This window comes from Primulina tabacum, chromosome 4 (genome assembly GCF_025594145.1).
Source record: "Primulina tabacum isolate GXHZ01 chromosome 4, ASM2559414v2, whole genome shotgun sequence".
Classification (NCBI taxonomy): Eukaryota; Viridiplantae; Streptophyta; class Magnoliopsida; order Lamiales; family Gesneriaceae; genus Primulina; species Primulina tabacum.
In genome coordinates, this window is record NC_134553.1 from 9,079,867 (window position 1) to 9,151,955 (window position 72,089).

The window sequence follows — 72,089 nt, forward strand, 5'->3', positions numbered from 1 at the left end:
TGACGATGCAACACTCATGTTTACTTTGTTTATTTTGTCTGTGTGCGAACTGAGAAGATAGGGGACTCAGATAATTGTTTGCATATCATCAAAGGTTGCGTGCCTATTATGAACGACGAGCGAACCAAGTTATGTGTATCATCATAGTCCCTTGAGGATTCTTGATCATGAAGAACAAAAACCCAGATGAAAATTGTGCTCAAACTCAAAAAAAAGGGAAAAAAGAAAAAAAAAAAACAGTCCAAGAAAATTGATTAATACAATACTCGTGATACTTTCGACTACGTGGTATCCATTTCATTTGCTTGTCTGTCTGTTAACTAAGATAGGGGACTCAGATGTTTTCATATCATCAAAGGCTGCTTGCCATTATGCACGACGAGCGAACCAAGTTAGGTGTATCATCATAGTCCCTTGAGAATTGTTAATCATGAAGAACAAAAACCCAGATGAAAGTTGTGCCCAAACTCGAAAAACGAAAAAAAGAAAAGAAAAGATGGAAAAAACAATCGAAGAAATTTATTAATGTATGCAAAAACATTCAAAGAATAACAGACAGAGAAGCATACGTTGTCTTTCTTAATTGATTATTTATAGATAGAGCTGCTGCCATTCTAAATGTTGGTGAGTCCGTATTTAAAATTTTAAAAAATATTCCACCCGTGCTCATCACGGCTTTGAATATGGACCAAAGGATTGAACGAGTGGTCCTACCTCCATATTTTAATACCCTGATTTAAGCACATTATTTCAATAGTTAAGATACAAAGAAGAAAAAATATATAGTCAAGTTTTGTATAGTACAGAATTACATAATATCTGTTTAGTAGATAAATATATTATTTTATTTACTAAATATAGATGAAATTCACAAATTAAAGAAAATACAACAATGCAGCTTTTATTCGTCAAAATGTCAAGCCTACGTAGAAAAATGCTAATAAAAGATTAGATTACTGACAATTCTAATACTCTGTTCAAGAGAGCCATTTTTCTTAAAAGAAAATTGTCATCATTTGACAACATTACAAAAGAAATACAAAAAATTAAAGGGTATTAATAAACATTCTTTATGTTATAAAGAAAATGATCTTCCAATAATTATCGGTAGTAAACCACAAAAGTAGAAAATGAAGATCTTTAGATCTCATCCTTATGCTAGAATTTGGAAAAGTTGAAGAAACTAGAACAATGTGATCTAGACAGAAAACAAGATCTTATAAATTTGGAAGAAAAATAAAAAGTAAACATTCATAAGAGCTTACACTAGAGCTAATGAAGTTTTGAAGATTGTAATTGCTTGACATATGGAGCAAGAGATCATATTTCAACCAACTATCCAGAAAATGATAAGAGAGAGAATAGGCGATTCAAATCAACCGTGGATATCGAAGAAACTATTTATTATCAAGATTTAATTCAAGTATACCAGTTTGAGGATATTCTCTTGGGAAAAATTTTATATGAATAAAAAAAATTCTTGAGTCAAGAAGATTCGGATGGAGAAAAAAATAAAAATTTGGGTGAAGATGAAGTGTATTGACACGAACACGTGAGTATTTGTCTTATTTTTTTACCTAGACAACTTTATCTCATCATGATCTAAAAGATCATGAGAAAAAACCATATCCTACAAAGTTATCAATGATTCTATGCTGAACATGTAGGGAATTTATTAGAAAAATATTGACCTAAGAAACAGAAATCAACATTTAATCTATAACGTTTCCATACGAAAAATGAAAATACAATGGAATTTACGAAAAACTTGATAGAGATGCAATTAATTCTTTTTGAAGAAATAAAATAAGAATTACAAAAACTCAAGTCAGAAATTGCACGAACCATGTTCTGGATTCACATTGGAGCAATCCAGGTCATGATAATTTTTTTTTACAAAATAAATAGTTCACACATTGATATTGCTATATGCGAGAAAAAAATGATTAATCTTCAAGATTCTATACCGTGAATTATCTCGAGAGATCTCTGTGCAGGAAAAATTATATGAGTAATTTATCCAAGAATTACATACAACCTGTCAGATCGATATTTCAATCAAGACTTGACATTGCATCAAAACTTCAAGGAAAAAAGACTGATGAAAGAAAGTTAATCATATTTTATGTCCTATCATGTTTCATATATTTTTACTAATACACATCATTTAGAGTTTTTTTAGTAGAAATGAGTTTGTTGAAATACCAAAAATATTTTCGCAGAAAACATTCGCCCAAGAAACCCGATCAGCACCATAAAAAAATTTCAACAATAAGAAAAACTTAGATGTTTTGAAGGATGGAAAGAAGTTGAAATATGGTTTAAAAGACAAAAATTCAATTCCCGTGTAATACTATATACTATTTGGATTAACTCATGATAGGAATCTACAAAGGAATGATAAACATAGGAGATTCGGAGGTTCAAACAAAAAAAATTTCAGGAAAAGAAATCGATTAATTGGTTCTTGGATTAAAGTTTTTCAAGGAATAAAAACCTTGGAAACGAATTGAGAACGAAATGGAATTCATGACAAAATATCAGATGTGGAAAATCCAATAACCACGAGTTCATTTTCAATATACATCCCAATAGGGATGTTATACGAAAAATATAAAGCATAGTACGTTGTTGCTTATAATTATTTAGAAGCTGAAATTTGTACGGCGGAATGAGGAATCTTAACCAAAGAATTAGTAGAAGAATTACCTTAAATAGCTGAAAAAGATTTTCCAAATCTATTTTAATTTTATACAAAAGGATTAAGAAAACAGAAATCCTAATTGGTTGCGCATGATAAACACTGATATGAAGTGAAAACATCACAAATTTACTTTCATGACACGGGAGCAAACATCTTGTTGGGGAACAATTTTCTACAAATGTTTAAATCTTATACAAAAGAAAATAAGCTGTAAGATTAATGTTCAGAACACCATGTAATGATAATGTCATGGTTCAAAGATTAAGAGAGACATTTTACAAAAAGAAATTCAATCTCGTTTTGCAACAAGCATGATGATGAAGAAAAATTCTACACCAAAAAATAAAAGATTCTAGAAAGTTTAGAGAAATGATGCTTCAAATAAGAATAGATTATAACCTCCAACCAACGAAAATTATTCATCAAAATAGCTTTACATCAGAAAAATGTAGAGCTTTTACCAAAAGTATTCTTAGAAGATGTCAAGAGAATGATCAAAGAAAAGTACAATGAAGATCCATTGACATGGTGAAAAATGAACCAACTCCAAACTAGACTTAAAATTACGGAAGACAAGGATTATGAGTTCGTCAGATGCTAACATATCCCAACGAACATAGTTGATAAAAGGGATATGTAGATATTATCAAGGAACATTTGAACCCTGGTTTAATCAAATAAAAAAATATCATCACACAGTAGCCCAGATTTCACGGTAAGAAATTATGGTAAAATCAAAATAAACAAATCCATATTATTAACTAATTATCTAAAAATTAATAAAATCATGGAATTTGATTGGTATTTTATATCTAGTATAGATCATTTAATTAGTTGTATAAGTTTCGCTAAAATGTTCTCTAAATTTTATTGTAATTTTGTATTATATCATATTCGGATGACAGAAGAAAGTAAGAATTCAAAGCTTCTCCACATCACAAAGTCATCATATTTGGGACCAATATGATGACTATTGCACCACAGATATTTTAAAGAAAAATGATAGTCAATTTCAATGTTATTTCTATTTTATACTTGTCTATATTTATAATATTATAATTGCATAAAAAAATATGGATAAACATATTAAACATTTATAGATTTTTTTAAAAGTTTGTAAACGAAGGACTTGTATTATCTGAAAAGAAGCTAGTTATAGCTATAAGGAAAATTGAATTCCTTGGAGTAGAAATAAATAAATCGTGAATAATTCTTCAAAAACGCATTGTGCAAAAGTACAAAATTTTCCAATAAGACTCAAAACAAGAAAAAACTCCAAAAATTTCTTTGGATTTTTTAAATTTATTACAATGTTCATCAAGAATCTAGCAAAACAAAGAAAAATGTTTAGTCTATTACTGAAGAAAGATGCAAGATTCGTATGGACAGAAGAACATACTAAGGGACTTAGCCAACTAAAAGAGATTGTCAAAAATCTTCCGAAAATGGCTATTCATCATGATGGAGATAATATGGTATTATACACATATGATAGTGGTCATTGGTGGGTTGCACTTCTTACGAAGCTCACACTAGAAGGTAAACAACCATGCAGATACTATAGTGGACTATTCGCGGATGCAGAAGGCATACGATCACATATCAACGAAAATGAATTTTATGCAGTACAAAAGACTTTTGAAAAATGACTATTATTTTTACTTACTAATAAATTTATCATGAAAGTTGATAATACACATGTTAAAACATCGTCGAAAAATAAAATTGAACCTAAACTTAAGAAAACTAGATAATTAAGATGACAAGTTTAAGTCAAAATTATATATTTGATATTGTTATGATTAAATCTCAGAAAATATTCTTGCAGATTTTCTAATAAGAGGTAAACAACACTAATGTTGATTTCACCATGAAAATGTATAGGCATTTGAGGGAACACCTTGAGATGCTTCAAAACGAGTTCAACAAGCTTGTCTTAAATGTAGAAGTTGCGGGTAGACTACAACATGTTGATAAAAGTATTGTCTCTAATCGAATTACATGTTGTTTGCAGGCTTACACTCAATTGTGGTTTGTATTGCAAAAGTATATCCTTCGAGCTATTGAGAAACCATTGGTTTCTCAAAAAAAGAGTTTAGAGTACATGACTCTATATTTGGAGTAGGGGATTCAGGTACTTATAGCACAATTGTTAAGTCAGATCATTTTTAGATTATTCGGTCCAAGCAGAAGTTAAGGCTCCATATCCTTATCGTGAATCATCAAGTTAACCTTTCACCTTGGCGTCTGAAGAGGGAGATATCAACCTTAGACATCAAACTAATAAGGGTAGATCTAAAGTTGAAACTAATGAGTTTACAATTTCTCCAAATCAGATATATCAAAAAAATTGGGGAAAAATTAAAAACCAGAGTAAGAATTAATCCGGCTACTGGACATGTGGATGTATCAAGAAAATATCCAAGAAATTTGGATGAAACCTAATTCTCATCCCAAAGACGTCAATATATGGTATGCCTTTGGAGTTTTTCTTCGATCTATACCACATCATCAAGTTTTCCAGAAAGATCTTAACTACCAAGATGGACTCAGGAAGTTGTACATGAAACAAGGGCGGATAACAACTATTTGTCAGGAGGAGATATTTTGGAGCTATACTTCTTTATTATAACACCAAAACCGCTGGGAAATACTCACACGAGGCTTTCTATTTCATCAAGCTCAAGAAGCCAGATATGAATGTAAATTAATCATGATCCTCCAGTAAATGAAACATCTTTTTTTGCTTCACTTACTGAAGATGACATCTCTACCAAAAAAACATGAGGATTATGTGTTTGTCTCAGAGAGATGGACAAAGTCACGTTTCCATTTAAATTTTATCAAAATTAGTTAATTGATATTTCATGTTAAATAAATGACATAAAAAACTACATGATTTGCAGAAGATATATTTGAAAAGAAAAGAAATTTTCGGTGGAATAACAAGTGGTCGGGAGCAAAGAGACTCGTCGAAAATTTTGTAATATGGCTCACATTGAAAGATGTTCAGATAAGAATTTCCCAGAATGCTCAAACCAGAAATTACCAGAACTCAAGAAAGATTTTAGACCAATATCTGACCAAAAAGTTTCTTACGGAGATAAGTCCAAGTGAGGTACCACACAAAAAGCATTTTCCTCAGAGATCTCAAAAACGAAAGATTAATGTGATAAGTAACCGAACCACCACAAAAATACATGATCATTAACCAATGAAAGAAAAAACCACCCACTACAAGATGTCGGCAACAATTGGAAAGCAATAATGAAATAAATTATAAGTTCGAATTTCAAATACAAAAGAGGCTTTTATAAGTACCAAGACGTAAGAAAGTTGGGAGTATCGGTCATTTCTTCAATTTTTTTTCAAATAAATATTGTAATATTTTATTTCAATTTATGTGTACCGTATTTTCAGCTACAATTAATAGCTAAACAGGTTATTTTGTCCTCTACAAGAGGTTGTTAATATAATAATATTTAGTATGTCTAAATAAAATCAACATACTTTAGTCCTTATCATGTTATGCTTATGTCAAATAAAATATATTACTTTACGTCTTGAGGTTGAATACGAAATAAAGTTATGCTAGTTATTGTTGAAGGAATCTGTGACAGAAACTATCGGTTGACGCCGAGTGGCTAGACTGTAAGGAGAAGTCTGTAAAATTCGACTGACACGACCGAGCGACTCTCGTTCGTAGTAATCAATTGCCAAGATTATTTATTTCATTATATCAAGCCATCTCCAGTCGGACTCTATTTTTCACCTTACCGGGCGTTGCACTGTTACGGTGTTTTTGTAAATAAGTTTATATGTTAAAGACATATATGGTAAAACATCATCGTTACTTTAAATGGAATTATAGTTTTTCACTTGTTGCTCATATCAAACCGGTTTATATAATGAACAATGATGATTAAAAAATTTAATAATTATCAACTTACCATCATTCCAGTAACCAGAGTGTACACATACTTATATTGCATCCTTTTAATTCCAGGAAGAACGTGCAAGAAACGAAACCTTCGGGCTAAGATTACTCGAACATAGAACGATTTCCTAAAATTTGTCTATAACTGTTGGTGGGTGTCAAATGGAATCTCTACAGAAATTGATTTATAGAGAATGTTCCTCAGAAATTTCAGGAGATTGTCCAGTCTCACTGTCAATAAGACATGCGAGGATTTTGTGCAAGCAGATAGAACCAAGTAAGGTTATCCCTGCATTTTCATCCTTGTTTGACTTAAATCGATTTTAGTCTCCGAAGCCCATCTGCAGGAATGGATCCAGCAGGGGCATCTCCAAGACCAACAAAAATTATCTTTTATGGCATTTTTCTAGTACCTAAAATTTGCCGCTCCAAAAAATTTTTTGACTTGTTCCTTCATCTCAATGTTTTGGCTCTGCCACTGTCCATCTTGATGGGGTTCCTGTTAGAATTTTGGCAATGGATAGTCGCAGCCTTTCAGAGATGGTGTGGTACCCATATCTGATTGTGGCTTCGATAATGGGGCAATTTCTAGGTGGAAACATCAACTTGTGGAATGTTTAATCCCTATGCCCTGAACTGGCATGAGTGGAAGGAGAGTTAAAAGTGAATTTCTAATGCATTTGGATAGTTCAACCTCCTCAGAGTCGCAAAGAAACAGAACCATATACAATTTTTCATTAAAAAAACACGACTACATGAAAGCTTAATAATGCCTAATTTCAAGATCGTGAGAAACAGCAGCAGGATCAACAGAATATAATTGAAGACCGAGTCCATTCGGATCATGTTTGGTATCCAATGGTGTTCATAGTTCAAAAGGTGGCATGTCACCATTACTACCCGGGTTTTTCTCCAGCACCAATTTTAGATTCTTTGAATGAGGCAGTTTTTTCCTTGGTTCTGATGCCCGCTTGATAATTTCCTACAACATCGATATGGTTTTTTAACATCAGCATATTTGCATTCTAGCTATATCAAGAAAATTCATAATTATACCTTCAGCAGGTGATGTCTTCATGAAAAATAATTTTCAGAAAGTAGTGAAAACAGGTTGACTGATGTTACGTTCAAAAGAAATGGAGTACCATTTAATTTCTTCAATTAAATACATGCGAACATATATCATAGTGCAAGAAGGTAAACAAAAGGGATAAACATTGGTTCATTACCAGAGCTAAAACCATGGTAGACATCCTCTTTGTCAGATGATCTCCCTTGCAACTCCCTCAGTATAGAAATTGCCACATCGTTCTCATTAACACAAGGCATTTGGTTTTCTCCAGTGGAGGGTCTGACTGCCAAATTAGAAGTATATGCTGTAGACCAAGATCCTCCATTTGATCCAGCCAAAGTCATTATAACATCTGCCTGATGTATACCACAGAGAATGCGACGGATTTTCAGAGATAATGTCCGGTTATTATATATGATATCAAACAATAATTTGTTAGTGTTGCCTATTATTGTACATAACCTTTCATGAGCTTGAGTTTTAGAAAAAATGATTTCTGACACGATATCAGAATGAAAAAGTAGCAAGTTCAAAACTTTTGACAAGCAACCCTTGTATATATTTCTTTGGATTGACCATCTATGATTATTTTTTGACATGCATTGTATAAGACCTATCCGTCTGGATATTGATTTCAAATCTATGTTCCTCAATCTATACCTTACATTTCGCTAGTGTCAAATATAAAACAATAGTTAAGATCCTCTCCCATAAGCTCGAGCTTCTAAGAAAAGCGGTTTCAAAAAAAATTCTGATGATATAGCACTAAAAGAGCTCAATGTTTACAAGCTATTGAGGAATGTGTATACTCCTATTTCAAGGAGGAGGAGAGAGAACTTATAATTGCTTCAGATAAAATCACATTGATTAGAGGTGTCAGTTGTCAAGTGTATCCAAGTAAATATTAGCACTAACCAGTCTAATTTTCCATCAAAGAGCACTAGAATTATAGACAATATTCGTAATAACTTCTAAAAGATGTAGAAAAAACCTTATTTGGATGAATATTGTCAAAAACGTGCGCTTGACCACCATAAAATATAGTCATCTGACGACCAGCAGACTCGGTTGCGCGTTGGCTGCCATAAAGTAATAGAGATTGAACAATCAAAATTCATTTAGACTCAGAGTTGATACTCAAGAATGCTATCAAATACAACACACGTCACCCAAATCAACCTGGGAGAAATAGAAGACTCTGGTTCAGATACACAAATCCCAGACTTTTGTTCACCCCTACGTACGAGCACACCCGAAGGCTGTCTCCCTGAGATACCTCCGATTGTATTAGTTGAGCTCAAAATTCCTGAACCTTTTATTCCAGTTCTAGATCCTTCATCGGCAGCTGTCTGCGATACAACAGAAGTACCCACATTTGTGTCTCTAATCTTACTAGAGAGTGTCTGGTATCCAAATGGTGCAACCTGACCAGAACGTGGAGGATATTGCAACCCCGATCCAAGATTCCCCGGTATAGCTCTATCCCACTTGGGATTGTTAGCATCAGTTCTCCCACCATGGGATGACTGCGATATAAATGAGGATGGAATGGGCCTCAATTGATGTGTGCCAAAGGTATCCTCATCGTGTGGTTGCCTAGGCTGTTCTCCCCCCGAATATCGCATGATCTGAGCTTGAAAAGAAATTCGATGTGAGATTAGTAGATTACGTTGTGCTAAAGTAATTCAGCCAGCAAAAGGCATCAGAATCTTAAGCACTATTTTTCAGGGGTCGATAAGAGCTAATCTTCAAGAGAGACAATTGAAACTATAAAGGGAATAAATAAGAAAGAGCACACCTTTGTCAAAACAGGATTATCTTGTGAATCTGGTTGTCCTTGTGGCAATTTATCTCTTGACGACACCATAAAGGAGTCAGAGTTACTTCGCTTGTTTCCACTGAATCTGTAGCTAGTTTCAGGCCCCATAAGTTCGCCTCTTGATCCATAGAAAGGTATACCCTCCAAATGACTATTTACATGTCTCTCTGTCATGATTGGTGTAAAAAACTTTGAAACCATTAATTTCTCAAGGATCCATCAAGTCATCACAATAATCTCGAAATCATAACAATACTAATTGCCAACAATACATAGTAAGCTGCCTACTTAAATTATCTTCAACAAATGTCAACTGCTATCGTGCGATAAACTTTTGCTCAAAAAATATAATATAATGTACACATGTTTCACTTTAGCAGTCTTCTCTGAAACTGTAGAAATAAATCAATAACCTTTTCACGAAACTCTACTATGCCTAGCAGCTTCATTTCGAATTTTTTATATGTACACAAGATAACAGTATCAAGAGAACTAATCCATCAATGACCTCACACACAGAGCTACTCCGTTGCCAAAAGTACCAACCTTCCAATCCACCGAAATAGCTTTGTGTGAGTAAAGAACTCGAGAATCAACTTTTATGCAAATTCAAACTTATAGGGCTAAATATGCAGAATAAATTAAAATCCTTAGTTGCCAAATCCCTGAAGATTCGAGGTCACTCCATCATTTGAAAATAAAAATCTAGAGCACTCACTCTCACACAGTTAAAATTATATCAATTGAACTACTCAAATACTAAATGTCCAGAAATAAAAGGAATCAAAGACAAGCCCGCTACTCAACAAACACAACAGTTACAAGATACTACAATAAATAAAACAAAGTAAAAATAGGTATTTAATGGTTTCTTCCTACCAGAGGCCTGCTCGGAAGTAGCCGACACCGAGAAATCCGGAGGCGGCCGGGTTCCCACACCGGTCGTAGACACTTGATGTTTGCCCTTGTTACCAAGAAAGTCATGAAAAGTGGCGGATTTCACTTCAGTATCACCGCCAGCACTAATATTACCATTTGCTTCCGTGTTCTTACTATTGCTCGGAGCATGAGCCATAAAACACAAACAACAACAATAAATAGAAAAAAGATCACATAAACAGCAAAAAATGAGAAAATTATACGACTCCAAAATCACCCCTTTTGAATCACAAACCAATTTTCCATCCCCCAACAAAAAAAAAATTGTTTGTGGCCGTTGGCTTAAGGGGTTTCAAGAAGGTAAAGTTAGAATCTTTAGTATGAAACGCAGAAAATAAACACTCAAGTGGGAGCACGATTATCAGAAAAAGACAACTGTGAATCACAATTGTCTTTTGCTAGTGGGAAGAAAGGAAAAAGCCTTGTCTTTTATGAGGCATTTACAGATAACAAACGTGCTTTCTTGTCAATATTATTGATATATAAAACTAATATTGTTATTTCCAGAGTTACCTTAAAGATTTATCATTGTGTATTAATAAAAATACAAATATGATTGATTCGTCGTTATCACGGATAAAAATCTGTAAGATCGTTTCACAAAAAACATATTGATCATGAATATAGAATTTCGCGTGCTTGTTGGGTCAATTTTGTTTTCGCATAAAAAATATTATGATCGTTAATACATGAGAAACATAGTGATGAAAAGATATCATGACATGAATATAAAACAGTGACTACGTCCCTGGCGTTGCCACACTACGACCCCTTTTTCCATATGATGTGATCTGGTAATTTGTTTACATTATCAACAAAATAGTGCTTTTGTAGAAGAGATAAAAGATTAGTACTTTAGGCAAGAAGTTTTTTAATACACACTCGGGAGTACAGTTCCATCAATATGGTGTACAAATTACGTGTGTTGAACTTCTCGTTATTGAAGGTAGTTTAAAGATCTCTCAAATGCACAACTTATCGATTCATCAAGTTACATCAGACTCTCTTCTAGCAGTGTAAACAGTCACAAGGTCAGAAGAGAATCTCAGTTATGTTAGGTTCATAGCTACAGATATAAAAATTTTATTGGACTCTCAAAGTAACATTACTTTTAGTCATATTAGATAATCGGCAAATGCCATTGCCCATTCAATTGATGCTTTTACTATTTCATCCTCGTCTCACTTCGTGTGGGAGATTGAGGATTTTCCTCTTTGGTTAATTCATCTTGTAACAAAAAACATCTTAATTTTTCAATAAATTACAAGATTTGACCGTCAAAAAAATATGGTGTACAAATTTAATATAATGAGCATATTTCAAAAAAAAGATTTACTATGCAAAATATATATATTTTTTACAAAAATTGTTATTAAAGCAAGGGGATGCACATAACACAAACATGCATACTTGCAATGTTTTTGAAATCACGAACCGGCCATTGGTCCAATCTATACTCATTCGATTAACCATTTTAACGGTTAAACCAGTCAGAATCAGTCAAAATTGTCAAGAACCGGTGAAAAATCGGTATGACCGGTGAAAAACTTTTTAATTTTTTTAAAATTTATTTATTTTCTTATATATTTTTTTAAAATTTTATTTTTAGATATATATATAATAATTTAGCTTTTGAACTTTGCTAAAAGTGTTATTTTAGTATTATTAAGCTTACTTTGATTTATTTTTTTGCATGAAAGTATAGATATTAATATATTTGATTATATGTACGATTGTTTTCATTTTGAACTCTCATAAATATATATATTTATTATTTATATACATATTTAATATTTTAAAATTTAAAACATATTTTTATTATATTATATTATTATTTTATATAATATTATAATTTTCCGATCTAATCGTCTTACTAAACGATCCAATAAGTTGAACCGCTTCTATAAAATAAACCAGTTTAGTTACTCTTGAACATTGCATACTTGTACTCCGCCGATAAGTAAACATCGTATTTATTAACATGTAGACTACCGCATCCACAATTTACTGATAATTGTACGGACCACAATGACCCCAATCCCTTTTTTATTAATACAATTTGCTTCCTCACATTGAACGTTGGAAAATATCAATTTTCATAATTAATATTTTTTAAAAATAAATTTTTTCTCCCAATATTCTGAAATTATTTGGGTGTTGCATTTTGCATTTAAATTTTTGGATATGTGGAAAGTAATAGGCATCACACACTGAAAATATGTTCGTAAATTAAATTCCAGGTCACGTCCCTAACAGACTAGAGAGTAGGACATCGTATAATATATATTATTATATAATCAAACAATGCAATTTTTTCTCATGTCATTTTCCATTTTTCAGATGTCAAACTTAACGTGCGTGGTCTTAGTCTTCGACTTCAATGGCATTAATGTTCCGCACAATCTCCAACAAGAGTAGATGTGTTGTACGACCACCAATAGATTCAATGTTTGTGTACTGTTTTCTCGCATCTAAGACGCAGTGAAAGTTTTAAATTTTTAATTTCGACACGTTCGAAACTTTCTTTGGGTGTCATATGTTATTTAAACATCCATAGGGTGTTTAGATTGTATACACGTGCGTTCTAAACGATGGAATTCAAATCAATCTGGGATTAGTGGAGATTATCCTTCTTGTATCTCATTTCGAACGAATATCTGCTTTTTTATCGTCAAATTAGGTCCATGATCAGATATTTTGTTTCTTATTTGGATTATACTAATAATCACAAACAATTTTGCGTTGAAACTGGAACGTCCGAATTTTCAAAATCCGGAGTCCGTGCAGTGTCGGAGAGACGCGGCGGTGAGAGAAAGTGTTGGCCGAAATTTTTCTCAAAAATTCCTTGAGGTGGCCGAAACTTTGCTTGGAAGGGGGAAGATTTTGGTGAAATTTTGTGCTTGTTATTGTGTGCGAAAACTTTTATTTCATATGACCCTCAATGAAATATTTATAAAGATTGATTTCTAGTTACATTAGGAATCTTGGAGTCCTTCTTCCATCAGGATTTCTAATCCTCGTCTTACCAAGACTCTTAATTTTCATTAAATAAATTATCATATTATTAATATATCGTATATTTATCAACTCTGGTAATGCATGATATATTAATAATATATATACACATTTTTATATCTCCATATAAAATGTATATATAAACATCAATATATTTACACATGCAATTTTAATATACGCATAAATATATTAATTAAATTACATAACAATTATTCAATTTATCAAATTAAATTAGCAGTTAATAAATTCTGGACCCCTCCAGAATATTTTATGATAATTTGTATATATTAGTAGTCATTACTACTAGTACTATCATTAAATCAGTAGATTCTAAATTCACTAATTAAATGATTTTGAACTTATCATAATCACGATCAACGATCCAACAGCGCCGATGTGTAAAGATACAAATCTTGTTCATATAATGAAAATATAAAATTTTGAATATCAAAATTTTCACTTACCATATTGAGTAGCTGCTAGTTTAGTGAACTCATTCACCAAAACAGACAGTTTCATTCTCTTTCATCATAGCTAACTTCCATTTTTTTCATATTATGGCAACTTATAAACTTCTTTATAATCATCATGTTCGATCTCCATCAAACTATAGTCGTCAAATTCAACTCCTTGAACTTCGAATTTCTCAACGGGAACACAGAGTCTGATATGTTTGTGACCCTCAATGGTTCAGTGATACAGCTAGTTGTGGGTTTATATCTTCTTATGATTTAGAATAACATTTATTCTTATTCAGATTTATCCTAATTAGCCTCATTCTTTTCATCAATTCCTTGATCAAGAATGTCAGAGCTCATTTCTGATTGTACCCATCGGATCATGGTAAGAACGTCTAGTAGCATCACCTCATGATCCCCTAGGTAACGCTGATAGTGCTTGCAAAAACCTTAAATCATGGTTAGCGTACAGTACGATCCCTTCAACTCATATATCCCGATCGAATCTACAACAATTGGTATATCTAGAGTAGCATATGAATTCGATAACGATGTGGTTTATCTTTGAGTAGTAATAGTGACATGGTATATGCAACTGAGGAAACACATTCCAAAATGCACATGTCTTACTCTGGTCAGAGATTCTTCGTTCTATTAACTCATCAGATAACATATCAAAGTGTATGCTAGTACGCGTAGTCCTTACATTATCTCGGGTCAAGGGACTAATAGTGTACAACCATAATCACGGATCATTCCACTTTATAAGTGAGAATCATTTGGACATTCCGATGGAGATTTGTTCAGTGCATCATCATATAATCACTCATCTGTATGAATGGATATCTCCATGTCCTTACTAATGAAACATGGTGTTTACATCACAGATGTTAGTATCGTGCTCAAGCGATCTTGATCCTTATTTTAGGTGACTGATTCGATTAAGAACCTGTTTAGAATATACAATACACTTCCCAATGAATTTCATTATATTACGTTACGAAGAAGACCGGAGACAATAGTGTCTCCATTCATTCGACAAAAGGTGACGATTAACAATATGGGGTCAACAATAATTCGATATACACTGCCAAAATGCTGACGAATCAAGCCACAAAATAAGATGAAACACAATACTCATATAAACCATGGCTTGAACGGGTAGAATTTTCCACTCGAGTCGCAGTAGCATTGAGTCAGAATTGCTCCAGGGTCGTCCATCGAGCAAATAGTCTCCAGCGAGCGGGTCGAACACCGCCCACAAATATGCCAGCAAATGACATCCAGACTAGCATAGCGGGCAATTTTATGTTGGGTTCGAATCATTTTCAATCCATCATCACTTGATACAAATAAGTTAACCAGAATCCTTCAACCCCGAGTTCTGTAATATTGTGGGTATCTTCAGGCGTCTTTGATCCCCCGTAGCACTTTGTTAACCTACTAGACATTTAGTTACAAGAACTAAACTTCTGTCAAGTTATCTTTCCCTTCAACCTCATCCATCGACCGTCATGAATCGATTGTCAGAGATGAAAAAGAGAATTTGAGGTGAGAGACGGTCTAATGCATTTTGGTTGAAGAAACTTATTTTAAAAAAATGAACCAAAATTTCAAAAAAATTATAGATGAAACGCAACAATCTCCCCCTCATTTGACCTTATGTTGCTGTTGGATTTGAAGAAGCAATTGGACCACGTGTTGGGAAGAATTTGAAATCCACGAAAATGATCTAAAAAATAACTAATTTGAATTTGAAATTCATTGTTAAGTGAATTTACCTAAACAAACTAATGGATTTGTTATTATAAATTTGAAATCTCTGTCTTCAAATTCATCCATCCAAATGCAACCTAAAGTTCCATCCACATTGATGATGGCATTGTCAACGCTTTCCAAGCTGTCTAGGATCTTTGCTTGTCTTCAGGACTCCAGCCATTGCCTTGGCCTTCTGTAATATACATGTTCTTCTTTCACGAGAAGAAACCCTTTGTCTAGCACGTGTATCAGGTAACTTTGTCGAGTGAGGTATTGATGAAATCAGATCATGGAGTTTCTGTGCCTTATCAGGCATTCCCCGTTTCGTTAGTTCATTGCTCATTCTTTGATATGTGAGACACTGAGAATGATGCCTCGCGAATCATGTCCTCAAACTCGGCAACAGCATCATCAAAACGACGAAATTTGCACAGCAAGTGGATCAGCATGGTGCTAGCAGACAAGTCCAAGTCACAACCCTTTGATCTCATACCTGTAATAATCTGTATAATGATTCACAAAAATGAGAGAAAACAGACTTTTTGAATGTAAATCAATTGTTTTGGCAACGGAAAGCATTAATAATCATGCTGCACAAAGATGTACCAAAACTTTGGCACAAAGTTTCAGCTGATGCGTGTGCGGATTCACCTGAAAGTAAATTAATATGACTTCAGCATCTAAATTTAATTATAACAGCATAACAAAAAGAAAACTGATTAGTTTATCACCAACTCTACAGACTATTTATTACAACATTATCGTGATTGATAAATGACACTTAGGCATCACTAATTTCCAATATCAAATCAGCCTGAGAACTCTTTATTTTAAACCATAATATGACTGGAAAAGAAAGTAACAGTATACATCAGATAATTTCACACAACAGCATTCAACAAAATGACAAACTTATTTCAAAAAAATGAAGCATATTTCAAAAATTTTATAGATGAAACGTAACAATCTCCCCCTCATTTGACCTTATGTAGCGGTTGGATTTGAAGAAGTATTTGGGCCACGTGTTGGGAAGAATTTGAAATCCACAAAATTGATCCAAAAAATAACTAATTTGAATTTGAAATTCAATGTTAAGTAAATTTACCTAAACAAACTAATGGATTTGATATTATGGATTTGAAATCCCTATCTTCGAATTCATCCATCCAAATGCAACCTAAAGTTCTATGCACATTGATGACGGCATTGTCAGTGCTTTCCATGCTTTCTACGATCTTTGCTCGTCTTCAGGATCCCAGCCATTGCCTCGGCCTTCTGCAATATACATGTTCTTCTTTCACGAGAAGAAACCCTTTGTCTAGTACGTGTATCAGGTAACTTTGTCGAGTGAGGTACTGATGACATCAGGTCATGGAGTTTCTGTGCCTTATCAGGCATTCCCCGTCTCTTTAGTTCATTGCTCATTCTTTGATATGTGAGATACTGAGGAATGATGCCTCGGCGAATCATGTCCTCAAACTCGGCAATAGCATCATCAAAACAACGCAATTTGCACAGCAAGTGGATCAGCATAGTACTAGCAGACAAGTCCAAATCACAACCCTTTGATCTCATATCTGTAATAATCTGCATTGCTAGGTCCAGTTCCTGCTCCTTACACAGCATTTTCACCAGTAGGTGATACGTGAGGCGATCTGGCTCGTATCCAAGTCCAATCATTTTGGTATAAAGAGTTAAACCGTCTTTTAGTTTCCTGCATTTCGAGAAGTACCTAAAAAAATAGTTATAAGACGTCAAAGTCGGCACACATTTCTTATTTAACATCGTTTGAAGTATCCTGCATGCGGCTACCAGATCCCCAGCCTTACAGAAACCCTTCACTAGCGAATTATAGGTTGAAATTGTGGGACCTGATTCCAAAATTGAAAACCTTTCTAGCATACTCAGTGCCTCTTCAAACCTGCCTTCTTCTCCTAAGGCATCAATTATCGGATTATATACAATCGCATTTGGTTCAACACCTTCCATTTTCATTTCATCAATTAAATTCATTGCCATGTCAGGTCGGCGCATTCTGCATAATCCTTCAATCAAGGTCCCATAGCTTACTACAGTTGGTTTGATATTCTCTTTTTTCATATGCTCCCACAGCCGCTCAGCATGTTTAAGCTTTCGTAATCGAAACCACCCATTTAATAACATATTATATATTCTAATAGATGGTGACCAGCTTGGATTTTCCACCTTGTACTTATCAATATACTCTGAGGCCACTCTAACTTGTCCCTCTTTGCACAAAGAATCTAGTAGAATCTCCAACAAATTCTTTTCAGAGTTCAACTGACAGGAGATACCCAAAGTTGATGCGTATTTAAAAGCTCGAATTGCACCAAAAGGATTACCTGTATACCCATCAGATATTAATAAAGGATTCATAGTTCCATACAGACCAAACGACATACCTAATTTACAAGAAAAATTAGAATATTTCTTTGCAGATTCTCAGTATTTTACGGATGCGAAAACTGACACATTTTTGTGAAATCAATTTAACAAGTAGCCAGCTTTCTAATGCAAACTCCATGTCGTGATGATATTCAATAAACAAGAATTATCCTACATTAAAACGTTCACAACAGACCCAATTAAAACATAATACAACACACATCTTTAGCACAACAATCCGATACTCTTAAGGTTGTGTTTGGACTGATCGATTTGATTTTATAAATAATTTGAAATGTAGATCTCAAATGACACCAACACTAGAAATTCTTAAATTGATATATACAGCGAGTTTAATCCATCCAAATCAAGGGACTTGAAATCATATATCTGAAATAATCATGTGAAATTTATCCAAATGCACCATAAGTGATAAATTCAAGTAAAATCAACTTTTCGTGTAGCCAATTAATCCTACGCAAAAGACATATAAAAATAGTTTACTTAGTAGAACAAGATACTTCTCTCACACTCCCACGTATCACAGCATCTAAAGAAAAATCACACAAAACGGCTTGCTACTGAAAATAAATTCAGACTCGAGATAACAGAGAATTACATGTCTACTTAATCACTGAAACCAGTAACTGGAGGTGAAATAACGCAAGGCAAAAAGGCATACGTAGTGAATACATTTCGAATAACAAAACATATATACCTGAACGCGCATGTCTCCTGATCATGATAGCAAAGGTGTCAAAATCCGGCCTTTCTCTCACGTCCCCGTCTACCTGATCAAGAATCAAGCGCCAAGCTGAATCGAATTCTCGTCCCTTACCAAGGGAATTAATCACGGCATTGAAAACAGGATTAGAGAACTGATAATCGGGTTGCTTTTTGGCCCATTGAAAGAGGGTGAACAGGGGCTTGGGAGAGGAATCAAAATGGTTGAAAATATCCAGCAAAAGATTCGGGCGCCAATTGATTCGGGATGCAGTTAAGGCCTCTTCCAGGGCAGGACCAGGGTGGATAGATGGATTTGAAAGCAAACTGGAGATGCGGGCGAAGTCTGAGGAGCTTGGGTTTTGATGAGATTGTGGTGTCAGTGGAGGGTGGGTTGGGTTTAAGGGAGGAGGAAGGGGGCGGATGGGGATTGAGAAGGTGAGTTGGTCGGATTCGAATCTCCGATGGAGGGCGTTGCCTTTATCGAGGATTGAGCGGCGGCGGTAAGAGGGAGGAAGACGGTTCATAGGGGGAAAATGAGGAAAACGGGATTCGTGCAAGTGTTTATTAAAAACAAGAGAGTGAATGTACCTTTTTATCCTTTTTTAAAATTTGTTTAAAAATTAATTTATTTTATTAGTGTATATAAATTTTTATTTTAATTTTATTATAAATAAAATTTATAATTTAATTAAATAAAAAACTTACACGACCCAGTCTCACTCAACTCAATCCAATCCACATTTCACTCAATTCCTTCCCAATCTTCACAAAATATCTTCTTCGTCTCAATCCTACTTACCAAATCTGGTTTCTGACTAACAATGAGTTTACAAGGTAGTTTTCTGCAAGAGATTGAAAGAGAGAATCACGTATTGGTAAGAAATTAACTTTTTATTTTGAATTTTATTGCGTCGAACTCGACCCATGAATTCGATTGATGCGATCGACCAATCGACGCAGGAGAGTGTAAAGAGCCTCGACCCACCTGGGTTGAGCTCTTCAAACTTGGGTCGAGCTCGACCCACACTCTGCCAATACAAAAGCTCGACGCAGCTAGACCCACGTGGTCGAGGACTCGACACAATTTTTTTAAATGAACACTATTTAATTTTAGATTTTGACAACTAATAACATTTTTGTTTTTTGCAGATTTACTACCTCACTAAACTTGGAAGGAATCAATTCTTTGAATGTAAGTTAATTTTAGGATCAAAATCCATTGAGATTTATAAGAAGATTGCATCATTTTTGAATGAGAAAGAAATAGAATATTTTGTCTAGTATACACAATTCGGTAATTTAATTATGTGCTAAGGATTATAAATATTCGAATCAATTGTTATGGTTTTTGATGAGTAGACAAACTTATGACAGTGGATGTAATGAATTTTAGATGATATATCGTAAACAATCTTTACGGTTTTCATTGTTAGAGTATTGTTTGCTAACGAGGCTAAATTGTTCAAATTTTTATCCTGAGATACATGAGGAAGACGAATTTAGGCATTTTGGTAGAAGAACAATATAGGTTTAGGGGATTTCATAGCTAGTCTTTTGTTCGCGACATGTGTATTGAGTAGACAAAGAAAAAATAAAAATGATAGAGCGGATTTAGAATGAATTACATTAGTTAATAACTTTGATAGTTTTATTAACTATCCATGAGGTACAATAGCTTTCGAAGAAGCACTTTATAGACTTGGAAAAGATATCGAAAGCAAGTTCAGAAGCTATGAAAATTTGGTCGCACGGCATGGGAATGATCCAAATTTCAGTGGGTGCGGTAGCTTCCATATAAGTGGATATATTCATCCTTTACAGGTAACTTAATATTGTTCATTATATGAAATATCATTGTTATTTTATATCATACAAATAAATGTGTTTATTTTTTGTGCTAGATTTTGGCCTATGAATATTTTCCAGCAATTGTTGAAGTGTTTGCTAGACTTCGGGAAGGTTCCAATGTACCGATACCTCGAATGTGTCATTGGTTGATTAGCAAAATGGAGTAAGAATCATTCCCCTTCCATGTCAGTCAATGGAGGAGACGGTTGATTCATGTGTGAAGGACCACCAGATGCCCGAGAAGATTTTCGGACTATATCTCGAGATGATCTGGAGTATGTATATGTGAATAGCCGGAGAAACTGTTGATCCTCATTATGTACATCCACTTCATCCTATGGGTCGCCTAATTGGTCTTGACTGCACACTACTTTAATACCCTGACTAATCAACTTTGTAATGCGATTGATTAACACATTATTAGAATCAACAAAATTGTCGGTCATATAATGCACATACAACAGCTCCTCTGTTGTGGGAATGAGCATCCCCAAAATATCATATATTAATCATTAACATTAAATATGCAAATTAGTTAACAGTTAACAAAACTGTATTAGATAACACAAAAAGTAAATAAAATGAATTTTTTTTGTTTACCTTGGTATATACATTTTTAAATGCTTTGTTCACGTTATCAATGATATACATCTATGCATAGAGATCATACATCTCTAGCAGATATGTGAAATTCGTTTGTCAAGTTTGGAGGATAAAGTTGCGACTATACGAAAGGATCAAACCGATATCATGAATCGATTGAAATATATGATGACAGATATCTCGAGTTTAAAGGATATGTTTGGGAGATTGCCTTCAGTGAGTGCCAATGTTGGTAAGTTTTATCGATATTTATATGATTTTTAATTGTTAATATGAAAAATGACAAAATTGTATATGTTTGGGAGATTGCCTTCAGTGAGTGCCAATGTTGGTAAGTTTTATCGATATTTATATGATTTTTAATTGTTAGTATGAAAAATGACAAAATTGTATGTATTATTCTCTCAGATTATGGCGAGACATCAAGGCGAACACATGAAAAGACTCCATTTATGAGAATGGATGAGGTGGATCCAAATACACCACTTCTGAGCGATCCATATTTGACTCGTGCTTTTGAGAAAAACTTTGGGTCATAAGTTAAGATTGTTCACAGTTGAGGAAAAGCCTATGACATATAAAAAACTACATCATCTTCTTATAAATGATATGATGTCTATGCCTTTCTAGAAGAGAGCTAGAATGTTCGCCAATAGATCGTGGGCTCGAGTAAGTGCTGAGATTAATTCTTGTATGGAAAATACAAGGATATCTGGGCTGTATTAGTCCTACGATAGAACGTGGTTTCTTGAATTGGGACACCTACTTGTTGGTTGAATGAGACAATAAGCTTTTTCTTATTTTCTTTTTTGTTCAGTACATTGAGATAATAATTAACATATTTCACTTTATCACTTTCAGCATACTGAAAAATGTTGTCGAGGGTTACTCCAATTACAAAGGGCGTACTCACATTTAATGTCACAGGACGTGTCATTGATGGACGTCGATTTTCATCAGCTGGTTTCGAGTGCTTTCAATGTGTGTGGACAGAATAATAAAGAATGTTTGATACCCTATATGAGAGCAGAAATTGGTGAGTGGCCAACTATTCCATAGAATCAAACCAAAATAATTTTGATACATTTCATCTTCCCGGACATTGGGTTTTGTTAAAAGTTTTGCCTAAAATTAAGAAGATCACGATCATGGATTCAAACCGTAGCGTAGATAGGTTGGGCAAGACATTACTTAAGCTTATTAACCCTTTGTCGCTTATGCTTCCACATATGTTGGATGTCAGTGGTGCTTCTGAAAGATGAAACATAGTTAGGCAGATAATTTTCCTACTCAAAAAATCAGGTTAAATTTTTTTATTTTAAAAATTATTATTTCATTATGGTTTAGTATATATCAATGTACATTTTATGTTAGTTTTTTATTACAGCGGTGAATGTGGAGTTTACTGTTTAGCGCCAGCAGCGTATACTATGTTCAGATATAATGCATATCAATTGAACGATGAGAAGATCGAGGAATTTATGCATTATCGTTGTTGTTGTTGTATTTGGGATAAATTACGGTCCTTGGATTAAAACAATTATATGATATTTTATATTGATTTTTAGTTGAATTTATGTTATCATTTAAGAAGTTTTGATTAGAGTTTTATAGTTTCAGTACATTCAATCTATTTTAAACAATGAAAACAATTCATTGGGTCGAGGATGGGGATATGTGGGTCGAGCCAGGGGTCGAGTGGGTCGATCCACACAAAATCTCATAGGCTCAACCCACACGACCCAAATTGGGTCGTGTGGGTCGGGCCTAAGAGATTTTGGGTCGAGCCAGACCATGGAGGTGGCTCAACCCCGTCACGAAGGCTCGACCCACGCTCAGTGTACAAGTAATATGGAGGCTCGACCCATCGAGATACATTAAACATTCAATTCGTTCATGTCGAGATACATTAAACATTCCCAGTCAATTGAACATGTAAATGTAATGAAATTTGTTATGAATATTTAGGTTCTATTGTTATGAAATTTGTTAAGAATTTTAGCGGAATTATGAATTTTGTTAAGAATTTTAGTCAAGTAAAAATTCAACTCTCATTGCTAGAGTAAATGATACATTCATCTACCATTGTTATGAATTTTTTTAACTAACATACTTAAATTATAATAAATAACTCATATTAAAATGTTTACACAAATAAATTTTTTTATATATATTTACATCCTAATTATATTTAAAATGAATGATATATTACAATATAATCAAAACTCAAAATCCCTCTACCCACTCAACCCAAATTGACCCAAACTCGACCCAAACCCTAAACCAAAACCCAAACACCACCACTCGACCCACTCGAACCAAAATAGATCCACTCACCACCCACTCGACCCAAACTTAAAAATCGATCGCAAACATGTTACAATCTTGTTCACTCGACCCACTCACCACCCACTCGACCCAAATTTAAAAATTCACCACAAACACATTACATATTAATAAAATCAAATCGATTGTCTTTAAATTCAAACAAATTACATATCATTCAACCCTATCTTCTACCAAATTCTCCAATTGATGAAAATATGTTCTGTTTTTTTTTTTCCACGTCTTCTCTTGATCACAGCTGGCAGTACTAACATATCATCAAGTGGCCACTCATTCTGATTCAGAACAGGATAAATGAGCTCAGAATATGCTAAGGACCATATCATAACAAAATAATATTCTGAGCACAAGGAATAAAAATTAACATCACAAAAGTAACTCGCTGCAATTGCATGAGAACATGAAATCTTGTCAATATCAAATTCTCTACAGGTACGTCTCTTCGATTCCAAATCCACAATGTCACTATTTGTAGCACTTCGAACATTGAACTCAAGATGGCCCAGCTCATAAACTTGATATCCCCGACCATTATTAAACTTTTCACGCAGAATCGATTCAACAGTTGGAGTGAAATTTGATGTTGATGCGACAGATGCATTTCAATACCTTGAAAACCAAGATGTAGTCAATGTCTGCAAAGAATTTAGTAGTGTAATGATTGAAAGTTGTCTTTCTTCACGCTATCTTGCATTTATAGATTCAACACCATTCGTTGTCATAATGTTATACTGAGATCTTGGGCTATATGCTCGAGTCCATCGATCCAATGAATCACTTTCATCCAAAACCTTTGCAGCATTAGGATATATTTTCTTAAACTTTTCGTACTCCACGTCAAAGTCGGTTCGCTTGTAAATTTTTGCTAAATGCATAAACATTTCTGTACAACCCTTCTTTTTGCAACGAATATTCATATTTTGTGACTATGATGGCAATGATGTGCACTTTTTTAAACATCGGCAACTGCAGCAATGATACCTGGATGTCTGTCTGAGATAATCACCAACTCATCCTCATCAACCACTACTTCCAAGAGCTTCGTCAAAAACCAACTCCATGAAGCAATGGATTTTACATCAACAACAGCACAAGCCAAAGGATATTGATGAAAATCTCCATCTTGTGCTGAGGCAACAAGTAAAGTAACATCGTACTTTCCTTTCAACCATGTATCATCAATAGATACGACTTTTCTCATGAATCTATATTCTCTTGCACATGCGCCATATGCTAAAAACAAATACTTGAATATATTATACTCATCTATTAATAAATCTGTTATACTACCTGGATTCATTCTCTTGACCATTTTCAAATATAAAGGCAGAGTAGCAAAACTTGTTTCAGGATCACCTCTGAAGATATCATGAGCAAGTTGTTTGCTTTTCAAATCTTTGTAATAGGTAATGTCAACCTCCTTAATCTGCATCTTTGTCATAATAGATTTTGGTTTAGGTGTTTTTTGTTGTCCTCGAAAGTTCTCTACCAATATATCACAAACAACAGATGAGCTTGCTTGTTGATTCTTTTTACGCATTCCTATCAAGTCACAATTGTGTGTGTTGCAGTATGTACGAATCACAAAATCTGTTGAGTCTTCATGTTTTGAAGTCCAAATTCTCCAGCTGCAATCTTTTTCTCACACAACCAACCGTATATATATTTGGGGAAGATTTGACACTTTCAAACTCAAAAGACGAGTTCAGAGAAATTTTGGATAACACTTTCTTCACTTCAGTCTTGCTTGAAAATCTCTGACCAATGAATAGGTTGGAACCATCGGTAGATGAATATGTATCATTATTAGCTTGAACATGAGTCTCAGTATCATGAGCTACACTAATGTGGTGGATGTAAGTTTGTTGCATGACATCATCATCATCCACATGCACTGCATCTACGTCATCCACATCATTTTCTCTGTTTCTCACATCATTCTCTTCCATATTTTCAGTTGAACATGAAGTATTTATATCTTCCAATACATCATTAATGGTACAATGGTCATTTGAGACAGAATTTCTATCAAAATAGTGATCATACAGATATGTTTTATTATCGACACAATCATGATCCAAATGAGCCATATTTAAATCCGCTGACATGATATTTTCACTTTCAACAATATCAAGAAAAACAATATTGAGTTCAAATTCGACATGAAGTACATGTTTTTCTTTTGCACATCCAAAATATAAGTATGCTTTCAAATCATTATCATCCTCAATATAAATTGGACGAATATTGTAATGCTTCACATCAGGAAGATAACTTAAATTCAATTTTTCTGTGCCGACTAGATTCATAATTCTCTATATCTCTATTTCTATATATTCTATAGAACAAATATCAGAATCCAAAGAAGTCGCTGCCAACTTACCACTCGACCATGAACGCCATTTAAATATATTATCTTCTTTAATTTCTCATTCCCGGTTGCACTCAAAGACAACAACGGTTGGAATAACCTACAAAACATAGATAAGACATATTCTTAGATCCAATATTATATTAGAGACAACACTACAAAAAAAGGCCTACGACAACGGTTTTTCACCGTTGTCATAGGTTTTTTAAACTGTTGTTAAAGTCCTTGTGGTTAAAGAGTGCGCTCAAAGACAACGGTTTTTATCCGTTGTTGTAGCTACAATTAGCGACGAAATTATGTAAAACCGTCGCTAATTAGCGACGGTTGGTTCATGATTTCCGTCGTTAATTTTTGCGACGGTGAATTCATGATTTCCGTCGCTGATATTTTCAGTAAAATAAAAAAATTACTTTTAATAATTTAATAAATCTAAAAAAACTTACAATTTGAATAGGCTAACAATATTCATGATCTTAACTAACACTTAAAAATTTACCAGAAAATTAAATCGAAAATAAAATCGTGTAAGAAGAAAAATTTTAAGTGTTGTGAAGTGGTAAAATCGTGTAAGAGAGAAAGTGTTGTGAAGTGGTGTGTGTTAAAATGGACCAAATGTGCGGATATTTATAGTCAAATTGAGACGATTTTTGGTTAAACCGTCGCTATTAACCCAAAACCGTCGCATGTTTAAAATTTACGACGATTTTTTTATAATTGTCGCTATATTTAGCGACGATTTTGCTAAAATCGTGGCCACAATTAGCGATGGTTTCAGAAAAACCGTCGCTAATTTAAAACATGCGACGATTTTACTTAAAACGTCACTATATAAAGCGACGGATTATATACCGTCGCTAAACTTAGCGACGATTTTAAGCAAAACCGTCGCTATTTTTAAATTAGCGATGGTTTTGCTGAAACCTTTGCTAAAATTTAGCGACGGTTTCAATACGTTCTTAAAATCACACCGGTTTTAGAAAACCATTGTCCATTGTCCAAAAAACACACTAATAGACAACGGTTCTATAAACTGTTGTCTTTGATCCTAAAAAACGCTCAAAGTTAACGGTTTTATAGAACCGTTGTCATTGACACTAAAAACCGTTGTCTTTGACCTCTAAAAGACAACGATTTTTATAAAACCGTTGTCTTTCGCTTAAAAAACGCATCTACGACAACGGTTTTCACTAAAATCGTTGTTAAAAAGCATACAACAACGGTTTTTACTAAAACCGTTGTCTTAGGTGCGTTGTTGTTTGGTATTTTTCTTGTAGTGCAAGATTATTTATTCAAAAAAATATGCTATGTGAAGCGTCATTGGAAAGAAATGAGTGCCTAGACGCTACAAACTAGCGCCGCAGCGCCTGAATTTGCGAAGTTCAAGCGCCTAGGTGCTAACTATACAGTGCCATAGCGCTACCTCAAAGATATCACAACATGCAACAATCGACCCATGAATTGCAACACATACACATGACTAGATCCATGAATTGCAAGCTAACATCACTCGACCAGAGCTCGACCCACTCTTCACACTTGGGTCGAAGTGTGAAGAGCCTGGGTCGAGTTCTTTTTTCACACCTGGGTCGTGGGTCGAGCTACTCGACCAGAGCTTAGCTCGACCCACTTTTGGTCGCAGTGTGAAGAGCTCGACCCAAGCTCTTCACACTTCGACCAAGAGTGGGTCGAGCTCTGGCCGAGTAGCTCGACCCAGGTGTGAAGAGCTCGACCCACCTGTGGGTCTAGAGTGATGGGACGAAATTTGCCTGAGATTTGGGTCGTGTCAAAACACATGCTCGACCCAGACGTGATCGACCAACATACGACCCACAAATCAGCACACACGACCATGCTCGACCCATACAAATTTGCACACTCGACCCCACATCAGCACACTCCATCCATCTCCTCGACCCACACATTTAGCACACTCAACCCATATTACCTTGCTCGACTATAAATATTCATGTTAACTTCGCCCAAAAAATTCTAACAAAAAAAAAACCAGAACTAAACTGAAACAATTCTAGTTACTACAACATAACATTACGAATATATACTTACTTTTTATACAAATTTTCAGTTGTTTTTTGATTATTTTGCTGTGAAGAACACAAAAATAACTAAAATGAAACCCTAAAATCCGAGACGAGATCATTACAAATATTTTTTTTAAAAAAAATTGAAATCTAACCAACTAATTAATGAGCTAATTAATGATATCACCTAACTAACAGGAGTCAACTCCTTTTCTTCGATTTAAAAAAGTAAAAATCCTTTTTGTTTTATAAAATTTTAAATGAATCATATATTTTTTATTGACCTCAGGTGGCACAATTTTATATTTAAACATTATAATTATTATCGATAAAACACGGTTAACTCTCTTCAAAGTGAGATTTACATTATTTTCTTGTGATAATTTACATATAGTTATTGAAATTTGTTGAAACATTTCATGTTCGCAATCTTGATTTTGATGTTAACAAAATTTGTTATCTTGTTACTAATGACGTACCTAAGTGCGCCAGAAGCTGAAACTGATCAGACTTCGAACTGATCAGTTACAAAGCCAAAACTGAAGCTATCGATATGCAAACTGAAAGTGCCAACTGATATATATTAAAAAATGAGACCCAATTAAAATAAACTACACGTGTGTGTATATATAAAACACTGTGCATTATATGACCAATATGAATTTCCGATCATAAATAATCTTGAAGATAGCAAGTTTAATCTGTTTAATTTGTAGGTGGCTACTATAAATTAATTTAGATGGATTATAAAATATACCTGAAGGACGACAAAACTATTAGATTGTGAAATTATTCGTAATTTAAACATAAATCTTACTTAGTTTCGCTTATATATCATAATTTAAAATTAGTTAACGATTAGATTAATAATCGATAAATGTTTTTTATAATTCATAAATATGTTTCCAGTTTTTTTAAAATTTTGATATTTTAATAAATGTTTATACCCCAACGTGCCCATATTAATGACAATTCTTTTATTATTTTTTTATATTCAATGAAAATAACTATTAATTTGTTGAAATTTCGAAATTGGAAAATATTATCTACGTAGTCTCGAACGAACACAACGTGTTATTTTCGAACATCAAGTTCAAATTGAACAGCTCGAGAACAAGTTAAGTTCACCCACATTCAATTCATGTTTTACTCCTTATTAAATTCTTCATGCAAATTAGATATTTGAAATTCGAGTAATACTTCATTCCAAATTAAATTGAGAGTTAATATTATTTTCAAATTTCAATTCGAAATTCAACCAACTTGTTCTCATCAAGTTTGGATTTGATTTATTTTCTTCCAATAATCACTTCTACAGTATCATTTTTCATCTCGGAACGAATCGAATCGAATCGAGTCAACAATTTAAATTCTCATATTATCCACCATAAATATTACATTTCGGAAAAATTTGTATTAAAACTAAAGTTAATAACCTCCAAGTAAATATGTGAAAGTGTACGTTGGAATGGTTTAAGACTTAATGAATATAAATGATACAAAAGAAGATAAAGAAAAACTCAAATGATTGTTCCATGCTCTAGAGGAGGTGTTGAGGTGCCTCGAAGGGGAGCTGCGACCTGGAACAATCCTGGCCGCAAGGCCGCCTCTTGTTGCATAGAGTAGGCGCCTAAGTGTCCCTTTGTGCCCTGGAATTTTCCAGGGTTTTGAGGAGACGCCTAGGCGCCTGACAACACTGTTTGACAAGAGTTGCGAGTTTTCATAGATATTTGCTTCCAAAAGGTATCTTTTGGTCACATTTCGAGATTTCTTACTTATACATCACTCCATATTAAAGAATTGATGACTAAAGAGATAAAATAACATCAATTTTGAGATGATCAAACAAAGGAAGATCATTTTCATTCATATTGACATTTTCTTTCTTTTAAAAAATACGACGATTGTGAATAGCTCAATTTCAAATATTAGGTTTTGAAAATTTTCATCGCTTATTTTTGTTATAATCTTTAAATTTGATGTTCTTTCGAATTTTTTGATTGAATACAACTAATATGTTGATTTTTCTCTGCAATATGCAAAGATCGTAAATTGTGAGTCCCGATGATAATGTTAAATGCATGAATATGTGTGGGGACCCGGATGCTAATCATCTTATTAATCGTCATTGGGATTAATTTAATAAATTATAATAAACAGGGTCTAAATTTTTTTTTTAAAATACGGAACGTAATGACATACATCTTAACATACACGTCAGTATTAAAAGTACAAATCTTGCACTATATACAATCAGTCTCAACTAAGGTTTAATAACTATATAACAAGTGTTTAAACCCTAACTCTAGTCCAAGTCCGTAGCCTCCACTCTAACTCGATCTTTCTTCACCTCTGTGACCCTGAACCTGTCCCACCTGTTGCCATGCACACATACAGACAAGACAACAGCCGGATAACTCCGGTGAGATATAAATATCCCAGTATAAACAATGTATCAATGCAATCATATAAAACATATATAAAAGCATAAACAATCATTAAAACATGTATCCAATCTGACTACATGAACCAATACGAATCTGTATTTAAGTCAATGACTTATTATCTTATCTCAACTTATTTCTAACCTAGGGATCCCGATCTAATTTAGACTTTGGTATGATGTATCGAATGTCTACAATAGACGTCGATCTACATCTAAGCTCATCGATACACCGTAAGTCTAGAGTCTTCGCGGTTCTGACAAAGACTCGGCGGTTCTGCCCTAGCTAGGCTGATCTGCCCTAGACTCAAACTTTGGCTCTGCTATAATTTAATAGACTAAACATATCAATCTGATAATCTGCAAATATCAATGCAATAAAATAAAGTATGTGATTTTGGGAAACTCAAGTCAAACCTAACTCGAGTTGTGCAATCCCGAATCAACATTTATTTATACTTTTATTCTGTCGCTCTGATACAATCGAAGTTTCGACTCAAAGCCTGTCAATGTTCAATATGGCAATGACAATAACAATATACTGTATCAATATTCTATTCAAATCAAAATATCCCCGTCTTATCAAATTTTGACGGTACAACAGTACAATCTTGCGATACCGGTGATACCACACCAGTATATACTAATTCCAATAACTTATAATCAACCACCGTACGAATCTGACATCACATCTCAGTCAATTTAACTCTGAAATTTATAACAATTCCATAATCAATCTGTTTCTTAATCTGACTTCGATTCTATGATGTCTACTATGTCAAGAACACTATATATGAATCGTATCTGATTCTGGACATAGCATAATTTCAAATCTTAACAAAACGTAACAAAACTTACGTCCTGTAGTAGCTGTCGTTGCTATGAACTCGGTGTCGTACTCGGATTCAAATTTGGACAAGCGGATTGTTCGTAAATCGAATTTTGAAATTGAAAGCTAATTTTCTTCGGAGCTTCGCTTTTCCTTTCCTTTTTGCTGAAGACTCTCGCTTGTATATATATATATATATACATATACGCACATGCAAATGGACGAGTGGCTCAATCTTTGTAGCACACGTCTCGCGCATATGCGCGACCCCAATCGGCGCATATGCGCGAGATACTCGGTCTCCGCGCGTATCATGCACATCGCCTCGCGCATATGCGCGACTCATCTCCGCGCATATGCGCGAGACTCTCTGGAGATCTTGCATAGGCTTCGCGCATATGCGCGACATCTTCCGCGCATATGTGCGAGGTCTTCTGCCTGTTTGGCGCATGTGTGCGCATCCGGTCGCGCATGTGCGCCGATGCTACTGTCCTCGCACATCAATTTTCACACGCGATCTCATTTCGTGTCCCGGTTAGCCCTTTCATAATCATCTCGATTAAAAATCAATAATCGTAATTTAACACGGTATAAAATCTCGGGCATTACAATATGAGTAAGTCAATTCAAGTAGTTTATTAGCTCAAGAATTCAATATTTTATGTATTGATTTTAAGAATATTTTTGAAACTAAAGAAACATAAAATCAAAATGAGATTCGAGATCTTAAATTTAGACTATGAATTTAAAAAGTTTATCAATCATATGTCTAAAGTTTTACTACATCAAATCGGATATATGTTGAAACATAAATGGTCTCAATCTATTTATTAGAAAGTTATACAAGTCCTTAAATATGAGAAACATATATTTCATCATATTCATTGATGACAATACACAATATTAGATTTATATCTTGCGAAATGAAAGATGAAGCTTTAGTAGCTTACACTGGACATAAGAATGATTTATCAATTATATACAAATTATTGTATATGTTGTGACAAATTGTTGTATTTTCGTTATTTGACTCTAATTGAATTTTGTAAGATGTTTAAGTTTAAAACTTTGATTTTGCAAGATATTAAATTTGTAATTAAGTTTTATAAACTTTTAATCTTAAAATTTCAATTGTGAATGGAATTTGAGATTTTAATTTTTAAATTTCGTAAACAAACATGCCTAAATCTAAATTTGCAAGACGTTTAAAATCTGGAATTTAGATTTCTAAGTTATAACGTTTAAAATTTGAAAAACGTGCACGTTTCAAAACTAATTCAACGACAAGTGAATTGGTAAAATTGAAAAATACAATGTTATCAAATTTGACAATAATGTATAAGGTTTGAATTATTTAAGTAAGAACGACTACGTCCAAACTTTAACAAGATATAAATTTTTGAATTTAGATTTATAAATTCATATTGCTTAGAATTTGAAAATTTTGAGTTATTTAAACAATCAAACTTACATTCAAATTAGCAAGATACTGAAATCTTGAATTTTTGGATTTCTAAGTTTAAGATTTGGAAGACTTTAAATTCTTTAAGTAAGTACATTTATATTCAAATATATCAAGATATAAAATCTTGAACTTGAATTTATGAGTTATATCACTTAGAATTGATACAATTATGCTTACACAAATTTGTGGGGGAAAAGCCTTTGAAAACTACAATTGAACTACATCATTCTCTTTTTTTCTTTTTTTTTTCTTTTTCTAATTTAATCATACATGCAAATTTTACTAGAAATCCAAAATTTATAAGATATAAACTCTGGAATTTGGATTTTCTAAGTTGTACGCTTAAATTTGAACTTTTATAATTATATTAGAAGTTTGTTTCGAATTCTTTATGAAATTTCTCTTAAATCAAAGTTTGCAATAAATTAATAGTTTGAAAAAAATTAATTACTGATTTGGATTTATAAGTTGTAACACTTAACATTCAAGTTTAATAGTGCTCTATATATTTCAAAGTTTGTGTAACTTCAAAAAAATCATAAAGCCATATAAATAACTCAAAGTGTGGGGTGCCATATTTAATGTAGAAATATCATGTTAAAATATGACACGAAAATTAAATAGATGATGATAGGTCTGAACATATAATTCAAGTACATATTATCATAAACTTGATCTTTAGTAGTGCTATGAATTTAATTGAATGAAATCATAAGATAACTTGACGAATCCGCAGTGAAAAGCTTTGAATAGACATCAAGTTTATAACTTGTCAAGAGGAATGAGTTTAAAATCTACACAATAAAGTTTTTATAGTGGCAACCAACCTTGTTGATTGGAGATCTCAAGATCTTGGTTCAACGAGACAACTAAATCATGAGAACTTGTGCTAGAACTTGATAATCACAAAAATGTTGTTCTTAAAAATATAGTGATGATAACTTTGTATTTTTAATGGTCATTTGCTTGTAAAAGACGGATTACAGTAGGATACTCTTCAAAAGAGACATCACTATGTAAGTTTAAGAATGAACCGCCTCAATAAAATATTTATGAAGTCAAAATATGTTTCATGACCAAAATAGACACAACTGAAAAATCAAAAAGAAATGATAGGAAAGTTGTCGTGTAGGTACTATCATCTGGTTTTACACAAATCATCAAAAATTTCAAGATATCATGTTCACTTCACAGCCTATACATCCGTTAATATTCTACTAAGAAAGGTTCAAAACAAAAAATACCACTCCCGATGTGATGATTTTTTGTTAAATTCTCTTTCGACATCATATTAATTTCATTCATGTGAGAGATTATTGAAATGTTTTAAGGCTTAATGAATAGAAATTAAGAAAAAAATTATGAAGGAAAACTCAAACGATTGTTCCATGTGTCAGAGGAGGTGCTGAGGCTCCTGGAGGGTTCCTCAGCTCTCCAAATGTGGTGTGGAACAATCCAGGCCGCAGGGATGACGCCTAAGCGTCTTCTTTTGTACAAAGGAGATGCCTAAGCTCCCTTCTATGCCCTGAAATTTTCGAAAGACCGCGAGGGAGGCACCTAGGCGACGCTGTTTGACAAGAGTTGCTAGTTTTCATGAATCTTTACCTTCAAAAAGTGTCTTTTTTTGTTATATTTTTCAGATTTGTGACTTATATATCAATCTATATGAATGAATTAATAACTACATATATAAAATAGCATCGAATTTGAAATGATCAAACGAAGGAAGATCATTTGCATTTCTATTGAACTTCTTTTTCTAAAAGAGAGTTTGCTTCAGTTTTCTGGTTATGAAACTCGTGATTATAGTACCACTATCACAAGTTGAAAGTCTTTTTATCTTGAGAGACGATTATCATATCATGCGAGGACCATGTTCGAGGAAAATTCATCTCAAGGACAAAGAGTTGTCTCTTGTCTCGACTTCGAATTTGCTAACATAATTTTCTTGAGTTTTGTTATCTTCATATTACATATCCCGTGAATGTGTTATGGAAAAATCCCAACCAACAATGTAAACATCAAAATGCATGCATGGACACGCTTGAATTCATATTTTATGAAATTAATTGCGATTCATCAAACATTCCACGTTCATTTACAGTTAAATGCACACATTAAATTAACTGTGACATTAACATATAATACTAAAAATATTAAAACTAGCCCTAGCCTAATATTCTCGTGCCTCCACAATATAAACAATTTTTTTAAGGAAAAATCTATAATATTTGTTTAAATTAAATGAAATGGGCTAACCAGACGGGGACTTCTGCTCTTTTGGTGTGCGACTCAGCTGCAGTATTAATTTATCACAGTATATATAATTACATCGTAGATCTCGAGGCATGGCCCCCCATTTTTAAGCTATCGAGAGACAGCTGCAAACCTTTAAACAATTGTTTGTGAATAAATAAATATTCGAGCGAATGAATTTGAATTCGTAAATTCAAACATTTGGCAGATGTAATTATTTAGAATGTTTCTTTGCACAAGAACAGTAGTCCATGCGGTTAATTTATATTATATTCGTAGTCAGTCAATGGATACAAATAAAGGGTGGAACGTATCGGAGGAGAATTACTTTTTTGTTCAGTGACTTTTCCGATTTCAGATTTTCGTTCATAGTTTTGGTAAACTAAATTTTGATTTTCGATTATTTTGGTTAAAAAGTTGATATGATATCAGATATTTCAGCAATTTCTGATGTCACGTCATCATTTTTCGATTTCATGTCAGTATTTTCAGATGCCACATTAATATTCTAACGAAATATGAATGAAAGTCCAAAAATCAATGTTTATGCACGAAAACTAAACTTTGTTGATCAAAATCCAAAATGTGAAAAATTAGTGGGAAAAATGTTTATTTTTCCAATTTCAGTTTGTTCTAGATAAATTTTGATGTTTTGAGATTTCAATTGAACGATGGGAAAAATTTATTGGTAAAAGAAGTTCAGGTCGAAAATAATTTAAAATATATCTTGCTTTAAATGTAAAAATTTGTAAAAAAAAATCTTATGAGACTGTCTCACAATCGATTTTGTGAGAGGAAGTTTTTATCAGATCGATCTATGAAAAAATATTACGTTTAATCACAAAATATTGCTTTTAATTCTATATGTTAATCAAACCGACCCGTTTCATAGATATAAATCAGTTAAAACTGTCTCACAATAAACTAACTTTAAAACTTGAGATTCGGAATATAAATGTATTTTAGGGATTATAGAAATTATTCCAACAAAAGATAAATAACTTATTCGTCCATTATATATAAAAAAACTATTTATTAAATTATATACAAAACGTATGCATATAATAAAGTTATAAGGGTATGATGTTTTTTTGGAACTGCATTAATTATTTATACAGAAACTATGCATAATATATGTATTTTTTAAAAATATTTATTATATAAATTATTGTATTTTAGTAATTCTCTCTAATTATTTATTAACTTATTGTGCAATTTTACCATAATAAAAATAAAAATTTCAATAATTTTTAAATCACTCATTTTTCATCACATATTAAATTTTATTATATAATATTGATGATGATATATATTTCCTAACTCACAATAATTTACAAAATAATATCCACATTATACTCTCGTGAGACGATCAATCTCGAATATTTTTATCCGTGATATGAGTTGACCCGATCCATAATATCATGAAAAGAATACTTTTGACATGAAAAATGATAATTTTTCATAAGTTGGGTAAAATCGAATATCTATCTCACAAAATTAACCTGAGAAACAGTCTTGCACGAGTTTTCTCGCCTTATTATTCAAGATTGTGATAATTCATAATGAACTATATATGATTTTTGTAAAAAAAAAAAAAAATTCTCTGTAAATTCTTGATGTTCATATAATTTCTCAATATTTAATATATTAATTGATTTACTTTAAAAATATTATTCATTAAAGACTTTAACAAAAAACGATCATCCAAACACATAAATAAGATATACAAGAGGCTACTAATAACAAATATTGTAAGAACCAAGTAAAGCTACTGAATTATATACAAATTTATATTTTTTAGAAATAAATTTCAAAATAATTTAAAAAATGATTTAATAAATATATGGAAATCCATAAAAAAAAAGTCTAATGATTATTAATTTTTTCAAATGTCATTTCCTTTTCCGTTTATTATTGTTAAGAAAATTCAGGACAGTTTTGGTTTTTGACTCGGCAACATTTTAGAAAGAAAATTGAGAAAGGAGGAGCGACCTGGAAATAGCAAAATAGGCGTGGAGAGAGCACGTTGTTATTTTTTTTGGAGTTTTTACAAGTTTTGAACTGTGGCTTCTCCCCGCTTCCCCTCTACTCCACACACCTATATTATAAATACCAATTTCTCCTTTCACATGCACTCACTCTATTAAAAAACACACCATAGCTATATATACACTTTCCTGTATCTATCTATTCATTCTGTTGGATGATCGATCTGCGAGAATCGGAACAGTAGCTGAGCTGCTGGAGCTACCGATGAAAATGCTGAGTGAGTTTTCATTTCCATTTTCCTGTCGTTTTAGCTGTATATTTTTATGCTGGTGATGTTTCTTTCATTTGTAGATTTGACGAAATCGGCGAGGCATTATTGTTTTTTTGGATTTTATTGGAGTATCGTTTGAGCTTTATTTTGAAAGTTTAAGCGATTATGCAGATCTGTGAAGTTGAGCTGAGATTTTGATTTTATTTCGTTGTTTTAGTTATACAGTTGTTGATTATTGATTTACAAGTGTATAAGGTGGCATTCGAATTCGAAGTTCACCTTGTAAAAGTAATGTAGCTCAGATGACATTTCTTCCCCGATTTTTGTTTATTGGGTCGTTATCTTCGTGAGAAGATTGGGATTAGGGAAAGCTCTTCGGTGTTAACTATCTATTATTTCAGTGCGTTCGGGATTTTGGATTCATAGAACGGATCTCTGGCAGTTATTTTCGATGGAAAGTGTTTTCAAGTTTGAATGAATTAATTTTTTTAATTGCTTTTATTCCGATAGGTTCTGTTCTGATTTATTTTGAATTTTGGATTTAGAATCGAAATTGATAGAATATTTGAGCCACACGCGGAATTCGTAGAATTGTGTAATGCTTTTTGTTTGAACAGATATTTCATTATTATGACTTTTTTGATATATAGTTTGATCAGATATTTTTTTTAATAAAGTTTGACAGATTTTAAACATATTGTATACAGCCGAAAAATTTAACTTGGCACACTGATTTTCTGCTACTGCCAGAATAAGCTGTAGCTCCTGTCTCCTACTAGCGTATCGTGAACAACTGGAAGCAGCCCTTTTTTCGTTTGCGACATCTTTTCATATTCCCTGCAATTGACGGAAGGTTCCAAATTTGAATTTACCTTCGTCTATGGCCATATGAACGCATTTTGGGCTCATGAATCTATCACGCCCCGAGACCGGGTTATGACACCGGCGTTGTTTAACAACCACACGATCGAAAAACAACTAGCCTCGTAGTACATCATAAACCGAAACCAATTTATTATCAGAAATTTCCCAAAAGTTCACTGTCTTTACAACTCAAAAGAAATAGAAACATGCGGAAGCGTAAATACACGATACTGAAATCATAAGACAGAATAATCGACGGGTCCCGAATTAAACTGCTTCATCACCATCCCCAAAAGTAGTCTTGCTCCTCATCCTCAATTTGATTCTCATTCTTATCTGGGTGGGAAAGTAAGGGGTGAGTATTTTGGAGAAATACTCAGTAAATGGGGGCCGATCGCGCATGACCATTATCGAGGATATACATATGAATAAATTATCAAAATTTCAATATTAAGAATGTTGAATCAAATACTAACACAAATACGAATATAGCACTGAAAATCATCTCATTTTCTATGGTTTTTACTGATCAGTCCCCTATATGTTACTCCTCTAAGGAGCGAGGCCAAAGGAACGGTTATTATAACCCACCGCATCAGGGCCTAAACAAAGTATATCAAAGTTCGGAATTTCCTTTACCATTTCTAAATCGAGTCATTACAGTGCATTTCAAAAAAATTCAAACATGCTTTCACATATTTAACTGATATCGAACAAAGAACAATTCAAGGGATTTCAATACCAAATGGAAATGAATATATCACGCCGACCGAATTCTCAAAGTCATGTTTAATTTATTTTTGAAACATATTATGCCCACTTAAAAAGAAATAAGTGTGCCAAATAAAATAGTATCAAGAACCCACTTACAAAGAAATATATATAGCAAAAGCTCACTTACCGTATTCTGACTGCTCAAGGAAACGTAAACGTGAACGGTGAGATTGCGGCAGAGCTTTGTTACTAGAGGGCGAAGAGCTTCGAGAATACGGTGCTGCTAGAGAGGATTTCGAGAATTTGGATGTGCAAGTTTCGAATGAGGAGCCTTCTTTTTTATAGGCACGAATAATCTGCTACAAGGTAAGCTCTGAAGTCGTTCCACGAATGACGCTGCGTTGATGGCTCCACGAATGACGCTGATGGCTTAATCAATGGGTGATTGCACTAACCTCTCCCGGATGAATGTGGCCACTTTTTGGTTCAAGGTGCTCACTCGAGGTTTATGCTGAAATGGAGTGATTTTGGCTGTATGAGTTCCTCCACAATTGGTGCACTTCCATAGAGCATGGTCTTCACATTCTCCCCTCCTTGATGTAAGTTTCGTCCTCGAAACTTGGATTATCTTGTCCTTCGAAAAGGTAAGGGTAATGGTTTCTCATTTTCTCTTCGAGTTCCCAAGTGGCTTCTTTTTCGGTGTGATTGGACCATTGTACTTTGACGTATGAAATCGTTCGTCGTCTTAGCACTTGGTCTTTGGCATCCACAATTCTGATCGGGACTTCCTTATAAGTAAGGCCTTCATTCAAGTCTCCCTTGATTAGGAGTGGTTCAGCTTCGAGGATGTGGCTTGGATCCGAAACATATCTTCTTAGTTGTGACACATGGAAAACATTATGGATTCTAGACATACTCGGTGGGAGTGCCAATCTGTATGCAAGTGTACCCACTTTCCCTAGAATTTCAAAAGGTCCAACATATCTAGGGTTCAGTTTTCCGGGTTTGTTGATTCGAACCACACCTTTCATTGGTGATACTTTCAAGTATGCTTTATCTCCCGCTATGAATTCCACTGGTCTTCTTTTCAAATTAGCCCAACTTTTCTGTCGGTCTTGTGCCACTTTAAGTCTCTCCTTGATTATAGTGATTTTATCCACTGTTTCTTGGATCAATTCGGGTCCAGTGATGGCCTTTTCTCCTACTTCATCCCAATATAGTGGTGACCGACATTTTCGCCCATACAGAGCTTCATACGGCGCCATTCCTATGCTGCTGTGAAAACTGTTATTGTAAGCAAACTCAATCAAAGGCAAATGTTCACTCCAATTACCGCTAAAGTCTAGGGCACACGCTCTCAGCATGTCTTCTAAAGTTTGAATTGTCCTCTCTGTTTGACCATCGGTCTGAGGGTGGTAGGCCGTACTGAGGGTGACCTTAGTTCCCATGGCTTGTTGAAAACTCTTCCAAAAACGAGATACAAACCTCGGGTCTCTGTCTGACAAGATGCTGGCTGGAACCCCATGTAATCGTACGATGTTATTCATGTACAATGTGGCTAGCTTGTCCAAATTATAGTTCATGCGGACTGGTAAGAAATGCGCAGATTTTGTGAGTCTATCTACGATTACCCAGATGCCATCATGGCTTTGTCTAGACTTTGGTAAGCCAACCACAAAGTCCATGGAGATATGTTCCAATTTCCATTCTGGAATTTCTAGAGGTTGAAGAAGTCCTCCAGGTCTTTGGTGCTCTGCTTTGACCTGTTGGCACACAAGACATTTGGAAACAAATATCGCAACATCCTTTTTCATTCCACTCCACCAGAAATTCTTCTTTAAGTCTCTGTACATCTTGGTACTGCCAGGATGGACTGAAAATTTCGACTTATGTGCTTCTGACATTACTTCTTGTCGAAGGTTATCTATGTCTGGTACACACAATCGTCCTTTCATCCAAAGGACTCCTTTGTCGTCGATCTGAGTATCTTGAGACTTTGCTTCCTTAGCTTGTTCCTTAAGTTTTACTAGAACTGGGTCTCGATCCTGGTTCAACTTGACGATTTCTCGCAGACATGGTTGAGCGGAGAGTGCAGCTAAGGTAACCTTACTCATATTCCTCCGACTCAAAGCATCAGCTACTTTGTTTGCCTTACCTGGATGGTAGCTTATGGTCAAGTCATAATCCTTCAACAGCTCAATCCATCGCCTTTGTCTCATATTTAATTCCTTTTGGGTGAACAAGTATTTGAGGCTCTGGTGGTCCGTGAAGATTTCGCACTTGGAGCCATAGAGATAATGTCTCCATATCTTCAAAGCAAAGACGACTGCTGCCAGTTCGAGGTCGTGAGTGGGATAATTTCGTTCATGCGGCTTCAACTGCCTTGATGCATAGGCAATCACTCTTCCTTCTTGCATGAGTACACATCCCAACCCTTCCTTCGATGCGTCACTGTAGATGGTGAAATCCTTATCTTCAGTGGGCAAGACTAACACTGGTGTAGACGCGAGCTTTTCTTTCAATGTCTGAAAACTTTTCTCGCAGTTGTCATCCCAAATGAATTTAGAATTCTTTTGAGTAAGCCTTGTTAATGGTACGGCTATGGAAGAGAATCCTTCAACGAATTTCCTGTAATAGCCTGCCAATCCAAGAAAGCTTCTAATGTCTGTGGCGTTTCTCGGTTTCGACCAATCTAGAATTGACTCCACTTTCTTTGGATCCACTGATACTCCTGCTTCCGATATCACATGCCCTAAAAAGGATACACTGTTTAGCCAGAATTCGCATTTCTTGAACTTGGCATAGAGTTCTTTCTCCCTTAAGGTTTGTAGAGTGAGGCGGAGATGCTCTTCGTGATCTTCTTTGCTAGGAGAGTAGACAAGGATGTCATCAATGAATACCACTATGAACCGATCCAGGAACGGCTTGAATACTCTGTTCATTAGGTCCATAAAGGCTGCTGGTGCGTTTGTCAGACCAAAAGGCATCACCGTGAATTCGTAGTGTCCATACCTTGTCCGAAAGGCCGTCTTTGGGATGTCTTCAGCCCTGACCTTCAATTGGTGGTAGCCCGTTCTCAAATCCAATTTGGAAAATATTGTGGCTCCCTTAAGCTGATCGAACAGGTCATCTATTCTCGGAAGAGGGTACTTGTTCTTGATAGTGATCTTATTCAATTCTCTATAGTCAATGCACAGTCTCATGCTCCCATCTTTCTTCTTGACAAAAAGTACTGGAGCTCCCCATGGAGACGCACTTGGTCGAATCTGCTTTTTGTCTAGCAATTCTTGAAGTTGTTCCTTTAGCTCCTTAAGTTCAGCTGGTGCCATTCTGTATGGTGCCTTGGAGATGGGTGCCGCTTCGGGCACTAAATTGATTTCGAACTCAATTTCTCGATCCGGGACTGTCCCTGGTAGTTCCTCTGGAAAGACGTCTGGGAAATCTCGCACGATAGGGATGTCCCCCGGTTTAAGTTCAATTTCTTCCTTTACTGCGTTAACCGTTGCTAGATAGATATCTGCTCCAGATTTCATGGCTTTCCATGCTTGGGATGCGGAAAGAAGTGACTTCCGTTCCTTGGATTTGCCATGATACACGACCTTTTTTTGGTTCGGGGTTCAGAGCCTAACACTCTTTCCCTTGCAATCTACCATCGCATTGTTTTTTGCTAACCAATCCATTCCTAAGATGATATCGAACTCCACCATGTTCAGTTGTATCAATTCTGCTTGGAATAGGTGCTCATTGATACAGATTTTACACTTTCGGTGCACTCTATGTGTTTCGACTGTCTTACTAGTAGGAGTCGCTACTCTAAATGGTTCAACTAGTAATTCAGGCGTAAGCCCTAGTTTCTTAGTGAACCTCTTAGATATAAATGAATGAGTAGCACCACTATCAAATAACACATAAGTTGGCATTTCATTAACAAAAATGGTACCTGCCACGACATCGTTTGCATCATCTGCTTCTTCTTGGGTTATTGCAAACACACGAGCGTTGGGCTTATTCTCCCTTGGCTTGTTGAGGTTAGCATCAGCATTAGGCTTGGTACTTCTCTTCAATGGCTCGGGGCAGTTAGCAATTCGATGCCCTAATTTCCCACAATTGAAACATGCTCCCGTCTGTCGGTGGCATTCTCCAGAATGACGATTATTACATTTGGGGCACATCTTTGGTTCTTGGTAAGTTGGGTGGGACGAAGCACCTTTGAAGGGTCCACTGGACTGATTCGGTCTCTTGAATGGTGGCTTCCCTTGAGATGACTGTCCAGTAAGAGGTCGCTTATTCTTGTTCTCGTTCTCCCGACGCTTGATATCCGTCTCAGCTCTTATCGCTGCTCTCATTAAATCAGCAAAGCTTGTAGGTTGGTAAACTGCTAAGGATGACTGGATACGGCTGATCAAACCCTTCTTGTATCTGTGCATCTTTAGAACTTCATCTGCCATGATTGTCGGGGCATAAGTTCCAAGGTCATTGAATTGGGAGGTGTAATCTACCACTGACATGTCTAGAGTTTGCGAGAAGTTCTCAAACTCGCTCAGTTTCTGAAGTCTGACTTCTGCTGAGAAATACTGTTTGAGAAAGACATCTCTGAATTGTTGCCAAGTGATTGCTCCGGCGGCTGTCAGGGTAGGTGAGACGGTTTCCCACCACTTGCTTGCCTTATCCTCCAGGAATGGCACTATCACCTCCACCTTAAGTGCCTCAGGTATCTCTAGCAGTCGCAGTTGGGTTTCCACGCTTTTCAACCAACTCTGGCTACTCTCAGGGTCGGCGTCTCCCTTGAACACTGGGCAACGGTTCTTACGAAGGGACTCATAATGATACTTGATCCCATTCTGTGCCGGTGGTGGTTGTGTCTGCTGATTACCGTTACCATTGGGGTTTCCCAAACCCTGGATAGTTGTTGCCACTATGGTGGCTATAGCCATTAAATCTACTTGGCTCAGGCCCACTCTGGGAGGTGGATTGCCGTCAGCATTCGGATCTTCCTCATTGTTGTTGCGGTTGTTAACGTTTGCGTATCGCGGGTTGCGATTGTTTCGGGGAGGTCTTCCGGCCATCTCCTACAAGCGTACAAGTTTCTAAGATATTTGTTGCACAAACTGATAGAATTCATTGAATAATTTGTGCGAAAATAAATTGACGCCAACAAGTAATCGAAATAACAACTTTTATTGATTTCTCAAATAAACATAAACAACTGAATGGGGATTTACTGGAATAGCAACAACGGAAATAAACTAAAAATGGTTCACTAAAATATTCTAATCTGCTATCTCTCCATTCCCCACGGCTACGTCAGGTGGGGCTTCTTCCTCCTCGGAATCCTCCTCCGGCACATCCGGGTCTAAAAACTCTGCCAGCTGCATCTGCAGGTCTTGATTCTCCGATTCTAATTCAGCAATCTGTTCCCTATGAGTCAGAATCTTCCCTATCGCGTTGTCCAACTCATTCTTTGTACGCGCGCAGTTTGCTTGATCCTTCTGGATGAGTGCCTTTTCTCTTGCCTTCCTTTCGTCTATCTCCTTTGATAGCCTTTGGTTATTTTCTGACAATTGCATGACCACCTTCCAGGACTCTTCCATTCTCTCCTTATCTCTTACCCGTGCGTGACGAGATTCAACCAATTCTACGGTACGTCGGTCCAATTCATCCATAGCTTGTTTGGTTTGGCCCCTCGTCAGTTGTAATGATTCTCGCAGTTCGCCGTTTTCTTCATTAACGAGTTGGAACATCTCATATACCTGATCGATCCTCTTTTCTGCTGCCAATAGCTTGGTAGTCAGATCCTCCACTTGCTTCCTCCTCTCCAGATTGCTAGCTCTCAGCCTCCTAACCGTCCTATCGTGGCGTGCTAGAGCCAAATCATCTAAACGTATAGGAGACTGAGCGCGCGGGCGAGGTCGGGGACTGTCTAGCTGGAACGTCTCTCTATGAGTAATCGAAGCTACACTCTTACGGGCAGTTAAACGTATGCGAGCCATTTCCTGGAAAAAGAGAAATGCTCAGAATATCAAAAATAGGCCAGAATAAAATATCAGAGTCATATAGAGTCAAATAAAGGAAAATAAATAAAACTTTTCGAAAATTTCCAAAAATGGAAAGTTTCGGGATAGACATATGGATTCGAAGCACATGTCGAGAGGATTCCAGAACAGTTGACGGAATCGAATTCGGAGTTTCCTACGAAAAGTTATAGGAGTTACAAAACTTTCCTAAAACGGCAAAATCGAGGTTTCGGAGGCCTAAACGAAGGAATTTCGCGATTTCGCGCTGTAGCTCCCAATTAGGGTAGGGAGTCTTGATCGTTGGGCCGTTTCGGAGGGGATAGCATTGGCCGATTTATAAAATTCCGCCGAAATTTTTTTTTTTTTTTTTGACAATTTCCTTCCCCAACCGGATTATGAACCTGGCGGCTCTGATACCACTTAAATGTCACGCCCCGAGACCGGGTTATGACACCGGCGTTTAACAACCACACGATCGAAAAACAACTAGCCTCGTAGTACATCATAAACCGAAACCAGTTTATTATCATAAATTTCCCAAAAGTTCACTGTCTTTACAACTCAAAAGAAATAGAAACATGCGGAAGCGTAAATACACGATACTGAAATCATAAGACAGAATAATCGACGGGTCCCGAATTAGACTGCTTCATCACCATCCCCAAAAGTAGTCTTGCTCCTCATCCTCAATTTGATTCTCATTCTTATCTGGGTGGGAAAGTAAGGGGTGAGTATTTTGGAGAAATACTCAGTAAATGGGGGCCGATTGCGCATGACCATTATCGAGGATATACATATGAATAAATTATCAAAATTTCAATATTAAGCATGTTGAATCAAATACTAACACAAATACGAATATAGCACTGAAAATCATCTCATTTTCTATGGTTTTTACTGATCAGTCCCCTATATGTTACTCATCTAAGGAGCGAGGCCAAAGGAACGGTTATTATAACCCACCGCATCAGGGCCTAAACAAAGTATATCAAAGTTCGAAATTTCCTTTACCATTTCTAAATCGAGCCATTACAGTGCATTTCAAAAAAATTCAAACATGCTTTCACATATTTAACTGATATCGAACAAAGAACAATTCAAGAGATTTCAATACCAAATGGAAATGAATATATCACGCCGACCGAATTCTCAAAGTCATGTTTAATTTATTTTGGAAACATATTATGCCCACTTAAAAAGAAATAAGTGTGCCAAATAAAATAGTATCCAGAACCCACTTACAAAGAAAGATATATAGCAAAAGCCCACTTACCGTATTCTGACTGCTCAAGGAAACGTAAACGTGAACGGTGAGATTGCGGCAGAGCTTTGTTACTAGAGGGCGAAGAGCTTCGAGAATACGGTGCTGCTAGAGAGGATTTCGAGAATTTGGATGTGCAAGTTTCGAATGAGGAGCCTTCCTTTTTATAGGCACGAATAATCTGCTACAAGGTAAGCTCTGAAGTCGCTCCACGAATGACGCTGCGTTGATGGCTCCACGAATGACGCTGATGGCTTAATCAATGGGTGATTGCACTAACCTCTCCCGGATGAATGTGGCCACTTTTTGGTTCAAGGTGCTCACTCGAGGTTTATGCTGAAATGGAGTGATTTTGGCTGTATGAGTTCCTCCACAATTGGTGCACTTCCATAGTGCATGGTCTTCACAGAATCTTTCATCATTGTTTGTCTCACATTATTTATTCAAGCCCAGAGTGGATAGTGGATACTTTGTTGTAATTGTATTTTGCTTCTGTGAATTTCTTTTACGCATATCGGCTATATGTGACTTATATAGGTCGTACATATATACATACAATAAAACTATAACACGACAAGAACAAATAATAAGATGAAAAACTGAACGTTGTTGAGTTCATGTCGTTCAGATGAAGTACGATCAAACAATCAGTTCAAGACCCGCATATATTTGAGAGCGAGGCAGTGTGATTTTCCTGTCATATCACTTTCAGAAATATAATATATAAGTAAAATATGGTACAGGTGCTGCAGTTTCCTGCTTGGCGGTATGTGCTCACAAAGATAGCTTGTTACTTGCTTGACAGTGTAGAATCTCATCTGACGACAATGCAGGTAAATTTCCAGTTTCAATTCTTTTCTTGGTTGGAGTGCCAATATTTCTCACAGAAATTATTATTGTTTCAAATGAGTTCCACTGCTATTGCTGCTATGATCATAAATTTCAACATAATTTATGCATAAATACAGCTTCTACGGTAGATATAGCCTGTTATAACATCGCATTTATTTTCTAATTGCAGCAATTATGAAGGCATATCAGTTAGCTTCTACAAACTGTCATATCATGAGGCAAACAGGCATGAATAACGAGAATACGTCTTCCAACATCACAGGGTCAAATCTGCGAATCACACGAGCTCCGTTAAAAGCATTGGGCTCTTCAGGAGGATTGCCTCCTTTACATCCTTCAGCAAAACAGGAGGGGAAACGGGTCTCGCGTACAAAATCTAAAAGAGCAGCATCGTATGACAACAAAAATGCATCAAGTTCAGCTGCTTGTCCCCGGCAAAAGAAAAGGGCTACTCTCAAGGATATAACTAACATCACTTGTGATAATTTGTACACAAACTGCATCGGTGCAACTGCAGGACAAGTAAGATAATCATCATCACTTGAGAATTGTAGCATTTATTTAATATATTGCGATGACAAGAATATTCTCTCATGATCTTTGTACATCTCAAGTAGTCGACAGCAAATATTCAACTCGTATCTCAATTTTTTTGTTCATGGGATATTTTAGTCTACATTTTGTGAAGTGCTGTGTCTAGAGTTCAAAATTGAACCTGTAAACTTACAAATGCCGAACATTCCTCTATTCTCAGGCAAGAAACCAGGAAAGTAAAAGCTCGAGACAAAATATTGGGAAGATGGTAACTGCTTGTTTTGCTAAAGAGTTTCAGGTTCCTGGGTATGAAAGGAGAAACGTCACAGAGAAAATGAACATTCTAAAGGTGGAGGAATCACAAGAAATTGGTCCCATGGTGAACTTGGCAATTGAACCAACCGAAGGAGTCGACCACAAAATGTCGAGTACAGCAGTTCTGGTTCCTTTGGATACAATGCCAAGTAGCCACACTCCACAGCTAACTCCATACAACAGACGTAAGACTTTGTATTAAGCTTTTCAAAAGTAAAACTTGAAGTTCTTCCCAACTGTACTAAAAAAGTGCAATAATAATATGTGGAGTCTGACTGTCCCAGTAAATGCTCTAACTTTTCAAATGAATCGGAGACTCGGAGTAGTTCTACATTTTGAGGACTGGCATCAGCATGTTAGTAATTTGTACTTTGACCTTTGTACACGAATTCCTTTGGTGATTGTAGAATTACAGTTTAAGAATGCCCTGAAATTTTTATATTGAAAAGAAATGTTTATCTCTCTGTAATTATTTTATGAGCACTTTGACATGACAATTAAAATATTGTTTCACACAATATAAGTTCACAACATTGGACAAAACAATTTAACTTTGCTAGTATATATTCATGTCTCAACAGAACATGGAAAAAAGTTTCTGAAACGTATAGATTGACATTTTTTGGGTGGTTTTCATACAGAAGTCTGGGTAATAATGATAAGAAAAGAACTGATATTAATCCTTCCATGGCACTTTCTTCTGCTTCGATCAATTGTCTTTTGACAAAAATTATCAATACGTCAATATTATTCAAGTATGTTTATCGATGCAAATTGTGTTCAAAATAAAATCTGCACCTGAAGCTGGGACTTCATCCTTGTCTTTGCCATCACATTATGTATCATAGATCTCTGAAGAGCTATTATTCTTGAAAATTGATTAAAGAAAGTATGTACTTAATAAGTGGTCTCTCTCTAGTTTTTGCTCATGAGTTTTAACAGTTTGTGAATTATCGTGCAGAGAATGGCAAGCTTTTAAGTAAGCAGGAAAACTTGGGTGATAGGGGCATCACTGATATAGATTTAGAAAAGCATCCGCTGATGTGTAGCATGTATGCAGCTGACATATATTCTAATCTTCGAGCAATACAGGTACGCAAGGTTGCCAAAGCTCTGTTAAATCATTTTGTCGAGCTTAGTTCTTTCTTTTATGGCTTGAATTCCAGGCAGCTTGTCACAATCCTATAGGGGGCTTAGTTTTGTTGTTGGATCAATTTATTTATATGAGACTATATGTGAATAATTATGTATTGTGGGTTGTCTATTAAGTTAAGCCCAAAATAAAGTGATCAATTAATGTTTCGGGTTATTGGGCTTTAATGTATCTAATGGGTTGTGGGCCTTTAATGTGTAGAGACATAGGTGTAATTTCTGTTTTTATGATGGGCTAAAACAGAAATATCAGAAGATATTGATAAACATTATCTATAAATATGGGTCATGGTCCCCAGATCTCGCGTTATCACTTTCACTATTTTCTCCCCCATTAAGAAAATAGTTCTGAAGAGAAACTAAAGGATTCTCTCAAGGAAAGAGCGCGTAGATCTGGAAGATCAAGACACGTTTTAAAGAATTCAGGATTATGACTTCAGGTACGCTTCCGCTTAAGATTTCAGTCAAATTCTTGATGATTTATCATGATGGATTCTGCGGTTTATGGGTTTTCCCCAACAAGTGATATCAGAGCCATTCATGTTTGAATCATTGAGATTTGTTTAAAGTTTTTGGATACTTTTTGGATCCAGATCTGAAAAATTAAATTTTGTTTAAAATTTTTTTGATATAGCTTCAGATCTGGAAAATATATTGATACGGTTTCAGATCTGAAAATTATTTTGGTTTAGATCTGAAAATTTTTTTTTGATAAGGTTTCAGATCTGGAAAATATTTTGGTTGAAAACCAAATCTTTTAAAGTTTCAGTTTTGGTAAAAAGATTTGGTTGTAAAATTTTAAAGATTTGGTATAAGATTTCGATTTTCCTTCCGGTTTTTGTTCAACAAAATATTTTAGAGGAAAATCGAAAATTCGGATTAAATTTTTTTTTAAAAAAAAGGTACGGGTTCGGGTCGGGTCGTACCGACCCGGGTCGACCCGAACCGTACGGATCCGGAACCGGGTCGTCCGACCCGTACGGAATTTCCGAAAATAAAAAAAAAAATTCGGTTCAGGTTTATTCGGTTGAGGTTAAATATTCATTAATTCAAATAATGACAAGGTTATATGTATTTTTAAAATTGATTAATTGAAATAAAATGTGGCCAAAGTGACCTCTTTTATGGAAATTAATTTTATTTTGAAATACAAAAGGATTTTGGATATATGTGATTTATATGAATATTGATCGGCCCAAAGGAAGGTTAATATTTAATATAATCACATATGCAATTGTGGTGGTAAACATGTGATAGTTTTTCGGTTTTTTTCATGTGAATAATAAATCGGCCCAAAGGAAGGTTGTTATTTGACATGATAGTTACTATCAGTGTTTGACTGCTGCGCCAGGATATCACTTACAAGTTAATCTTTTGTCCAAAGATGAAACATTAATGGAGTGCTCGATGTTCTGTTTATGGGGGTTTACATTATTTGAATTTATTGATTATTTTATTTGGATATTTGGTTGAGCATGTATATTTGGTTTTTTGTTCTCTATTCAGATTTGACTCCTGCAAATATTCACTCCAACATAAATTCTATTCCTATGTTAAATGGCTCGAATTTTAAATCGTGGCAAGAGAATTTGTTGATAGTTCTCGGAGTCATGGATTTAGACCTTGCGATAAGGATTGACTCTCATCCCGCTATTACGGATAAGAGTACCTCTGATGAAAAGAGGGAGTTTGAAAGGTGGGAGAGATCGAATCGCATGTGTATGATGATCATGAAGAGGGCCATTCCAGAAACATTCAGGGGCACAATGTCTAGCGACATTGCTACAGCTAAGGCTTTCCTTCAAGACCTCGAAAAGAGGTTTGCTAAAAGTGAAAAGTCTGAAATTGGTACACTTTTGGCAAGCCTCGTTTCAATGAGGTACAGGGGTAAGGGCAACATCAGGGAGTACATTATGGAAATGTCTCATCTTGCTTCAAGGTTGAAAGCACTGAAGCTTGACCTCTCTGAGGACTTGCTGGTGCATCTGGTTTTGATATCTCTTCCTCCTCAGTTTAACCAGTTCAAGGTGAGCTATAACTGTCAGAAAGAGACTTGGTCTCTGAATGAGCTCATCTCGCACTGTGTCCAGGAAGAGGAAAGGTTGAAGCAAGACAAGACAGAAAGTGCTCATTATGCCTCTACCTCGAAGGATAAAGGAAAGAAACGAAAGTATAAGGAAGCTGCGGATACACAGCCTCCGAAGAAACAACAGAAGAATCCTAGTGATTCTCAAAGTTCTGGTTGTTTTTTCTGTGGCAGTGATGGGCATATGAAGAAGCAGTGCAGTAACTATCACGCTTGGCGTGCTAAGAAAGGTATCCTTCTGAATATGGTTTGTTCTGAGGTTAATTTAACTTCAGTGCCTAGACACACGTGGTGGATAGATTCTGGTGCAACAACTCACATCAGTGTGTCTATGCAGGGTTGCCTGGATTGCCGAAAACCAAGTGATGCTGAAAGATTCATCTATGTTGGTGACGGCAACAAAGTTGAAGTTGAGGCAATAGGAAAATTTAGATTATTGTTAAAGACTGAAATATATTTGGATATTTATGAAACATTTGTTGTGCCGTCTTTTAGACGGAATTTGATTTCCATTTCTGCATTGGACAAATTTGGTTATTCTTGTTCTTTTGGAAATGGAATATTCAGTTTTTCTCGATTCAAAATTGGTTGGTTCTGGTTCTTTATCAGGATACGATAATTTCTATTCTTTGGATGTTATTGCTTCATTTAATGAATCCCTGCAAACAAGTAGAGACACTAAAAGAAAATTAATCAGTGAGAATTCAGCTGCGTTATGGCACAAAAGATTGAGTCATATCTCTGAAAAGAAAATAAGGAGACTCGTGTCAGACGAAATTCTCGAACCTTTAGATTACACAGATTTTAATAATTGTGTTAATTGTATAAAGGGAAAACAAACCAACAAAAGGAGATTTGAAGCCAACAGATGTTCAGGCGTCTTAGAACTTATACATACTGATATTTGTGGACCATTCCCTTCGGCTTCTTGGAATGGTCAACAGTATTTTATAACGTTTATAGACGATTTTTCAAGATATGGCTTTATTTATCTCATTCATGAAAAGGCACAGTCATTGGATGTGTTCAAAAACTATAAAGCTGAAGTTGAAAATCAACTTGGCTTAAAGATTAAAAGCGTTAGATCTGACCGTGGTGGTGAATACTATGGTAGATATGACGGTTCAGGTGAACAACGTCCAGGACCTTTTGCTAGATTCCTGGAGGAATGCGGTATCGTCCCACAGTACACTATGCCGGGTTCGCCCACTATGAATGGTGTTGCTGAAAGACGAAACAGAACGCTTAAAGACATGGTGAGGAGTATGATCAGTCATTCTACCTTACCAGAATCACTCTGGGGAGAAGCACTAAAGACCGCAGCATATATCCTTAACAGGGTTCCAACTAAGGCAGCGACCAAAACCCTTTATGAACTTTGGACGGGTAAAAAACCCAGTCTTAAGCATCTGCACGTTTGGGGATGTCCAGCTGAGGCAAGGCCTTACAAGCCTAATGAAAAGAAACTGGACTCAAGGACGGTTAGTTGTTATTTTATTGGATACTCTGAAAGATCCAGGGAGTACAAGTTTTATGATCCCACGAGTAAGTCGATTTTTGAGTTGGGAAATGCCAGGTTCTTTGAGGATGTTGAGTTTGCGGGGGGAGATAAAGTAAGGGATATTGTCTTTGAAGAGGAATATGTAAATATTCCCACAGGTGTCTTGGACATTGGTCAGGATCATATTCCTCACTTTGACCAAGACACAATACAGGAAGACAATATTAGAGATCCTCTCATTCCAGATGAACAAACTCAAGCACCTCCAGAACCTATGCCATTAAGGAGATCCACTAGAGAGCAGTAGAAATGCAGTGCCAGATGATTACATTGTATTTCTTCAAGAACATGAAGCAGACATTGGATTGATGGAGGATGATCCTATTAACTTCCGCCAAGCCATGGAAAGTTCTAACTCTCAAAAGTGGAATGATGCCATGAATGAGGAGATAAAGTCCATGAAGGACAATGACGTATGGGATCTTGTCCCATTGCCTAAAGGTACGAAGCCCATTGGTTGCAAATGGATATTTAAAACCAAGAGGGATTCGAAAGGCAATGTGGAAAGATATAAGGCTCGTCTTGTCGCTAAAGGCTTTACACAGGCATTGATTATAAAGAGACTTTCTCTCCGGTTTCTTCGAAAGACTCTTTAAGGATTATAACGGCTTCGGTGGCGCATTTCGATCTTGAGCTTCATCAGATGGATGTAAAGACTGCGTTTCTAAATGGTGACATTGATGAAACGATTTATATGGTGCAGCCAGAAAATTTTGTGTCCAAAGACACAAATAATATGGTTTGCAAATTAAAGAAATCCATCTATGGGCTCAAGCAAGCATCTCGACAATGGTATTTCAAATTTCATCAAGTGATCATCTCGTTTGGTTTTGAGATGAATTTGGTCGATGATTGTGTGTACCATAAGTTCAGTGGGAGTAAGCATATTTTTCTGGTTTTATATGTTGATGACATTCTGCTCGCTAGCAACGATATAGAGTTGTTGCATGAAACCAAGAGATTTCTAGCTAAGAATTTTGAGATGAAGGATCTTGGTGATGCATCTTTTGTACTGGGTATTCAGATACATCGGGATCGTTCTCGGGGTATTCTTGGATTATCTCAGAAAGGCTATATCGAGAAAGTTCTCAAGCGATACGGGATGCAAGATTGTAAACCAACAGATACACCTGTGGCTAAGGGAGACAAATTTAGTCTCAAACAATGCCCAAAGAATGATTTTGAGGAAAAAGAAATGCAGAAGGTTCCCTATGCATCTGCAGTGGGGAGTCTGATGTATGCTCAGGTTTGTACACGTCCAGATATTGCGTACGTGACAGGAATGTTGGGACGATATTTAAGTAATCCAGGAGTGGAACATTGGAAAGCAGTCAAAAGAGTTTTACGGTACCTACAGAGAACAAAATATTACATGCTCATATATCGGAGGTTGGATCAGCTTGAGATCATTGGGTATACTGACTCCGATTTTGCTGGATGCCAAGATAGTATGAAATCTACGTCGGGCTACATCTATCTCCTTGCTGGAGGTGCCATTTCCTGGAAGAGTGCTAAACTAGTCACTTATAGCCTCTTCCACCATGGCAGCTGAGTTTGTAGCGTGTTATGAGGCATCCAATAATGGAATATGGCTGCAAAATTTTGTCACGGGACTGCGCATTGTTGATGGCATTGAAAAGCCACTAAGATTACATTGTGACAATAAATCAGCAGTTATGAATTCCAATAACAACAGGAGCTCGACGAAGTCAAAACACATTGACATCAAGTTTCTGGTTGTTAAAGAAAGAATTCAGAGTGGAAAGTTGTCTATTGAGCATATCGGTACAAACTCCATGGTTGCGGATCCGCTTACTAAGGGACTACCACCCAAACAGTTTCATGAGCATACTGCTAGTATGTGTGTTATGTCAATTGAGGAAATCCAGTTTTAGTGGGAGTTTGTTGTTTTAAATGCTTTTCAGTTGTAGACATTTTCAGTTACAGTTATGTAAATTTATTTTCTGCAGAAATAAATTTCAAGTTAAGTCACACTCTGATTATTATTTAAAGTTTGATCTCAATAAGGTTAAAGGGAGGACCAGTTGGAAATAGGCATGTTACGGTCACATTGCATGAAATTTCCATGCTACACATCCACTTCATGATCCATGTCATTCAGTTGTGTTGGCATATGTGACCATTGATGGGTCTAGTTACCTTGAGTGTAGCGAAGACTGCTTTGATCCTATGTTGATGTGATTGATGGATCGGATTGGTTATAGATACATTTCGGAATGACAACAATTTTGAGCTCATAAGGTTATTTTCACAAACATAATTATAAAGTTGCACATATAGCCCAAATGGGAGATTGTTGGATCAATTTATTTATATGGGCTTATATGTGAATAATTATGTATTGTGGGTTGTCTATTAAGTTAAGCCCAAAATAAAGTGATCAATTAATGTTTCGGGTTATTGGGCTTTAATGTATCTAATGGGTTGTGGGTCTTTAATGTGTAGAGAGATAAGTGTAATTTCTGTTTTTATGATGGGCTAAAACAGAAATATCAGAAGATATTGATAAACATTATCTATAAATATGGGTCATGGTCCCCAGATCTCGCGTTATCACTTTCACTATTTCTCTCCCCCATTAAGAAAATAGTTCTGAAGAGAAACTAAAGGATTCTCTCAAGGAAAGAGCGCGTAGATCTGGAAGATCAAGACACGTTTTAAAGAATTCAGGATTATGACTTCAGGTACGCTTCCGCTTAAGATTTCAGTCAAATTCTCGATGATTTATCATGATGGATTCTACGGTTTATGGGTTTTCCCCGACATTGTTTTCTCTCATCACTACCAAGTTATAATACCAATTGAGAGACTACAGCATAATAGCTCACAACTTGGATTCTTTAAAAATTTAAATCTCTGTTGTAACCATGGAAGCTAAATAGATGTTCCAGAAACTCTGCTGTTTCTCTCGATTAACAAATGAAGTACTGTTTTGTGCTCTCACTTTATACTTCTCTTCCAGATTTACCGAAGGCCTTCGGTTGATTACATGGAAAAGCAGCAGCATGATATCACTGAGGCAACGAGGGGTATTCTGGTTGATTGGCTTGTGGGGGTTAGTTTACTCAATGGAATATTACTTCTTGAATCTAAGTTTTTGGATTTGGGGCACCAGCCATTACCATTTCAAGCTTTAGGGGGAGTCTATTCGACTTACATTTATATTTTCACCTGGATCTGTTGCTACTGATGTTCTGGTTTCTCATCATTCTAAACCAGCACCTTCCTTTGTGTCTCTTGTCAACTTCCCTTCATTCTAACATTTTTCTTTACCATTTACATCTTTAAATTATTGAATAACAAAATTCGGTAAAATAATTTAACTTAGCTATGAGAGTGGCCTTAAGTGCTACACAGAAATATGAAAACACGTTTGGGAGGTGAGGGAATGGTAGCAGCCTAGCAGGGATGCCCAGGGCCATTATGTAACTTTCCTTCTGGTTTTCGCTTTAATGTTTTCTCCTATGATTTTCCTCAAATTCCGTATTTTATTTGTCCTTGTGATTTCACGTGTGTTGTCCTTTTTTTTCCAGGTTTCTGAAGAATATAGGCTGATCCCTGATACACTCTACTTAACTGTAAATCTTATAGATAGATTTCTATCGGCGATTAACATTGAGATGCAGAAGTTGCAACTCCTTGGAGTAACATGCATGCTAATTGCTTCGTAAGTTACATACAATAATCAGAGCAAATGTAAGCTTCACAAGTTCATTTTGCTAAACACGACTGTGAACTGTCTTTATAGTCCTTCGAAGACTTATCACATACGTCATGATTATATTTCTGCCAACGATTATCCCATGTTTCTAGCCAAATTTGAGCACGTTGATTCTATAAATTCTATTGTGGCAGAGATGTTTTTTTATTTTTATTTTTTCTGTAAATACCACATGGAAAATTAATCAAAATTGGTGTTCTCATAATCTTCTTTCATTTATCCTAATGATTAATGGTTTGAAGGAAATACGAAGAAATTTGTGCTCCTTGTGTGGAAAATTTTTGCTTTATTACAGACAACACCTACACAAAAGGAGAGGTATGCCGTATGCCCTTGTCTGAAATTCACCTTGCACATATTTCCTGGAGTAATTTTAAGACATTTCCCAATTACGAAGGAGCTTGTGTTCCCGGTTCGTCTGGACAATTTTTAATCTTATCTGAAGCACTCATTTCTTGTCAAACGACAGGTACTGAAAATGGAAGGTCTTGTTTTGAACCATTTAGGCTTTCAATTGTCTATTCCCACCACGAAAAAGTTCCTCAGGTACCTGATGAACCTTGCAATCTTTTTTACTTAAGGCTGTTTTGCTTAGTTCACCACCTCTTATTTTTCCGTACTTCCAATGCTGATTATAGGAGGTTCATTCATGCAGCGCAAGTTTCTTATGAGGTAGATAAAATTGGTGTTCCATTTATGTTTAGTCATAATTATTAAAGAAGCCATTTTGATTTAGACTAAATCCTCTCATTTCCAGATTCCTTCTGTGGAGCTGGAATTCTTGGCTAATTATTTAGCAGAACTAACACTGGTGGAGTATAATTTCCTGAAGTTCCTTCCTTCTCTAATTGCTGCCTCAGCAGTATTTCTAGCCAGATGGACACTTGATCAATCAGATCATCCATGGGTTGGTTTTCTTGTGCCTCTTTCTTTTCTCCTTTGGACACTCATAAAATCAGCTTTATTCAAACCCAGTACTTAAATTCTGTTAAACCAACTAGTGAACCAACTATACACTTTATTTTTTTGTGCAGAATCCAACGCTAGAGTACTACACATTGTACAAAACATCAGACCTGACACACACAGTTCTTGCATTGCAAGATTTACAGCTTAACACCAAGACATGTACACTTGACGCCATTCGTGAAAAATATAAGCAATCCAAAGTAAGATATCTGATTCATCTACACTATATGTTTGTAAGTGCACTTTCTTCTTTTACACTAAATTAAATGTGTGCTAATATGGGATCAATGGCACTACTAACTCCATCATACATAATTTCAAAAAACATGCTTATGTTAGAAATTTAAAACGAAATCTTGCACTGATATTGTTTTTGGAATGACAGTTCAAGTGTGTTTCAACTTTTCGCCCACAAAAACCTGTTCAATCACTGTTCTAAGCATAACAGGCTCATATTTATTACGACGACCATTGACTTTCTTCTACCGGAGGATCATTGATAACTAACTGGATGTGAATGGGGAAGCACTGTAATTCTTCACTCAAGAGTACTGCAACTTCTCAATTGTTGTATGTATTTCCGGTCTCTTATAGACTGTTTTTGTAACCAGAATATTTAAATAAGTGATCATATATTTCTTTATTATGATATTAACTTTTTCGAGAGCAGCAACCATCTGCTTGCTGGTATGATAGCTCTAACTTCCTGGGAAATTCATTTGTATTTGTTCTCAAGATTGAACTTTGCTTACTATTAATGAAAACAATTCGGTTGACATTCGATTTTCGTATTGGTATAGTGCTACAATTTGGAATTTTGATGAGCCTCACATACACCACTTATGTTTTTTTTTTCCTTCCAAATTTAAGATATAACATACACAAATACACACACTCGTTAGGAGAAGATTATAAATGATTAAAATTTAAAATTATTAATAAATAAATCCTTTTAATAATTGTCAATGAAATCTCATAAAAAAGTTGTTAGCCTTTAGGACGTATGTCAGCTTGTTAGGATCAATTGGTCAATTTAATAATTTTTAAAGTGCAATTTTAAACTATTGAGTTTATTTATCTTAATTTTTTTTTTAATAATATTAAATAACATAAACGATAAAATTTGACAATTTAGTTTGAATTTTTTTCAAACGATCAACAATAAAGTTATAAAGTAAAAAATTTGAATGTTATGTTTAAAATAAATAGAATAATTGCAACAATTATAAATACTATCCCAATTCACCAATTGATAGTAATACAAAAACCTGCATCTTCTGTTCTCCTTTCCATTGCTATTAGTTCAAAAACTTTTATGCTTTTAAATTGTCCGTATAAATTTTGTGAAGTTTCTTTCCTCACGCACCTATATATTTTTACCAAATGTAATTCAAAATTTATAATGTGAGTTCTCCTTGTTTCTTGATAGAATCGTTTACAAGAAGCAAAAACTCGTGCATCTTTCTGTTTGATTTTTTTTTTTTAAATTTTCAGGATTAAAAAAAAATTTGATGCCCGTATTCTAATTATACAACTGACAACATACTTCATTAATTTTATTTCAATCCATTACCATGATGATGGAATAATCGATTTTTCCGGATCTAAATCAAGCATTCAAATCATTATTGATGGGTAATGACTCAATTTATTATTAGGCCTAAATTAATTATAAAAGCTCAAGCCTACAATTAATTATAAAGCCCAAGCCCACTATACATTCCAAAAAAATATATAAATAGGAGTGGATTCTCATTATTCAAGGGAGGATGATGTTTATACTTAAACTTTTTAGCCCTCAATAAAGATTTTTGAATTATTTTCTGACTTGAGCGTCGGAGTATCTGCCCGGCGTCTCTGACGTTTATTTGTGACGCAAGTGATAACCCACAAAGATTTCTCTCCACCAGCTACTTGGACTCGTTTACGAACCAGCAGAGTAGTTCGAATAATCATAATTTTTGGCTACATCAACTATCATAACGAAAGCTACATGAAATACATTAGAAAAGATATAATCTGGAGGAAAAAAATGAGGAGCCACTTAACTTATTTCTTCAGATTTGCTATATGAAGTGTTTTTAATAGAGAAAGTGAAACAAAATAACAATTGTTGGATTTGAACTTATATATATTAGGCTTTTTTCATTTGTAAATGAAAATTGGACTTGTCATTTGAATTAAACGGAAGCATATGAGAGTGTCCCATACTGAACAGAAAAGAAACAAATGAGTTGGCATATATGGTAATACATTTTACGAGAGTGTGATAGAAGATGTAAATCAAGGGTCCTATTTCGCACTGAAAAGACTCGACTCATATATGAACGCACGATCTACGTACGTTCGAATGTCGGATCGGTTCAAGTCAAAATTGGTAACCTCTGCACTCTTGACCTTTCATGTGGCTAGCCTTTGGCTTTTCGTATAGATTGCATGAATCTATATATAAACACAATTTCTATATATAAACATAATTTCTTATGTGGAAGCTTCTTTTTATTGATAAAGTTCGGTAATGTTTCATTTATTTGTATGTAGACTTTGTGTTAAGTTGTTGCAGGTCTCGCTATTGTATCTTGTGAAATAATCGTTCACCATGAATCTCGATGTAAGTCCCTAAAATTTATTATTGTTGGTTCCACGTGTGGAATTTGAGATAATAAAACCCGAAAATAAAGAATAAACTGGACACCGAGATTTACGTGGAAAACCCCTAAAAATTATTAGGGTAAAAAACCACGGACAAGATGAAAAGATTTCCATTATAATATTTTATGGTGTACAACTCACTCACTGTGTTTTCCAAAGTGAACACACACTCTCTTAATACAGGATAACAAAACACCTCACAAATATTATAGAACTAAGCACTCAAATAATTATAAGATGAGAGAAAACTCGAAGAAGAGATGATTTCAGAATGAAGGGGGGAACTCCATTTATAGAGCCCCTTGACCGTGTGAAAATGCGTATAAAAACATGTTTTCTCCTCCGAAAATTTCCGCAAAATTTCCTGCAGCCAACCCACGTTTTTTTCCCTCGAAGAATAGTCAAATTTCAATTCATTGAATAATGCATTTAATGCATTGTCTTGCCGACATTTCTCCCACTTTGAAATTTGATTGAGGATCAAACACATCTCCACACATCTTTTCAATCTTGCCTTTTCCTGCTGCTTACGTTTCTGCTAGACCACTTGAGAATCTACACCACTCAAACTTTTCAAAGTTCACTGGCTTGGTCAGAACATCAGCTATGTTGTCCTTCGTATGGATCTTCTGTATATCCACGCTTCCTTCTTCTACTACTTCCCGCACAAAGTGAAATTGTACTCCAATGTGTTTCGTCCTGGAATGAAAGGCTGGATTCCTTGCGATGTGCAAGGCACTCTGACTGTCACAAAACAAATGAACATTATCTTGTTTGTGACCGATCTCTTCCAATAACCTTTTAATCCAAATTGCCTCCTTACATGCTTGAGTAGCTGCCATATATTCTGCCTCTGTTGTAGATAATGCCACAATTGTTTGGAATTTGAAACCCAGCTTACAGCTCTTCCTGCAAGTGTAAACACATAACCAGTGGTAGATTTTCTCTTATCAGGATCACATGCATAATCTGAATCGACATAGCCCATGAGTGTAAAATCTGATCCTCCTATAACATAATGCAGCATTTGAGGTACCCTTAATGTATCTAAGGATCCTCTTAACAGTACTCCAATGTTCTCGTCCAGGATTCGTCATATACCGACTAACTGCTCCCACCGCTTGAGCAATGTCTGGTCTTGTACATATCATGGCGAATATCAAACTTCCCACTGCTGATGCATATGGTACTCGAGACATCTCCATCCTCTCTGCTTCACTGCTAGAACACATATCGGAGGATAACTTGAAGTTAACAGGAAGAGGGGTCGATATTGGCTTGTTATCTTGCATGTTGAATCGTTGCAAGACTTTCTTCAAATAATTTTTTTGCGAAAGCCAAATCTTTCTGTTACGTCTATCTCTGTGAACTTGCATTCCTAGAATCTTGTTTGCTGGTCCCAAGTCCTTCATATCAAATTTCCTAGCCAACTGTGCCTTTAATCCTTGGACCTGATCTTTGTTGGGGCCTGCTACCAACATGTCGTCCACATACAACAGCAAAATAATATAATCATCACCAGACCTCTTAAAATACGTACAAGGGACTGCACTCATTCTGTTGTATCCAAGGCTCATAATATAGGAATCAAATCTCTTGTACCAACACATCGGCGCCTGTTTGAGACCGTACAGAGATTTGTTCAACCTGCAAACCAAGTTCTCTTTGCCTTTTTCCGCAAAACCTTCTGGCTGGAGCATATAGATTTCTTCTTCAAGATCTCCATGAAAAAATGCCGTTTTCACATCTAGCTGTTCTAGATGTAGGTCAAACACCGCACATAATGCCAGCACTACTCTGACTGTTGTAAGCCGAACCACAGGAGAAAATATCTCATTGAAGTCAATGCCTTCTTTCTGAGCATACCCTTTTACCACCAATCTAGCACGATACCGCTCCACTTGGTTATTGCCATCACGCTTGATCTTATAGACCCATTTGTTTCCAATGGCTTTCCTCCCTCGTGGTAGTATAAAATCCCAAGTTTTATTCTTGTCCAATGCCTCCAATTCTTCTTGTATTGCTATCATCCACAAGGATACATCCGAACTTTGAGTAGCCTCGTGGAAACTAGATGGCTCACCATCCTCTGATAATAGACAATATGCAATATTGCTTTCAGTGATATAATCTTAAAGACAACCTGGTAATCTTCTGTCTCGAGTTGACTGCCTCACATTGGAAACTTTAGACTCAACATGTTCTTGTTCTTCGTGCTCTGGTACTACTTCACAAGAAACTTGACATTCGTTCATCTTATTTTCCACCTAAATATAGTAGTTTTTGAATTCAATGTGCCTTTGTCTCCCTTTACTTTATCTTTCTCAAAGATAACATCTCTGCTGATGAGAGTGTGAACAGTAGGATCCCATAAGCGAAACCCCTTTACTCCATCAGCATAACCCAAGAAGATACATTTTCTGGATTTCGAATCCAACTTCGATCTTTCTTGCTCATTGTACAGAACATACACCGGACTTTCAAATGTATGCAAATGAGAATAATCTGTCAGCTTCCCGGCCCACATCTCCATCGGAGTTTTCAGATCAATCGCCACTGAAGGAGAACGATTGATAATATAACAAGTGGTTTTGACTGCTTTTGCCCAAAATGACTTGTCTAGACCCTCAATCCTCAACATAGCTCTTGTTATGTCCAACAAGATTCTATTCATCCGCTCCGCCACTCCATTCTGTTAAGGTGTGTAAACCGTCGTGAATTATCTTTTGATGCCTTCATGTTGACAATATGCATCAAATTCGTCACTGGTATATTCTTCTCCATTGTCAGTCCTCAGACACTTGATTTTCTTTTCAGAATCAAGTTCAACCCGCGCTTTGAAATCTTTGAAGACTTGGAAAAATCTGATTTCTTCTTGATTGGATACACCCAACATCTCTTAGATAAATCATCAATGAAAGAGACAAAGTATCTCGCTCCTCCTAGGGATACAACCAGTTCTTGCCAAACATCCGAATGAATCAGCTCCAATATGCTTTTGCTCCTGGCAGTAGAAGTGCCAAACTTTAATTTGTGTTGTTTACTGGTAACACAGTGCTCACAAAAAGGTAGTGACACTTTTGTAAGTCTCGACATCAGCTTCCGTTCTGAGAAAATTTTCAACCCTCGTTCTGACATATGCCCGAGCTTTCTATGCCACAACATTGTTAATTCTTCTCCTGAACCAATTGATACAATGGCTAGTTCTGCCTCTTTGTGTGTTTCTTCCAAAAGTACATACAGATTTGCAGCAACCTTTTCCGCCTTCATAACCACAAGCGCACCCTTCACAATTTTCATGATCTCATTCTCGATACGTGTTTTGCACCCGATGTCATCCAATTGCCCCAAGGACAAAAGATTTTTCGTCAATCCTTTCACATGTCGTACCTCCTGAATGGTGCGAATGGTGCCATCAAACATTTTTATTTTGATAGTACCGATCCCAGCGATTTCCAATGCATAATCATTTCCCATGAATACAGATCCTCCTTAGACTGGTTCATAATGATCAAACCATTCTCCTCGAGACGTCATATACCAAGTCGTTCATGAATCCATAATCCATGTATCTCAAAATCTGTGTCTGCCTTCTGCAACAGTTGCCGCTTCGCTGAATAATATTTCACCACTGCCTGAAGTACTGGACACATTTCCTTGAGAATCCTTCTCGATACTCGTACACTCTTTCTTTAAGTGCCCTTTACCGACACATTTAAAGCAGTAAATATTTTTCTTCTTACTTCTTGACTTTGATCTACCTCGCCTTTGGCTCCCACTGGAGTCACGGTCCATAAATCTTCCTCTTATCATCGGTAAAGCCTCTGCTTGCTTCGATGTTACCAACCTATCTTCCTTATTCTTGTGCCGGCTTTCTTCTCCGAGAATCGCAGTTAAGACATCGTCGAATCTTAGAAAGCCCATAAGAATATTGTTGGTAATGTTGCTGATAAGTTGATCATATGAATCTGGTAGACTTTGAAGTAAAAGCTCCGCACGTTCATTTTCCCCTATTTTATGCCCCATGGAAGTGAGTTGGGCAAATAGAGTATTTAGTGCGTTGATATGGTCAGTCATCGATGAGGATTCTGCCATTCGAAGAGTATAAAGCTTTCTCTTTAGGAAAATCATGTTGTGTAGCGACTTGACCTCGTACATTTTTGTCAGAGTATCCCAGACAACTTTGGCTGTTTTTATCTCAGAGATACTTGACAGTACTTCGTCTGCTATAGCCAAGTGTAAATTGGCAACAACATTGTCATTCATTTCATTCCACTTTTCATCATCCGTAATTTTCACCGGTCTATCTCCAATAGTCGCCAAGCAATTATCCTTTCTTAAAACTGCTTGTATCTTTATTTTCCACAAGATAAAATTGCTTCCGTTGAATTTTGCTATCTCGTACCTTCCCGCCATTATGTCTACAACAATTTAGTATACTGGACAAAATTAATCACGCCTTAATAAAAAATCTCAAAAAATCTTTTCTGATGTGGAAGATCAGTCTAGGCTGCAACCACAGAGCATACTCAAAATTTTAAAAAATTTTAAATTTGAGATAATAAAACCCGAAAATAAAGAATAAACTGGACACCGAGATTTACGTGAAAAACTCCTAAAAATTATTAGGGTAAAAAACCATGGGCAAGATAAAAAGATTTTCACCATAATATTTTATGGTGTACAACTCGCTCACTGTGTTTCGAAAGAGAAAACACACTCTATTAATACAGGAGAACAAAACACATCACAAATATTATAGAACTAAGCACTCAAATAATTATAAGATGAGAGAAAACTCGAAGAAGGGATGATTTCAGAATGAAGGGGGAGCTCAATTTATAGAGCCCCTTGACCGTGTGAAAACGCGTATAAAAACGCGTTTTCTTCTCTGAAAATTTTCGCGAAATTTCTTGCAGCCAACCTACGTTTTTCCCCCTCAAAGAATAGTCAAATTTCAATTCATTGAATAATGCATTTAATGCATTGTCTTGCCGACAATTATCCGGTAATTTGTTATAATTAAAATAATTATTAGACGATTCAATTTAAAAGAATTATTTATACGAAATAAATTAGAAAGATATGTTAAAAATATTAATGATTGAGGAGCAATTTAAACAATATCTATATATATATAAAAGCAGAGTTTTACTTAAAATAGCAAGTTCCCGCCAAAATGACAATACTAAAAAAAGAAAAATATAGATATAATGAATTTCGAAATAAATGTACTGCAATAAATGATAATTTCAATTATTATTTGCATTGATTATATCAATTCTTTTAGTAATTCAAATTTAAATTTTATTATTTTTATATCAATTTAAATGTAACTTATTATTTTCATTACCAAGAAGCTACAATTTTTTCCATATATTTTATTTTTTTGATATAGATGTATTATTTGTATTTTCTTTATTTTATGGGGTTCACACATATATGCATCCGATCATGAAAAGAGTGAAAAATATTCTCAAATAATGTCATATATATATATATATATATATATATATATATATATATATATATATAAAAACAGAGTTTTGCTTAAAATAACAAGTTCCCGCCAAAATGACAATGCTAAAAAAAGAAAGATACATATATAATGAATTTCGAAATAAGTGTACTGCAATAAATGATAACTTCAATTATTATTTGCATTGATTATATCAATTCTTTTAGTAATTCAAATTTGAATTTTATTATTTTTATATCAATTTAAATGTAGCTTATTATTTTCATTACCAAGAAGCTACAATTTTTTTCCATATATTTTATTTTTTTGATATAGATGTATTATTTATATTTTCTTTATTTTATGGGGTTCACACATATATGAAATAATTAAGCGTCCGATCATGAAAAGAGTGAAAAAAATTTTCTCAAATAATGTCATATATATATATATATATATAAACATAGTTTTTGTTCTATTTAAAAAGTTTCTGCCAACACTAATATGCTATAAAAGAAAAATAGTTGATAATTATTAATATATTGACCTATCATATTAAATATTTGAAACAAATAAGAAATAAATATGTAATGAAATGTGATTTTTTTTTCAATTTAGTTTTTAAAATTTAAATTTAAATTTGATGTTCTTTGAAAAGATAAACTACATTTAAGTATTTGTATTGATTATATCATTCTATTTAATTCCAATTATGTTTTTAAGTTGTGTGTTATTTTTATAGAGTTAATTTTTACTACTCTATATCATATTTAATAAAATATCAAATTTTAATATAATATTAAGTTTTTCAACTATTTTAAAAAATACCCTTAATTTTTGGTATATTAACTACCTGTGAAATGTTATTATTATTATATATCTTAATAGAAATTTAATATATGTATCTTAATAAAAATTTAATTTAAATATTTTTAACATTTTCAAAAATTAAATAAATTTATTCATTTAAATAAGTGACATAAAAATTTAATTTTCAAAAAAATATTTATTATTTAAAATTTTGATAAACAAATAATATATGATTTTTTTAAAATATTTTGTTATTTTTTATTTATTAATAACAGTTTCACGAAACAAAATAAATAAGTCAATTTAATGACAGAATATTGTTATCATCATTTGAGTGTTAACTCAAATGACATAAATATTTTGATATGATAACTTTTTACAATAATATTTAAAACATTAATACTTACTAATTTTAATCATTAATTATCTAAAACAACATTCCGTGCATCGCACGGGTGAAATATTAGTAAAATAAATATCAGAGTTTTATTACTTGCAAACCTGGGCTAACCCATATATTGCTATTTTTTAATTCGTATGATTTAAAATTGGTGTCAATCTTCATTCAAACATGATTTTTAAGCTGGCCAACTTTCGGCACTCCGGTTGGCCAACTCTTGCCCTTTCGTGTGGCCAACTTTGGTCTTTCATATGGATTGCTTGGGCCTATATATACATGTTCTCATAAGTCCTCAAAACAAGTTCTACCACCTTCTTCTCCTATATTTTCTTATGTCAAAGCTTCTTCTATTGATAAAGTTATGATGATACTATTCAGTTCACATGTGTGCAGACTTGTGCCAAGTCGATGTAGGTCTCACCATTGTATCTTGGGAAACAATAGGCCACCATGAATCTCGACGCACTGTAGGAGGTGACGAATCTGTTTCAAAGATCGTAAATTATTACAAACCTCGGTTTGGTTTCACTTCCATCTTACACTTGCTTTCTCGCAGGGTGATACTTCTCGTTTTCCAATCTGTTGGAGATGTACCATAAGATAAATCTATTTTCGATATGTTTTGTATTTTCATTTGTTTTACTGCCGTAAATTGGTTTATCATTTCCTGATTTATTCGTGGTATATCATTGTGTATATTCCAACTTATAATAATTGTAGGGATAAAATTATAAACACGTGGGAGAGGTTAAGAAAATGGGGGAGAAGACCGAAAAAAATAGGGATGCTAGAAATGGAATATTAACTTTTTACACTTTTTAAACCAGTTATTTTTTTAAAAAAATTAATTAATAAAATTAGGGACATTATAGGATGTCCGCATAAAATATGCAAATAGTTTTTGACCTCGTCTGTTATAACAAAAGTAATAGATAATTCCATATCTAACATATATATATATATACATATAAATATATGACTTCTAATTGTGAATTTTCTAATATACCCTTATTCATTTTAGTTAGGAAATTAAATCATGAATGGTTTTTTTAATGGGTTCTTTTGGTAATTCATTGTACATCTTAAATGACTTTGTACATTAATATATATTAATTTAGCAATGATTTTCTTTGTTGCTACTAAAATTGGTTGCTAAAATGAGTTGATTTTTTCATAGTTGCTAATGAATATTTAATGCTTTTATCTTATCTTTTCTTTTATTTTACGTGTAAATACATCACTTTTATAACAAGTTGATTTTTTAAATATGAACTAAGAAGCATCATATTTTTTAATTTAAATATGTCATTTTGTTTTTGTGATGCTATTTTTTTGTGCTTATTATTTTTATTTAACATTGTTGGAAATATTATATGCATAGAAAATTTAAATCATAATGTGTCTACACGCGTTTGCAAATTTAGGATCGATGTTCATAGTGTGTTATCCGTGAAATGGGTCGGATAGACCCGTATTTACAATAATAATTAATATTTTTGTCATAAAAAATAATAATTTTTCATTAGTGAATCAAATAGGAGATTCGTCTCACAAAATGACTCGTGAGTCGTCTCACAAAATTTTGTAATGTTATCTTATTTATATATCTATTTTATTTAGCAAAATCACAATTGATATTTAATTTAATAAATGTTTAGTGGTTTTATTTTAACATTATTATGATAATTTAGTTAATTAAGAGAATTTTATTTGACAATATTTTGTCTATGTTTAACCCATTTAAGTACTTCGTGATTTTGGTTTTGATAAAATTCACTATTATGTTATTTTTATTATTTTTTTTATTGTGAATTATATTTGGATGAAAAATATTTTCTAATTTAAGAGAGCTGTCATTATTTCATAATTACGCGGATTGAAAGTGTCATATGATTAAGTGAATATATATGATTTATCATCATAATATATTTTCATTTTATGTGTTTTATATATATTTAGATTGATAAATACTCATAAACAATATATTATTCGATTTTAAACATTATCTAAATCTTATTATTATATATTTCATTATTAGTTATCTACGTGCATCGCACGTATACATTCCTATATATATAATAGTCAGAGTTTTTGTCATATTGAAAAGTTCTCATAAAAATAAAATGCTATAAAAAAATTGAGCAAAAACTTGTGTGAAACGATCTCATGGATCGTATTTTATGAAACGAATCTCTTATTTGAGTCATTCATGAAAAAATATTATTTTTTATGCTAAGAGTATTACTTTTTATTGTGAATATCAGTAAAGTTGACCAACCGTTTCACAAGAGGCATACTCAAAAAATTGATATCAATATTAATATATTCTGTTACGTATTAAATATTTAAAAATTAATAAGAAATAAATACATAATATTGAAATCTTTTAAATTAAAATTTGAATTAGATGACATTTGAAAAATGTTAACAATATTAATGCATTCAACTACCAATTAGGAACGAATGCATAGTTATTTCCTCAAAAATTGAAACAAAAGAGAGGAGATGAAGAAATTGCAAATCATTTAATGCACATATTGACAGAGGCAAGAGTGATCGACAGTAAATCTCAAAAAATACATCCTAACACTGCCATTTCACATCAAAGCACAAGCAGATTAGATTATACAACAGATCTATCATTTGGCCTCCAAATACCAAACAAACTGAATTTAATGCACAAAGCAACCTATTCCAGGACACAAGCCAGACTAACAGTTACGAAGGTCACGGGTTCAATGAGTCACCAAAACAGCGGTATTTCCAACTATCGGCGTTGGCTGAAGACTAGCTGTGTTTTCCAGACGGTCCCAGATTTCCTTCCGCCTTTCAATGGCCAAGTTCGAAGTATCTTGCGCTTCTTGGCAATTAAATGTGCAAGATATGACTAGGGCATCATCCATTTCTACAAGCATCTTTTTCACGTTTAAGGTTAAGTTCAGGACGGCATGGTTCCAGTGATTTTTCGAATTGGATTCCAGAGCTGGGAATATTATTGGCAGTATAACATGACGGTTATGATTGATTAGATTGATGATTCGGTCGTTGTTCCAAAGAAACAGAGCCCTCTCAGCTACCTGTAAAGGAATAATACAATGATTTATATTAAATTCGGAGTTATTTAGTGGAGAACCCAACTTGGTTTGAGCTCCACACATTAATATTATCGAATACAAACATAATCTCAAGCTTCCAAAACTTTCTAGTCTCAAAATTTCCAAGAATCCTGCAGAAGTAACATAAACCCAAAATTCCTTCTATTTACATACTCAAGGACTTGATGTGACTCAATTACATGTCTAGGAAAATCAAAATCTCAACCAATGTGCCATTTGATTAATTTCAATTTAACATCCTCGTGTTTAAATATGTTTGCATCAAGATACCAAACTAATTCGTATCAGCTACCATACATTTCAGCAAATGTTGGTTTATTTCTTCTCATGAGCCAGTCATTTATCCATCCACCTGGAGAGTTTAATCTAGCTTCTTGGACCAGATTCCATAAGAGTACACTTACAAAATCCTAGTCTTCTTCTAAAGCCTAAAGGTTATTGCAATAACAGACTTCTGATACAAACACATGACGATAACATAAGCAATAGACGTTTTAAAGGGCTCCCAAGGAATTTAGCAAATATAAGGACTTAATGGAGCAATGCCTGAAATTATTTTGGATTCCAGCTTCGAACTAGCATATTATAAAACCACTGTCTAGCTATAAACTGATGTGAATATGCATATATGAAACACACTTATGCACGTGTAACAAGAATCACAAAAGCTAAAAAGCATTGAAAGTTTGCTGGTCAAGTTTAATACTACTGCAAATTAAACTTACAAAAATAAAAAGGGAAAGTCACCTGAAAATGATAACTATTAATGCAGTGCCTGATGCGCCAGAACAATGGAACCATGATTTTTTGAAACTCAGCCATGTTGATCAATTCAAGAATCTCCTCCAACTCACCTAAAAACATCACCTCCTTCTGGCTATTCGTGATCGGCCAATATCTCAACAGCCCCTCAATCACACTGCAAGCCAACACAGGTTCCTTTTCAATAAACTGAATTACGCAATATGAGAGCTGTTGAAAGTAAACCCCCAAAGACTTCGGTTTGTGGAGTGGAATCAATGCTCTCCAAAGAAATATCTTATGCTCCTCCTTTAAAGGCAAAGTGAATCCTGTGATGACACTCCCAAAAATCTCCAACAATTCAGCAATCCCATTATGCTTCTCTGTCTCGAACACGAATCTATAGAACACATTGCTTATACCCTTTCTTAAAAATGGCCTGTGGGCCATAAACTTCCCATAAATCCTATGCAGAACCGCTTTTAAACAGTCCCTTTCCCTAGGATCCTCCGAATCAAACAGCTCAATAATTTTCAAAATGAAGGAATGATTAATATACTTCTTTCCAGCCTTAGCTTCCAACGAAGTGGAAGTCACAAACTTGAGTAAGAAATCATACACTATCTGCAAGTGTGACCAAGCGGGCTCAAATGTGGGCTCGTCATCATCATCCTTTTCACTTGCACTTTTATTACTCAACCGATGATTAGGCGGGAAAGCACGGAACAAATTTATGGAGCACATTTTGCAAGAAGCTAAAATTGCAGGCTCCGAGAATTTCGGTGGATTCTGTGACAAAAAATCCACCAGCTCAAGCAGCGTAGCTCTCTTAATTTCCTTTTCTTGAACACTTTTGGCTGGATCCGTGAAATCAAAGACCACACAGCAAAGACTCACCTTACTAATGTAAAGATTCATTTTTTCGGAGCTTGAAACATCCTTGAAGGCTAGCAGTGGCTCAATTCCAGCAATCGCATTAGATGGAAAGATTGCAGCAGCTGAAGCCCGTTTAGCAGCAGTGTTCGCTTCATTGGCCTGGCTCGAAGCCTGAGACGATACATAATGGCCCAAGCTAGGGTTCCTAGATGAATCTTGATCTGGCTTCTGGGATTTTCGGGGGAGTTTATTGAGAATTTTCTTCCACATTTTGGGTTTTTCAACTCGATAAAGATTGAAAATTTGGACGACAGAAACGGGAGCTTTACGTTTTCAATCTAAAGGCATGATACTTTTGAACTTAGGGATCTGGAAAAAGAGCCCCCTGGGATGAGAATCCCCAACCGTAACTTACAGCTTAATGGACAAAAGCGAGATCTTCAAACAAGTTCCAAACCAAATAAAGAGACGAAAGGTACAAACAAAGCTTAGAAATCACATTAATGCATGCTACACTTTTCAGATGAATCCAGCAAAATCTACGAACACCCCACTATTTCAAGAACCTTAATTAACAGCATAATCCCATAAAAGATTTGACATTTATGCATTCATCCAGAAAGCCAACCAATCTACAATGGCTACAACAGCATGAGTAGCACATGAAACAAACAAATC

The 72,089-nt window shown here is 34.8% G+C and overlaps 5 protein-coding genes across 9 annotated transcripts in view; 1 reads left to right on the forward strand and 4 right to left on the reverse strand.

Annotated features, from left to right (window-relative positions):
- Positions 1-7,298: 7,298 nt before the first annotated feature.
- On the reverse strand, positions 7,299-10,901 carry LOC142543031 (protein TIFY 8-like). Its single transcript, XM_075649994.1, has 6 exons — positions 10,412-10,901; positions 9,512-9,699; positions 8,893-9,341; positions 8,705-8,792; positions 7,871-8,069; positions 7,299-7,623 (listed from the first exon to the last, which is right to left on the reverse strand). The coding sequence occupies exons 1-6, from the start codon at positions 10,605-10,607 to the stop codon at positions 7,538-7,540; spliced, it is 1,206 nt and encodes a 401-aa protein (XP_075506109.1). The 5' UTR covers positions 10,608-10,901; the 3' UTR covers positions 7,299-7,537.
- Positions 10,902-15,020: 4,119 nt separating this feature from the next.
- On the reverse strand, positions 15,021-19,380 carry LOC142543032 (uncharacterized). Of its 4 annotated transcripts, XR_012819622.1 has the most exons (4): positions 18,827-19,380; positions 16,808-18,065; positions 16,309-16,353; positions 15,021-16,205 (listed from the first exon to the last, which is right to left on the reverse strand). XR_012819622.1 is itself a non-coding variant. In XM_075649995.1 (2 exons), the coding sequence occupies exons 1-2, from the start codon at positions 19,356-19,358 to the stop codon at positions 16,912-16,914; spliced, it is 1,686 nt and encodes a 561-aa protein (XP_075506110.1). In that variant the 5' UTR covers positions 19,359-19,380; the 3' UTR covers positions 16,388-16,911. The 4 variants fall into 4 exon arrangements, 1 of the variants encoding a protein (XP_075506110.1); XR_012819623.1 differs by lacking the exon at positions 16,309-16,353; XR_012819621.1 differs by having other exon boundaries at positions 15,021-16,353.
- A 17,724-nt stretch (positions 19,381-37,104) lies between these two features.
- Positions 37,105-58,138, forward strand: LOC142543033 (cyclin-A2-2-like). The gene is made up of 13 exons (XM_075649996.1): positions 37,105-37,300; positions 46,891-46,980; positions 47,169-47,521; positions 47,754-48,033; positions 48,810-48,940; positions 55,631-55,723; positions 56,202-56,335; positions 56,632-56,707; positions 56,859-56,935; positions 57,028-57,061; positions 57,147-57,296; positions 57,424-57,558; positions 57,744-58,138. Exons 3-13 carry the CDS (start codon positions 47,174-47,176, stop codon positions 57,795-57,797), a joined length of 1,512 nt encoding a protein of 503 aa, XP_075506111.1. The 5' UTR covers positions 37,105-37,300; positions 46,891-46,980; positions 47,169-47,173; the 3' UTR covers positions 57,798-58,138.
- On the reverse strand, positions 42,490-43,938 carry LOC142541805 (uncharacterized). The gene has a single exon (XM_075648264.1). It carries the CDS (start codon positions 43,936-43,938, stop codon positions 42,490-42,492), a length of 1,449 nt encoding a protein of 482 aa, XP_075504379.1.
- Positions 58,139-69,184: 11,046 nt separating the features above from the next.
- LOC142543034 (serine/threonine protein phosphatase 2A 57 kDa regulatory subunit B' kappa isoform-like) overlaps positions 69,185-72,089 on the reverse strand; it is a 3,341-nt gene continuing 436 nt past the window's right edge. The window contains exons 1-2 of one of the 2 annotated variants that reach the window (XM_075649997.1): positions 70,542-72,089; positions 69,185-69,755 (exon numbers count right to left, since the gene is read on the reverse strand). The exon at positions 70,542-72,089 is cut by the window's right edge and continues 436 nt beyond it. In XM_075649997.1, coding sequence (XP_075506112.1) covers positions 69,414-69,755; positions 70,542-71,681 — 1,482 coding nt within the window. In that variant the 5' untranslated portion in view covers positions 71,682-72,089 and the 3' untranslated portion in view covers positions 69,185-69,413. The remainder of the gene's footprint in view (positions 69,756-70,541) is intronic. The other variant, XM_075649998.1, reaches the window with a different exon arrangement.

Excerpts from the sequence above, each read along its gene's own strand:
- LOC142543031 (XM_075649994.1), bottom strand. The coding sequence starts at position 10,607 with ATGGCTCATGCTCCGAGCAATAGTAAGAACACGGAAGCAAATGGTAAT. Across the intron at positions 8,793-8,892 it reads GAGTCTTCTATTTCTCCCAG|CCAACGCGCAACCGAGTCTG; the intron begins GTTGATTTGGGT and ends ACTTTATGGCAG. Across the intron at positions 8,070-8,704 it reads ACAATATTCATCCAAATAAG|GCAGATGTTATAATGACTTT; the intron begins GTTTTTTCTACA and ends GGTATACATCAG.
- LOC142543032 (XM_075649995.1), bottom strand. The coding sequence starts at position 19,358 with ATGAACCGTCTTCCTCCCTCTTACCGCCGCCGCTCAATCCTCGATAAA. Across the intron at positions 18,066-18,826 it reads CAGGAGACATGCGCGTTCAG|GTAATCCTTTTGGTGCAATT; the intron begins GTATATATGTTT and ends ATGGGTATACAG.
- LOC142541805 (XM_075648264.1), bottom strand. The coding sequence starts at position 43,938 with ATGGCCGGAAGACCTCCCCGAAACAATCGCAACCCGCGATACGCAAAC.
- LOC142543033 (XM_075649996.1), top strand. The coding sequence starts at position 47,174 with ATGAAGGCATATCAGTTAGCTTCTACAAACTGTCATATCATGAGGCAA. Across the intron at positions 47,522-47,753 it reads TCGGTGCAACTGCAGGACAA|GCAAGAAACCAGGAAAGTAA; the intron begins GTAAGATAATCA and ends CTCTATTCTCAG. Across the intron at positions 55,724-56,201 it reads TGGTTGATTGGCTTGTGGGG|GTTTCTGAAGAATATAGGCT; the intron begins GTTAGTTTACTC and ends TTTTTTTTCCAG.